Consider the following 71045-nt stretch of genomic DNA (forward strand, 5'->3'; position numbering starts at 1 on the left):
TCTCTATCTTCCGCCCTCAATTACTTCCTCTCATTCAATTTCACACTTCCCACTAGTTACTACCCTATCTCATTCATGAGCCCTGGAGAAACTTTGCAGTCTAATAAAATATTCTCATAACGTGTTTAAAACAGAAATCAAGCATTTCTCTTTGATTCCACGCGTTAATATGTTTTGCTTCTTTGTTCTGTATCTTAGATGACATCATAGTTTTACAATAGTTACTTGCTCAATTAGACGGCACTTTTCACATCGCAAAATTGCCCCAAATTCATATAATTGGGCTGATAGATTTCCTTTCACATTTAATTTATCTCTTCTTTAAAAGAAACCTTATCTTTATCCATAATAACCATCTAGACTGTGTGTTTATATCTTTTTTTGTTTTCCTAGAATCCCTTTGAATTTCAGGTAATTTTTCCTCAAAATGTTTGGAACACCAGCTCATATGAATTAAAAGTAATTCATCAATTCCAGTTTCTTGTCCCCAGGCTTGGTGGTTTTTAAAAGTCATTGGTGTTTGCAACAGATTTCCCATACTCAAGCACTTTGTTTCTGGGAATTACAGATGGACTGAATGGGTTAAAGACAACTTTCTCTTAGATTTTTTTCCATAAAACAAAGCCTTTAGTCCATGACTATGCTGTGACATTGAAAGTCTGCAGATAAATTCTCAAATCCTTGAAGCTATTGCAAATCCTGTTCTACTTGCACTTACCTGTAAACAAAACACAAAAGATCCATTCTGCTCGTGGCAAAATGGGTTCATTCATCCAAACATATCAGACAATTCAGAAAATTAAGATTTTGCAACGCCCAATACATATAAATATAAATACATTTTGATTGAACAAGGTAGAACCTGTTAAAAACAAAAATTACTGCAGATGCTGGAAATCTAAAACAAAAACAGAATTACCTGGAAAAACTCAGCAGGTCTGGCAGCATCGGCGGAGAAGAAAAGAGTCGACGTTTCGAGTCCTCACGACCCTTCAACAGAACTGAGTATAGTTAGGAGAGGGGTGTAATATAAGCTGGTTTAAGGTGGTGGGTGGGGGGGGGAGGTGGAGAGAGAAGTTGAGGGTGCGGTGGTTGTAGGGACAAGCAAGCAGTGATAGGAGCAGATAATCAAAAGATGTCACAGACAAAAGGATCAAAGAGGTGTTGAAGGTGGTGATATTATCTAAGAGAATGTGCTAATTAAGAATGGATGGCAGGACACTCAAGGTACAGCTCTAGTGGGGTTGGGGTGGAAAGACTGACAAGGTATTAGTTGTAGATTTTAAAATAATGGAAATAGGTGGGAAAAGAAAAATCTATATAAATTATTGAAAAAAACAAAAGGGAGGGGGAAGAAACGGGGTGGGGATGAGGTTGCGGGGGGAGTTTAAGATCTTAAGTTGTTGAATTCAATATTCAGCCCGGAAGGCTGTCAAGTGCCTAGTCGGAAGATGAGGTGCTGTTCCTCTAGTTTGCGTTGGGCTTCACTGGAATAATGCAGCAAGCCAAGGACAGACATGTGGGCAAGAGAGCAGGGTGGAGTGTTAAAATGGCAAGCGACAGGGAGGTTTGGATCTTTCTTGCGGACAGACCGCAGGTGTTCTGCAAAGCGGTCGCCCAGTTTGCGTTTGGTCTCCCCAATGTAGAGGAGACCGCATTGGGAGCAACGAATGCAGTAGACTAAGTTAGGGGAAATGCAAGTGAAATGCTGCTTCACTTGAAAGGAGTGTTTGGGCCCTTGGATGGTGAGGAGAGAGGAAGTGAAGGGGCAGGTGTTGCATCTTTTGCATATGCATGGGGAGGTGCCGTAGGTGGGGGTTGAGGAGTAGGGGGTGATGGAGGAGTGGACCAGGGTGTCCCGGAGGGAACGATCCCTACGGAATGCCGCCAGGGGGGGTGAAGGGAAGATGTGTTTGGTGGTGGCATCATGCTGGAGTTGGCGGAAATGGCGGAGGATGATCCTTTGAATGCAGAGGCTGGTGGGGTGATAAGTGAGGACAAGGGGGACCCTATCATTTTTCTGGGAGGGAGGAGAAGGCGTAGAACCTGTGATGAGTTTAAGCAGTTTGCAGGAATGAGTGAATTCTCGGCTTGGAAAGGGGTGGAGCAAAAGTTCTCAAATGGACATAATGATGTCTCCGCCCCTTTTTAAATTTGTGCTCGAAATGAAAAACCTGAGTCTTCTCAAAACTGTTTCTTTTCAGAGTCCAATCTCAAAATGTTCCTTTCCCTTTGTGTCAATTGTGTCAGGGACAAACCTTGAAGCTTTGCAAAGAGTTTCTAACCCTAGATCAATCCAGCTCAGTATTGGTCATCGTCACTTTAAATATCCCAAAGTCAAATCCACCCGATTGAACTAATTCGTTCTCAAATGTGTAAATTTGTAGCCGGATTAAAATCCCCACAAATTTTATAAGAATACTCTGGAATCATGATTCTGGTTAGTAACCATGACTCCAGGTTCATAACTTGAAAATTGTACTTTCGTAATTACTCTTCCCTTTTGTTAGCTTTTAAACTTAAAGTAATGAAACTACTACCACAAAAATCACAATATCGGGAAGAGAAACATTAAAACAATAACAATCAGTTTATTCCCCACACAGAGACAAAAAACACATGCTTTAAAAAAAGAGAACAAATGAATGAAGTCAGCGGTCTTGTGGTTCTTTCTTCAATTGCGTTTCCAATTAATTAATAATAACTAAAGAAACAGTGAATTCTCACAAGAAAACTTTCAGCATCATTAGTCTAAAATGCCTGGAACCTGTAAGCTCCAACACAAAAGAAAAGCAATCACAGAGTTTCTCGCAGCTCACAAAATCCAAGCAGTCGAGACTCAGCATTCTCTCACAGCTACACACAGGCTTTCAAAGACAGAACACTACAACCTCACAATGCCTTCATCAAAATACAAAATGAGAATTCTCCGTTCTGCAGAAGGGTCATGAGGACTCGAAACGTTAACTGATATCTTCTCCACCGATGCTGCCAGACCTGCTGAGTTTTTCCTGGTAATTCTGTTTTTGTTTTGGATTTCCAGAATCCGCAGTAGCTTTTAGCTTTTTGTTTTTAATTCTCCATTCTTTTTCGCTTAACTTACCTTTTCCTGTTTAAATCAACTTCTAATTGCTGAGATGATTTCCATTACCCATTCTGCACTGAACCAGAATCTCAATCTTATTCTCACCCAAATACATCATTACCTCCTACAGAATTTCTCCTCGTTTATCTGGCGGAGATGTGACAGCGCAACAAAGTTCCAATACTAACTGCACATCTCTCTAGACCAAGCTTATAATTCTCATATTTAACTGGTCACTGAGTTCCCACAAATCCACAAATAAACTTTATATTAAATTAACATAGGTTCACTCAATAATCACGTCCACACTTTCATGTTTCCATGCACCCCTAGAAATATAATGTGATAAACTCAAAATTATCCCCAGATTGTGAACTCCAGGGGGGAGCAGAATAAAAACAAATTAGAGTTGAAGCCAGTTTAAAGTCTCAAACATTATATAAATGTATAAACACATTAAACAACCACGAATAAAAAACGTTAAGCAAAGCAGAACACAGAGGGTTACTAATCCTTTAGTTCGGCGACACCAACCCAGCACTTACAGACACAAGTAAATCACATTCAGGCAGTAAAATGCTTTATACCTCAACAAAATACTCAAGCAAATACTTCCTCACACACCAGTTATCTCTTTCAATTTTTTTGCCTTTTCACACAGCATCTTAACTATACTGTAGGTCTATCAGCTTAATTTTTACTTTCCCCGAACCATTTTCTTTAACCCCAAACATTCTTTTACATCTCCACCTTACTTGCCATGTGGTGGGATTTACAGAAACGGATTGTTTTAATTTATTATCTGACTCCTGAAAAAACTTGTCACATTTCTCAGGACAGTGAGGTGTCTGAACCGAAAAGTCTTCACTCTTTTCAGCTCTCGCTCTTTTCTCATACATCTGTCCTTGGATAACTGCTACTTCTTTAAAAGGAACCCTCTCCTCCTTCTCTAGACATTCGGGGAGCAGTGTCTGAACCTGTTTAATAAGCATCTTGTCTGCCTCATCCCCCTCCAGATTCTGAAGAAGATTCATACAGACTCAAAACATTAACTCTGTTTCTCTCTCCACAGATGCTGCCAGACCCGTTATGTTTATCCAGCATTATCTGTTTTTATTTCAGATTTCCAGCACCTGCGGTATTTTGCTTTTAACCAGAAGCTGCCACTTTTCAAGGGGTGATTTCCCTGCCACGTAATTTGTGACTAATCCATCCATAGTATGTTCTGCCATTTCTTCATCTTCATGATTCCTGGGCAAACTCGCCAAATCCTGTAAGACCCTGTTCCTGGTCTAAAGGTTCTTGTGTTGGATATCAACAGCACACAACAACTTGGATGAAATTACACCAAAATGTCCCCTTTATTAAACCACTAAGCAAGTCCACACACTCACAATAATACCGGTTGTTTAGCTTCCCTGTGAACCGGAGTCCGTCTCAGTGGCCAATCCAATGATGAATCCTCCGTGTGTGTCTTCTGACCAACTGGCCAAGTTGCTCTAACCATTGCAGTAGAGATGGTTCTGTGGGCGCTTTCTTTATAACTTATTTGCTATGTTCCTGTGCCATATAAAGTAAAGCCTGCTTTTCATCCATTTAATTGGTTATTAATGACATCACGGTTCATCTCCATGCTTTCTCCAGATATCCATTGGCTAGGCCTCCTTTAAAGGTCACACTTGAGGCACCATAACCAGCTGGGATTTTTTTTGTTATCTCCAACACTGTTATCAATCCCCAGAGCTGGGAGAGGGTGGCGTATTTATTGTCCCTTCATGAAGCTCAGTCTGTTTATCTTCACTGGTACGAGCACTCCTACAGGTTAAGTCATTTTGCAGAACTTGCTGATTCTAGCAAGGCTTTCTCTTGATTCAATTAACCATCTTGCTTTGTGTTCTGAGCCCATAGCGCAGGTCAGTACAGTCCTTTACATATCTTCAGTCTGGGTGCTTCTTATGCCTTGATGTTCCTTGTTACCACCATGAGACAGACTCCACACATCAATTAATATAAACAAAATAAATTAACAGTTACATCATTGAAAAGTGATTGCACATTAAAAAGGTAAATCGTACATTGGCTGACAGAACAGAAGGCACTAACCTGGCCCTGGTTCATTCTGTTTGCTTTCTCTCAGCCACTGCAACCCTCAAAGGTTCTGCCGCCCCCTGCAGGCCATCTAATTCTTTCTCAGCAGAAACTCTGCAGAATCGGTTGGTGCTTTTCAGTTTCCCTGGACTGTTGTGGACATGTGGTGGGTACTAATAGGCAGCCAGCCAGGTTATTCCCCAGTAGACAAGCTTGGGATCACACTCACCATTAGCAGTCCCATAACAAGCTCACTCATTCAGTGATTTTCTTTTACTGAAGATATCTCAATTCCTTCTCCAGTGAGTCCTTTGACGAGCACAATGGAATTTGTTCTGTTTCTGCATGGGAAACCTCCAATTATCCTCATGAGCAGCGTCTGTAAACACCCAGCATCTCGGAGAATTTTTACCGCCTTTCCTTGATCCTCGGAAACACGAAGACATCCAGTGAACATCTTCCCCTGTTTGCCGCATGTTACGTTTGCACAGAGACTCTTAGCTTTCAGGACCAACAACAGGACTGGCCGCTGTGTCTCCTGTGCTTCATTCGGCAGCCAGCAATTCACCTTCATATGTTTGTTCATTCATGCATGGGATGTGGGCATTGCTGTCTAGGCCAGCATTTATTGCCATTCCTTAATTGCCCTTGAGAACGTGGCGGTGAGCTGCCCTCTTGAACCGCTGCAGTCCATGTGGTGTAGGTACACCCACCATGCTGTTAGGGAGGGAGTTCCAGGATTTTGACCCAGCAACAGTGAAGGAACGACGATATATTTCCAAGTCAGGGTGGTGAGTAGCTTAGCTTGGAAATTCATGTGGTGACGTTCCCATGTGTCTGCTGCCCTTGTCCTTCCAGATGTTAGTTGTCGTGGGTTTGGAAGGTGCTGTCTAAGGAGTCTTGGTGAATTCCTGCAGTGCATCTTGTAGTTGGTACACACTGCTGCTACTGTGCGTCGGTGGTTTCAGGAGTGAGCATTTGTGGATGTGGTGCCAATTAATCGGGCTGCTTTGTCCTGGATGGTGTCAAGCTCCTTGAGTGTTGTTGGAGCTGCACGCATCCAGGCAAGTGGAGAGTATTCCACCACACTCCTGACTTGTGCCTTGTAAATGGTGGACAGGCTTTGCGGTATCAGATGGTGAGATACTTGGTGCAGGATTCAAAGCCTCTGATCAGCTTTTGCAGCCAAAGAATTTATTTGGCTCATCCAGTTCAGTTTCTGGACAATGGTCACCCCCAGGAAGTTTACAGTGGGGGATTTAGCAATGACAATGCCATTGAATGTCAAGGGGAGCTGGTTAGATTCTCTCTTGTTGGAGATGGTCATTGCCTGGCACTCTTGAGGTGCGAATGTTACTTGCCACTTGCCAGCCCAAGCCTGGATGTTGACCAGGTCTTGCTGCATTTGAGCAGGGACTGCTTCAGTATCTGAAGAGTAACGAATGGTGCTGAGGGGTTTAAATTAAGTAGTGCGGACAAGGTTGTAAATTTGGGAAGATGTGGTAAATCAAAGAGGAGAGGAATGACAAAAGAGGAAGTTAATATTATGGGAAATATAAAACAGAAGTGACAGGAAGGGTTTGAGAGTAGAAATCTAACAGTAAATCAACAGATCAAATGAGAGATTATAAAAAGAATAAAATGATAAAACTAAAGGTTCTGTATCTGATGCAAGAAGCTTTCAAAACTAAACAGATGAAGTGAGATCGCTCATAGAAATAAATGTATATGATTTGATAGCCATTACAGAGGCATAGCAGCAGGAGGACATGGATTGGGATCTGAACATTAAAGAGTATAAAACCTTTAGGAAGAACTGGAAGTGATGAAAAGGAGGAGGGGTGCCTCTGTTAGTTAATTATGGTATTAACACAATAGAGAGAGATGACCTTTAATATTAATATCTGTAGCTTCTAGCACACACAAATGCTCCATACTGTGAGCCTGTCTGACAACCTTAAATTGGTTGTCAGCCTAATTCTTAGCAGACAGAGGATTAATTAACAAATATTGTACAATCGCGGAATCGAATCTAAGGTTGGACACTGTGTTTTGAATTTTACAAGCACGGGCTGGTCGGGTACGGTCTGGACTTTGCCCGTTCTAAGCAGCGTCTGGGACAGACTGTTTGATACGATCTGACAGCCTTTGGCATGTACGGCCCACATACCTCGCATCACACTGGCACTGAAATTCATATACCACATTACTGATTTGTGTGATAGGCAGAATGACTTTTGGCTTGATACCAGCATCCTGCTACTAGTGAATACCACTCTTGTTGCTGCTGCACAAATGATTGGGGTACTTTGCCCTTCCAGGGTAATCAGAGGTAGACTGGGCACTTTTCAGGGCTGTAAGTGACAGCCTTAGCCCCATTCATGAGTTTGCGTGATACACAACATGAAATGATCTGATCAGGGTAGCCATTCTCCTGCAGGATATCTTTGATACGCCCTATTTCAGCATCAAGCTTGCATGGGGAGCAAATGGCTCGGGCCCTATTTAGAAGGTTGCCGATAAGATCAATCTTATAGCGTGTGGAACTGTAAGAATCCCAACGCCGTATTTAACCAGTGCAGGTAGGCTTGTAGTAGACCTTGGTAGAGAAACTCATGGCAGATTTCTAATCTAGCACATCAAGGAAGGGGAGTGAATTTGACTGCTCCATTTCTCAAGTGAATTTGAGGAAAGGATGGAGCCCATTAAGAAATGTTAGGAAATTATTACATGCAGCTGAGGACTTAAATGTAGCAAACGGACCATCCACATATCAGGAAATTGCAATGGTGTTATGGCACAGCGGACGGTAAATGCTGAACTGTTCAAATCCCAGAGGGAAACTTGAAACAACTGCCACAACTATTTTACAATTTCTATTTATTTCAAGCTGTGTGATTTAAGTTCAGTACTAATATGCCCACCAAGTTTTATAGGTTCCTTGTAAATCCAGATTAAACCTTTATTAATAAAAATGATTTTAAGCACATATATGGGTTTACAAATTGCTACTGTGAAAGCTCCTGGATCCGCTGGTTAATCTAACTCCCAGTTACACTTCCATTAATTCAACAGTAAAACACAGAGATTTTAAGTGACCCAGGCAAAGTAACATGATGCCCTGAACAGTCGAATTCAAAGTGAGTTTTCTTCACTTCAGTTCATATCGAAGCAACTTGAGGCTAAGAGGCTGGAGGCTTTTCACACTTGTTAGATCTTAGAATGCCTTCCTCTTACACAGAACCGCATCTCCTCTGTACAGGTTTCTCCCTTTTTAATGTAAATCCCATTGTCCCAATACGCCTTTCAACTCTATTTTTCTAATAAAAATATTTTGTAAAGATCTTTCACAGTTCCTATTTTATCAGTAAGCTTTGGGGAAAATAAACACACTGTTTGGCTTCTTCTGGTTAAGTATAACATTTTAACGCCAATTTTGAAATTCAAACTACTCTGGTTTATTTAAAAATGCAAATTTCCCTTTACACATCACATTCTAAAACTTCAGCCATGTTTAACTATTTATAATTTCAAACCCGGCTTCACTTCTGTTACATCAAATCCTTCAGACCAGCTATCTTTAATTCAATTAAGTCCTACCTTACAATAAATTGCGATACCATTCGAAAAATTATTATAACAAAAACAAAATACTGTGGATGCTGGAAATCTGAAACAAAAACAATAATAGCTGGAAAAACTCAGCAGGTCTGACAGCATGTGCGGAGAGGAATACAGTTAACGTTTCGAGTCTATATGACTCTTCATCAGATAAAAATTATTATATTTTCCTAACTAGGGGTAGGAGGCTCAGTGTCACTCCATCAAAGACACGTTTCTCATGGAAACCAAAAAAGATGTTTGAGAGAGATGGGCCTCGAGTTGACCCCATGGCAACGCCATCTATTTGGGCTTACATGATGTCATCAAAGCTGAACTCAACTGCGTGAGTTGTCATGTTCATAAGTTCAATGAAAACTGATTCACGTCATGGCAACGCCTCTACCAGTCAGAGTCCACTTGCCAATCAATCAGGACTCTCTTCTCATACAGTATAAATTATTGTTTTCCCCTTATATTGCTATTCTTGAGAAGAGTCCTGATGAGTATAAAATGAAAAACTTTGACATGTCTCTGTTTTCAGCAATAATCATGTTCCCTACTACCAATATTGTAATATTAATAAGACTGCATTCTCTGTTAGAGACAAGATTATACTAAGTTTTCCTCGAACTGTCAATGTTGTGATTGATTTACCATAAAAATGAATTGCATGCTCAGTTCCTGAATAAACATTTATATAATTTAGAAAGTATATTGTCTCATATCAACTTCTATATCCAAACCCAGAAACACATCTCTGTACAGCCTTCAGTGGAGAGTAATATTGTTGGGGAGAGATGCCCGAACCTCAATAATATCTGGGCTGTTATAATCGAGCTTAAACTTGTTAAAAAGGCTATCTGGAGGACAGCAAAATTCTCTGGTAGTTCCTTTCACTCAGGGAGAGTTAGATCAGCTCTAAATATCTGTGAGGCCTGTTTCTCTCAACCTGGAGTGAGAGTGATGATCCGAGGAGTGCGTCTGATCCGGAATAGCCTAAAGAGGGGCTAGGATTATAATCCACTTCATCCTGACACAGTTTTGACCCTGTCGGAGGCTACACTCAAAACACAATTGTCAGAACCCTACCTCCCAACCTCTGGGAGTTATCCTTGAATTGAATGGTTGCTTCCTGGGAAGGATCATCATGGAGCAGAATATCCGGCTGCCCCATGGATATGCTGCTGCCCCTGCCTGGAATTCCAGGATCAGGACGATTGGAATATATTGGGGCTGTGGCTGTGATTTCCTCACTAACTGGTGTGTCTGTCTGAGTGGGGTTTGGAGGGATATCACTGTGTGATCTTGCTGCTATGTAAGTGGGGCCTCTTCCCTGGAACAAAGATCCTTAAAAAAATAACAAGACCTGATTTTAAATGTTCTGTTTTTGCAGCAGGGAAAGTGACCTTTAGATGGAAAGCAGGTCTCACTCCAGCCAGGATCAGACACTGGAATGCTAGTCTCCCAGTTTCCTACAGGGAGAAGCAGCTTTCACACAATGGAGGTGGAACTGACAGAAATCCCAATTGATGAGATTCTCCCGTCAGCTCAACCTCTTCCTGTGACCCCTGCAATGGGAAGTGTGGAGGGAAGGAGTTCCGGACCCTTCTTGGTTGGAAATTTTTATCAGGTGAGGAAAGGGGAATGAGACCCGGATTAACCAGGTCCCTCCCCAGAATCCTCCCTTACCTGCCCAGATTGGGAGAGTTTCAAAGAGAGAAGGATTTCACAACTCCCGGCCGATGATTGATCCATGAATTGTTGTGTGTCGGACTCTGTCTGTCCTGGGAGTTTATCAGTGAAATCCCATTGAGAGAGTTTTAAACCCTGTTCAGAGTGGAGTTTGACAGGTTGAAGTGTCAGGCTGCACGGGGTGTGAGCTGTCACCTGGAGAATATGGAGCTCACTCACCAAGTGTCACATCTCTTCATCCCTTCTCATTCTTTCCTTTTACACCTTAATAGTTTGACAGAATCATTTCACTGAAATGTGGAGAGTTTATCTAACATTTTTATTTAATATTTTTTGGGATTTGGGTGTTCACAGAACCACAGAGTCACTGAATCACACAGTGCAGAAGAGGCCCTTCGGCCCATCAAGTCCGCACCGACATGTGAGAAACACTTCATAAAGCTACCCAATCCCATTTATCAGCATTTGGCCCATAGCCTTGAATGTTATGATGTGCCAAGTGCTCATCCAGGTACTTTTTAAAGGATGTGAGGCAACCCGCCTCCACCACCATCCCAGGCAGCGCATTCCAAACCGTCACCACCCTCTGGGTAAAAAAGTTTTTCCTCACATCCCCCCTAAACATCCTGCCCCTCACCTTTAACTTATGCCTCCTTGTGAGTGACCTTTCATCTAAGGGGAACAGCTGCTCCATATCCACCCTCTCCATGCTTCTCACAATCTTATCCACCTTGATCAGGTCGCCCCTCAGCCTTCTCTGCTCCAACAAAAACATAACTTAAATGTTTCATCCCAGGCAACATCCTGGTGAATCTCCATCTGCACCCCCTCCAGTGCAATCACATCCTTCCTATAATGTGGCGACCAGAACTGCTCACAGTGCTCCAGCTGTGGCCTCACCAAGGTTCTATACAACTCCAACATGACCTCCCTACTTTTGTAATCTATGCTTCGATTGATAAAGGCAAGTGTCCCATATGCCTTTTTCATGACCCCACTAACATGGCCCTCTGCCTTCAGAGATCTATGGACACACACATCAAGGTCCCTTTGTTCCTCAGAACTTCCTAGTGTCATGCCATTCATTGAATACTTCCTTGTCAAATTACTCCTTCCAAAGTGTATCACCTCACACTTTTCTGGTTAAATTCCATCTGCCGCTTATCTGTCCATTTGACCATCCCGTCTATATCATCCTGCTGCCCAAGACACTCAACCTCACTATTAACCACACGGCCAATCTTTGTGTCATCTGCAAACTTACTAATCCCACCCCCCACATAGTCATCTATGTCGTTTACATAAATGACAAATAATAGGGGACCCAGCATAGATCCCTGTGGTACGCCACTGGACACTGGCTTCCAGTCACGAAAGCATCCTTATGTCATCACCCTCTGTCTCCTAGAACTAAGCCAATCTTAGTTTGAATCCACCTTATCAAATTACCCTTTATCCCATGTGCATTCTAAATCTCCCATGTGGGACCTTGTCAAAAGCTTTGATGAAATCCATATAAACTGCATCAACTACACTGCCCTCATCTACACACCTGGTCACCTCCTCAAAAAATGCAATCAACTTTGTTAGGCATGACCTCCCTCTGATAAAGCCATGCTGACTATCCTTGATCAAACCTTGCCTCTCCAAGTGGAGATAGATTATCTCCTTCAGAATTTTCTCCAATCGATTCCGTACAACTGATGTGAGACTCACTGGCCTGTAGATCCCTGTCTTATCTCTACTGTTGCTGGCAAGGCTCACATATTGTTGCCCATCCCTAATTGCCCTTGATCTAAGAGGCTTGCTCAGCCATTTGAAAGGGCAGTAAAGAGCCAACCACATTGCTGTAGATGTAGACCAAACCAGGTAATGGCATTTGTGAAGCAGATGGGTTTTTGCAACAATCAATGTTAGTTTCAGAGTCACTATTACTGAGAGAAGAGCAGTACTTCTTCAATGCAGGCATTCCTGGAAGAGAAGTGGCACTGAATTAAACACTAAGATAAAAGCAAAACACTGCGGATGCTGGAAATCTGAAATAAAAACAGAAAATGCTGGAAAAATTCACCAGGTCTACCAGAGAGAGAAACAGAGTTAATGCTTCCAGTCCATATGATCTTTAAAGAAGGGGTGACAGGTGCTGTCAGACCTGCAGATTTTTTCCAGCATTTTCTGTTTATATTACAAGCATTTGCAGAATTTTGCTTTTATCACTATTAAAAGCTTTCAATTCCAGATTTTATTAACTGAATTTAAAGTTCAGAAGCTGTTATGGTGAGATTTAAACATGTGCTCCCATAGCATTAACCTGGGTCTCTGTATTATTAGTTCAGTGATATTACCACGACACCACTATCTCCCCAAAAATAGTAAATGAGTGACCTAGATTTATTTCTGAGTAAGAATCTAACATGAGACCAAATGTTGAAATGCATCACCCTCTTTATTTCACAGTGAGAATACATTCCCAGCAGTTTGAAAAATAAAAGACAAACAAAGGCAAGAAGACAATGGCTAATTTACTCCATGAGAGATGCCTGTGAATGGGTCACCTGTTAACAGGGGTAATATCTGAATAGGTCATGTTCTCAATCACTGGTTCAGACTGTCGATGTTCCGAATGTGACCTCCCAGTACGGGTGTGAGGAGATGGGAATCTGACCTTTTTTCCATGTTCAGACTCTGGATTCTAATTTTAGATTGGGATTCTTTCTCAGTTTTAAGCTGCTTCAAACCAGAGTCGTCAAATCTTCATCTTCAGTTTCCTCATGATTCTAATGAAAATGGTGTGCATAAGAGACGTGTGTGATCATGCTGCGGGGAAGCTTTTCAGTGGTGAATACTGTTGTCAGCTGACAAGGCAGCAGGTACAGGCGGGTTATAAAAGAGTCTCCTGGACAAATAGGGAGGATCTTCATCATGACCACAACATTCCCGCCCAACTCTATTGTTACTAACAAGAGATTTATTGAGAGCAGAAAGGTGGGCTGCTTGTTTTTCAAATTTAAACTTCACTTGTAAGTATTTCACATTACATTGGTTTCTCTTTATTCATGTCGGCACCATCGTTATTTGTTGAGACTAATTTAATCAGAAAGCTCAATGTCCTGGCACAGCTCATAGTTGGCACACCCTGATGGTTACAGAAGAATTAGGGAGACACAATATTATCTCTTCCACAATAAAGGTGTTTTTTGGTCCACTCTTTATTGAATGTTTATGTTAGTGTCCAGTGTTGCACTCACCGCTCTGTGGAACATGGCTGAAGTTGCCGGCTCAGCTGGCTCTCCCTTCTATGCATTGTAAAGGAGATTGTCTGAGATCACTCACAGCAGGGGTAATTGGAATGTTGTAGGTGAACTCAAGGGGCTGAATATTTTGCCTGTCATGCGGGCGGGACTGACCCAATCTCCAGCAGGCAGGGAGCCAATCCCCACCGGAGAAGAGGGTCCCAAATACTTTGGAATTGAAGGAGGAACCTAATTATAAACAATATGAAAAGCAACATCAGCAGTCAGGACTCCTCTGTCAGGGACAGTCAGATCTGCCAGGGCTGGATCCTCATGTCTGGTTAACGTGCGGGTAGAAGACCATGTGGTTTCTCCATATTTGGTTGCTTAAGTGAATGGGTAAGAATGTGGCAGATGGAATCTTATTTGGGGATGTGTGAAGTCAGCCAAATATAGGAAAAATATAAAAGTGGAATCTTTTGCATGGGTTAGTGACTGGAAAATGTTGGTATTCAGAGGGACTTGGGTGTCTTTACTCATGAAGCCTAGGTAGGTAATATGCAGTTACAACAAGCAATTAGGAAAACAAATGGTATCTTAGCCTTTATTACTAAGAGAGTAAAGAGAAAATAAATTTTGCTTCAATTATATAGGTGACACCACACCTGTAGTTTTGGCCTCCTTACCTCAGGCCGGATGAACTTTCCTTCAAGGGACTGCAATGCCTGTTTATTAGACAGATTACACACTCGAGGGATAGTGTGGGAAGGTGGAATTGAGGTAGAAGATCAGCCATGATCTTACTGAATGGTGGAGCAGGATTGAAGAGCCTCTGTTTTATTTGACTTTGGGAAAGACAAGGAGGGACAGCCCCTGGTGAGAACCATGATCTGTCTGTCACAGGATAGTGTGGGAGACATTGAGCTGGACACCCGGAAAAAGCCGTTGTTAAGAATCACTGAACAAAACAACTAAAGGGATCAGTTTATGTAAATGGGGAAGAAATGCTCACTGCTGATGCTAACGTGTTTGTATAATTTTGAATGAAGATTAAATGCAGCAGTGTGTGTGGGAGTCAGAGTTATCTGTCAGTAGAGGGCAATATTCTAAACAGGGTCTCAGTGCTGAATGTGTCCCAATACCAATCCCAATCCCAGCACATATATGTAATCTGTCTAATGAACAGTCATTGCGTTCCCTCTACGGTAAATATATCCTTCCTTAGGAAAGGAGACCAGAACTTTGCACAGTACTCCAGCTTAAACCCAATGTGTAATTAGTGGAAGGTTCAATCAGTTTAAGAATAGAGTTAAGCACATCTCACTGTTGATGTCTACAGAGATAACAAAACCTACCCGAGAGGATTTACTATCTTGCCAAAAGCTATTTGCATGAGCCCATGTGTGTTATAAAAAGAAATGGAAAATTCCGGATCAACGTGTTGATTGTCTTGTTCCAAGTCCTTGGAATGCAGTCACAAGTTTTTCATATTGTTGCCCATCAAGTTTCTGGTCAAAAGCTCTGCAACAGAATTAAGAATATATAATTTTCATTTTTGTTCCTCCTGACAAAGCCCTTATGGAAGCCAAATGGATTGTCAGGACAATCAGCCCACTGAGGACCCTCCACCATTCAGTTCATCCACAGCTGTAGTGACATAATAGATAAGCTAGCCCAATGGGCAGACAAGTGGCAGATTGGATTTAATACAGGGAAATGACATTCAATGGCATTACCATCACTGAATCCCCTACTATCAACTTCCTGTGGGTTACCGTTGACCAGAAACTGAACTGGACTAGTCATATAAATACTGTGTCTACAAGAGAAGGTCAGAGGTTGGAAATCCTGTGGTGAATAACTTACCTCCTGACTCCCCAAAGACTGTCCACCAACTACAAGAATTTGATGGAATACTCTCCGCTTGCCTGGATGAGTGCTGCTCCATCAACACTTGAGCAGTTTGACATTATCCAGGAGAAAGCAGCGCACTTGATTGGCGTCCCATCCACAAACATTCACTCCCTCCACCACTGGTGCACAGTGGCAGCAGTGTCTATCATCTAAAAGATGCAGTGCAGGAACTCACCAAGTCTCCTTAGACAGCATCTTCCAAACCCACAATCGCTACCATCTAGGTACAGTGATAATCATGGGTAATTTTAATCTACATATAAATTGGATGAATCAGGTTGGCAAGATGTGTTCATCAAGTGTTTTTGGGACAGTATCTTAGAGCAGCACATTCTACAGCCAACCAGAGAGCAGACAATGCTACATCTGGTCATGGACAGCAAGACAGGATTATTTAATGGTACATAACAGTAAAGGCACATCTAGGCAGCAGTGTCCATAATATGATTGAATTTTGCTTTCAGTTTGAGGCAGAGAACTTGGGCCAGAACTTCCAAGAATTGACAACGACTATTTGATTGCCACTCTGATCCTTTTTCCGAACTTACTCAGCAGCTCCACCTTCCTCTCCCGACCTTTCACCTCGGGCCAGGTGAGAAATGTGCAGTGCAGCGTGTTCCCGAGGCCTTCAGTCGAGGGCAGCAGAATCATTCGAGAGGAGGCCAGACCCCTTTTTATGGCAGCAGCTGCTATAAAGCAGGTAAGTTTAAAGTTTAATGAGCTGAAGAGGCTGAGCTGCAAAATACATTCAAGGTTGAGATAGACAGAGTTTTAATCAGGAAGGGAATCAAGGATTATGTGGAAAAAGCACAAAAGTGGAGTTGAGGAGTATCAGGTCAGCCATGATCTCGTTGAATAGCTGTGCAAGCTTGATGGGCCAAATGGCCGACTTCTGCTACTACGTCTTATGAAGTTAAGGACCCAGCCATTTTGAGAAGCCAGAGAGAAGGTAAGTGTGCAAGGTAAGTGGGTAGGATCGGGGGAGGTCTGGTGGTCAGTGGGGATGGTGGGATTGTAGGGTGAGCCAGGGGCAGGCAAGGGAATGGGAGTTTATCCGGGGAGGATGGGAGTTGGTCATGGGAAGGGGAGGGTTCTACCAGTTGCTGGGTGAGTAGTTGGGGGTGGGTAGGGAGTAGTTGAGAGATTAGGAGAGTAGTGGGAAGGTGGTAGGGGGTTGTCAGGGGGGTCGGAAGGGTGTCTGGGGGAGGGGGAGGGGGTGGTTAGAGGATTAGTTGGTGGGTTGGGATTGTAGTCAGTGTGCTGCCGTTTTGTCGGGGGTTTGAGATTGTAGTCAGTGTGCTGCCGTTTTGTCGGGGGTTAGTGAGTGTAGTCAGTGTGCTGCCGTTTTGTCGGGGGTTAGAGAGTGTAGTCAGTGTGCTGCCGTTTTGTCGGGGGTTAGTGAGTGTAGTCAGTGTGCTGCCGTTTTGTCGGGGGTTAGTGAGTGTAGTCAGTGTGCTGCCGTTTTGTCGGGGGTTAGTGAGTGTAGTCAGTGTGCTGCCGTTTTGTCGGGGGTTAGTGAGTGTAGTCAGTGAGCTGGCGTTTTGTCGGGGGTTTGAGAGTGTAGTCAGTGTGATGCCGTTTTGTCGGGGGTTAGAGAGTGTAGTCAGTGTGCTGCCGTTTAGTCGGGGGTTAGTGAGTGTAGTCAGTGTGCTGCCGATTTGTCGGGGGTTGGAGAGTGTAGTCAGTGTGCTGCCGTTTTGTCGGGGGTTAGTGAGTGTATTCAGTGTGCTGCCGTTTTGTCAGGGGTTAGTGAGTGTAGTCAGTGTGCTGCCGTTTTGTCGGGGGTTAGAGAGTGTAGTCAGTGTGCTGCCGTTATGTCGGGGGTTAGAGAGTGTAGTCCGTGTGCTGCCGTTTTGTCGGGGGTTAGTGAGTGTTGTCAATGTGCTTCCGTTTTGTCGGGGTTAGTGAGTGTGGTCAGTGTGCTGCCGTTTTGTCTGGGGTTAGTGAGTGTAGTCAGTGTGCTGCCGTTTTGTCGGGGGTTAGTGAGCGTAGTCAGTGTGCTGCCGTTTTGTCGGGTGTTAGTGAGTGTAGTCAGTGTGCTGCCGTTTTGTCGGGGTTAGTGAGTGTAGTCAGTGTGCTGCCGTTTTGTTGGGGGTTAGTGAGTGTAGTCAGTGTGCTGCCGTTTTGTCGGGGGTTAGAGAGTGTAGTCAGTGTGCTGCCGTTTTGTCGGGGTTAGAGTGTAGTCAGTGTGCTGCCGTTTTGTCGGTGGTTAGTGAGTGTAGTCAGTGTGCTGCCGTTTTGTCGGGGGTTAGTGAGTGTAGTCAGTGTGCTGCCGTTTTGTCGGGGGTTAGTGAGTGTAGTCCGTGTGCTGCCGTTTTGTCGGGGGTTAGTGAGTGTAGTCAGTGTGCTGCCGTTTTGTCGGGGGTTAGTGAGTGTAGTCAGTGTGCTGCCGTTTTGTCGGGGGTTAGTGAGTGTAGTCAGTGTGCTGCCGTTTTGTAGGGGGTTAGAGAGTGTAGTCAGTGTGCTGCCGTTTTGTCGGGGGTTAGTGAGTGTAGTCAGTGTGCTGCCGTTTTGTCGGGGGTTAGTGAGTGTAGTCAGTGTGCTGCCGTTTTGTCGGGGGTTAGTGAGTGTAGTCAGTGAGCTGGCGTTTTGTCGGGGGTTTGAGAGTGTAGTCAGTGTGATGCCGTTTTGTCGGGGGTTAGAGAGTGTAGTCAGAGTGATGCCGTTTTGTCGGGGGTTAGTGAGTGTAGTCAGTGTGCTGCCGTTTAGTCGGGGGTTAGTGAGTGTAGTCAGTGTGCTGCCGATTTGTCGGGGGTTGGAGAGTGTAGTCAGTGTGCTGCCGTTTTGTCGGGGGTTAGTGAGTGTATTCAGTGTGCTGCCGTTTTGTCGGGGGTTAGTGAGTGTAGTCAGTGTGCTGCCGTTTTGTCGGGGGTTAGAGAGTGTAGTCAGTGTGCTGCCGTTATGTCGGGGGTTAGAGAGTGTAGTCAGTGTGCTGCCGTTTTGTCGGGGGTTAGTGAGTGTTGTCAATGTGCTTCCGTTTTGTCGGGGTTAGTGAGTGTGGTCAGTGTGCTGCCGTTTTGTCTGGGGTTAGTGAGTGTAGTCAGTGTGCTGCCGTTTTGTCGGGGGTTAGTGAGCGTAGTCAGTGTGCTGCCGTTTTGTCGGGTGTTAGTGAGTGTAGTCAGTGTGCTGCCGTTTTGTCGGGGTTAGTGAGTGTAGTCAGTGTGCTGCCGTTTTGTCGGGGGTTAGTGAGTGTAGTCAGTGTGCTGCCGTTTTGTCGGGGGTTAGAGAGTGTAGTCAGTGTGCTGCCGTTTTGTCGGGGTTAGAGTGTAGTCAGTGTGCTGCCGTTTTGTCGGTGGTTAGTGAGTGTAGTCAGTGTGCTGCCATTTTGTCGGGGGTTAGTGAGTGTAGTCAGTGTGCTGCCGTTTTGTCGGGGGTTAGTGAGTGTAGTCCATGTGCTGCCGTTTTGTCGGGGGTTAGTGAGTGTAGTCAGTGTGCTGCCGTTTTGTCGGGGGTTAGTGAGTGTAGTCAGTGTGCTGCCGTTTTGTCGGGGGTTAGTGAGTGTAGTCAGTGTGCTGCCGTTTAGTCGGGGGTTAGTGAGTGTAGTCAGTGTGCTGCCGTTTTGTCGGGGGTTAGTGAGTGTAGTCAGTGTGCTGCCGTTATGTCGGGGGTTAGTGAGTGTAGTCAGTGTGCTGCCGTTCTGTCGGGGGTTGGAGAGTGTAGTCAGTGTGCTGCCGTTTTGTAGGGGGTTAGAGAGTGTAGTCAGTGTGCTGCCGTTTTGTCGGGGGTTAGAGAGTGTAGTCAGTGTGCTGCCGTTTTGTCGGGGTTAGTGAGTGTAGTCAGTGTGCTGCCGTTTTGTCGGGGGTTAGTGAGTGTAGTCAGTGTGCTGCCGTTTTGTCGGGGGTTAGTGAGTGTAGTCAGTGTGCTGCCGTTTTGTCGGGGGTTAGTGAGTGTAGTCAGTGTGCTGCCGTTTTGTCGGGGGTTAGAGAGTGTAGTCAGTGTGCTGCCGTTTTGTCGGGGGTTAGTGAGTGTAGTCAGTGTGCTGCCGTTTTGTCGGGGGTTAGTGAGTGTAGTCAGTGTGCTGCCGTATTGTCGGGGGTTAGTGAGTGTAGTCAGTGTGCTGCCGTTTTGTCGGGGGTTAGTGAGTGTAGTCAGTGTGCTGCCGTTTTGTCGGGGGTTAGTGAGTGTAGTCAGTGTGCTGCCGTTTTGTCGGGGGTTAGTGAGTGTAGTCAGTGTGCTGCCGTTTTGTCGGGGGTTAGTGAGTGTAGTCAGTGTGCTGCCGTTTTGTCTGGGTTAGTGAGTGTAGTCAGTGTGCTGCCGTTTTGTCGGGGGTTAGTGAGTGTAGTCAGTGTGCTGCCGTTTTGTCGGGGGTTAGTGAGTGTAGTCAGTGTGCTGCCGTTTTTTCGGGGGTTAGTGAGTGTAGTCAGTGTGCTGCCATTTTGTCGGGGGTTAGAGAGTGTAGTCAGTGTGCTGCCGTTTTGTTGTGGGTTAGAGAGTGTAGTCAGTGTGCTGCCGTTTTGTCGGGGGTTAGAGAGTGTGGTCAGTGTGCTGCCGTTTTGTCGTGGGTTAGAGAGTGTAGTCAGTGTGCTGCCGTTTTGTCGGGGGTTAGAGAGTGTAGTGAGTGTGCTGCCGTTTTGTCGGGGGTTAGTGAGTGTAGTCAGTGTGCTGCCGTTTTGTCGGGGGTTAGTGAGTGTAGTCAGTGTGCTGCCGTTTTGTCGGGGGTTAGTGAGTGTAGTCAGTGTGCTGCCGTTTTGTCGGGGGTAAGTGAGTGTAGTCAGTGTGCTGCCGTTTTGTCGGGGGTTAGTGAGTGTGTTCAGTGTGCTGCCGTTTTGTCGGGGTTAGTGAGTGTAGTCAGTGTGCTGCCGTTTTGTCGGGGGTTAGTGAGTGTAGTCAGTGTGCTGCCGTTTTGTCGGGGGTTAGTGAGTGTAGTCAGTGTGCTGCCGTTTTGTCGGGGGTTAGTGAGTGTATTCAGTGTGCTGCCGTTTTGTCGGGGGTTAGTGAGTGTAGTCAGTGTGCTGCCGTTTTGTGGGGGTTAGAGAGTGTAGTCAGTGTGCTGCCGTTTTGTCGGGGGTTAGTGAGTGTAGTCAGTGTGCTGCCATTTTGTCGGGGGTTAGTGAGTGTAGTCAGTGTGCTGCCGTTTTGTCGGGGGTTAGAGAGTGTAGTCAGTTTGCTGCCGTTTTGTCGGTGTTAGTGAGTGTAAACAGTGTGCTGCCGTTTTGTCGGGGGTTAGTGAGTGTAGTCAGTGTGCTGCCGTTTTGTCGGGGGTTAGTGAGTGTAGTCAGTGTGCTGCAGTTTTGTCGGGGTTAGAGAGTGTAGTCAGTGTGCTGCCGTTTTGTCGGGGGTTAGTGAGTGTAGTCAGTGTGCTTCCGTTTTGTCGGGGTTAGAGAGTGTAGTCAGTTTGCTGCCGTTTTGTCGGTGTTAGTGAGTGTAGTCAGTGTGCTGCCGTTTTGTCGGGGGTTAGTTAGTGTAGTCAATGTGCTGCCGTTTTGACGGGGTTAGAGAGTGTAGTCAGTGTGCTGCCGTTTTGTGGGGGTTAGTGAGTGTAGTCAGTGTGCTACCGTTTTGTCGGGAGTTAGTGAGTGTAGTCAGTGTGCTGCCGTTTTGTCGGGGGTTAGTGAGTGTAGTCAGTGTGCTACCGTTTTGTCGGGGGTTAGTGAGTGTAGTCAGTGTTCTGCCGTTTTGTCGGGGTTAGTGAGTGTAGTCAGTGTGCTGCCGTTTTGTCGGGGGTTAGAGAGTGTAGTCAGTGTGCTGCCGTTTTGACGGGGTTAGAGAGTGTAGTCAGTTTGCTGCCGTTTTGTCGGTGTTAGTGAGTGTAGTCAGTGTGCTTCCGTTTTGTCGGGGGTTAGTTAGTGTAGTCAATGTGCTGCCGTTTTGACGGGGTTAGAGAGTGTAGTCAGTGTGCTGCCGTTTTGTGGGGGTTAGTGAGTGTAGTCAGTGTGCTACCGTTTTGTCGGGGGTTATTGAGTGTAGTCAGTGTGCTGCCGTTTTGTCGGGGGTTAGTGAGTGTAGTCAGTGTGCTACCGTTTTGTCGGGGGTTAGTGAGTGTAGTCAGTGTGCTGCCGTTTTGTCGGGGTTAGTGAGTGTAGTCAGTGTGCTGCCGTTTTGTCGGGGGTTAGAGAGTGTAGTCAGTTTACTGCCGTTTTGACGGGGTTAGAGAGTGTCGTCAGTGTGCTGCCGTTTTGTCGGCGTTAGTGAGTGTAGTCAGTGTGCTACCGTTTTGTCGGGGGTTAGAGAGTGTAGTCAGTGTGCTGTCGATTTGTCGGGGGTTAGTGAGTGTAGTCAGTGTGCTGCCGTTTTGTCGGGGGTTAGTGAGTGTAGTCAGTGTGCTGCCGTTTTGTCGGGGGTTAGTGTGTGTAGTCAGTGTGCTGCCATTTTGTCGGGGGTTAGTGAGTGTAGTCAGTGTGCTGCCGTTTTGTTGGTGGTTAGTGAGATTAGTCAGAGTGCTGCCGTCTTGTCGGGGTTAGTGAGTGTAGTCAGTGTGCTGCCGTTTTGTCGGGGTTAGAGAGTGTAGTCAGTGTGCTGCCGTTTTGTCGGGGGTAAGTCAGTGTAGTCAGTGTGCTGCCGTTTTGTCGGGGGTTAGTGAGTGTAGTCAGTGCGCTGCCGTTTTGTCGGGGGTTAGTGAGTGTAGTCAGTGTGCTGCCGTTTTGTCGGGGGTTAGTGAGTGTAGTCAGTGCGCTGACGTTTTGTCTGGGGTTAGTGAGTGTAGTCAGTGTGCTGCCGTTTTGTCGGGGGTTAGTGAGTATAGTCAGAGTGCTGCCGTTTTGTCGGGGGTTAGTGAGTGTAGTCAGTGTGCTACCGTTTGGTCGGGTGTTAGTGAGTGTAGTCAGTGTGCTGCCGTTTTGATTGTCGGGGGTTAGTGAGTGTAGTCAGTGTGCTGCCGTTTTGTCGGGGTTAGTGAGTGTAGTCAGTGTGCTACCGTTTTGTCGGGGGTTAGTGAGTGTAGTCAGTGTGCTGCCGTTTTGTCGGGGTTTAGAGAGTGTAGTCAGTGTGCTGCCGTTTTTTCGGGGGTTAGTGAGTGTAGTCGGTGTGCTGCACTTTTGTCGTGGGTTAGTGAGTGTAGTTAGTGTGCTGCCGTTTTGTCGGGGTTAGAGAGTGTAGTCAGTGTTCTGCCGTTTTGTCGGGGTTAGTGAGTGTCGTCAGTGTGCTGCCGTTTTGTCGTGTGTCAGTGAGTGTAGTCAGTGTTCTGCCGTTTTGTCGGGGGTTAGAGAGTGAAGTCAGTTTGCTGCCGTTTTCTCGGTGTTAGTGAGTGTAGACAGTGTGCTGCCGTTTTGTCGGGGGTTAGTGAGTGTAGTCAGTGTGCTGCCGTTTTGTCGGGGTTTAGTGAGTGTAGTCAGTGTGCTGCCGTTTTGTCGGGGTTAGAGAGTGTTGTCAGTGTGCTGCCGTTTTGTCGGGGGTTAGTGAGTGTACTCAGTGTGCTGCCGTTTTGTCGGGGGTTAGAGAGTGTAGTCAGTGTGCTGCCGTATTGTCGGGGGTTAGTGAGTGTAGTCAGTGTGCTGCCCTTTTGTCGGGGGTTAGTGAGTGTAGTCAGTGTGCTGCCGTTTTGTCGGCGTTAGAGAGTGTCGTCAGTTTGCTGCCGTTTTGTCGATGTTAGTGAGTGTAGTCAGTGTGCTGCCGTTTTGTCGGCGTTAGAGAGTCTAGTCAGTTTGCTGCCGTTTTGTCGGGGTTAGTGATTGTAGTCAGCGTGCTGCCGTTTTGTCGGGGGTTAGTGAGTGTAGTCAGTGTGCTGCCGTTTTGTCGGGGGTTAGTGAGTGCAGTCAGTGTGCTGCCGTTTGGTCGGGGGTTAGTGAGTGTAGTCAGTGTGCTGCCGTTTTGTCGAGGGTTAGTGAGTGTAGTCAGCGCGCTGACGTTTTGTCGGGTGTTAGTGAGTGTAGTCAGTGCGCTGCCGTTTTGTCGGGGGTTAGTGAGTATAGTCAGTGTGCTGCCGTTTTGTCGGGCGTTAGTGAGTGTAGTCAGTGTGCTGCCGTTTTGTCGGGGGTTAGAGAGTGTAGACAGTGTGCTTCCGTTTTGTCGGAGGATAGTGAGTGTAGTCAGTGTGCTGCCGTTTTGTCGGGGTTTGAGAGTGTAGTCAGTGTGCTGCCGTTTTGTCGGGGTTAGAGAGTGTAGTCAGTGTGCTGCTGTTTTGTCGGGGTTAGAGAGTGTAGTCAGTTTGCTGCCGTTTTGTCGGTGTTAGTGAGTGTAGTCAGTGTGCTGCCGTTTTGTCGGGGGATAGTGAGTGTAGTCAGTGTGCTCCCGTTTTGTCGGGGGTTAATGAGTGTAGTCAGTGTGCTGCCGTTTTGACGGGGTTGGAGAGTGTAGTCAGTGTGCTGCCATTTTGTCGGGGTTAGTGAGTGTAGTCAGTGTACTACCGTTTTGTCGGGGGTTAGTGAGTGTAGTCAGTGTGCTGCCGTATTGTCGGTGGTTAGTGAGTGTAGTCAGTGTGCTGCCGTTTTGTCGGGGGTTAGTGAGTGCAGTCAGTGTGCTGCAGTTTTGTCGGGGGTTAGTGTGTGTAGTCGGTGTGCTGCCCTTTTGTCGTGGGTTAGTGAGTGTAGTTAGTGTGCTGCCGTTTTGTCGGGGTTAGAGAGTGTAGTCAGTGTTCTGCCGTTTTGTCGGGGTTAGTGAGTGTAGTCAGTGTGCTGCCGTTTTATCGGTTGTCAGTGAGTGTAGTCAGTGGGCTGCCGTTTTGTCGGGGGTTATTGAGTGTAGTCAGTGTGCTGCCGTTTTGTCGGGGGTTAGTGAGTGTAGTCAGTGTGCTACCGTTTTGTCGGGGGTTAGTGAGTGTAGTCAGTGTGCTGTCGATTTGTCGGGGGTTAGTGAGTGTAGTCAGTGTGCTGCCGTTTTGTCGGGGGTTAGTGAGTGTAGTCAGTGTGCTGCCGTTTTGTCGGGGGTTAGTGTGTGTAGTCAGTGTGCTGCCATTTTGTCGGGGGTTAGTGAGTGTAGTCAGTGTGCTGCCGTTTTGTTGGTGGTTAGTGAGTGTAGTCAGTGCGCTGCCGTTTTGTCGGGGGTTAGTGAGTGTAGTCAGTGTGCTGCCGTTTTGTCGGGGGTTAGTGAGTGTAGTCAGTGCGCTGACGTTTTGTCTGGGGTTAGTGAGTGTAGTCAGTGTGCTGCCGTTTTGTCGGGGGTTAGTGAGTATAGTCAGAGTGCTGCCGTTTTGTCGGGGGTTAGTGAGTGTAGTCAGTGTGCTACCGTTTTGTCGGGTGTTAGTGAGTGTAGTCAGTGTGCTGCCGTTTTGATTGTCGGGGGTTAGTGAGTGTAGTCAGTGTGCTGCCGTTTTGTCGGGGTTAGTGAGTGTAGTCAGTGTGCTACCGTTTTGTCGGGGGTTAGTGAGTGTAGTCAGTGTGCTGCCGTTTTGTCGGGGTTTAGAGAGTGTAGTCAGTGTGCTGCCGTTTTTTCGGGGGTTAGTGAGTGTAGTCGGTGTGCTGCACTTTTGTCGTGGGTTAGTGAGTGTAGTTAGGTTGCTGCCGTTTTGTCGGGGTTAGAGAGTGTAGTCAGTGTTCTGCCGTTTTGTCGGGGTTAGTGAGTGTAGTCAGTGTGCTGCCGTTTTGTCGTGTGTCAGTGAGTGTAGTCAGTGTTCTGCCGTTTTGTCGGGGGTTAGAGAGTGAAGTCAGTTTGCTGCCGTTTTCTCGGTTTTAGTGAGTGTAGACAGTGTGCTGCCGTTTTGTCGGGGGTTAGTGAGTGTAGTCAGTGTGCTGCCGTTTTGTCGGGGTTTAGTGAGTGTAGTCAGTGTGCTGCCGTTTTGTCGGGGTTACAGAGTGTTGTCAGTGTGCTGCCGTTTTGTCGGGGGTTAGTGAGTGTACTCAGTGTGCTGCCGTTTTGTCGGGGGTTAGAGAGTGTAGTCAGTGTGCTGCCCTTTTGTCGGGGGTTAGTGAGTGTAGTCAGTGTGCTGCCGTTTTGTCGGCGTTAGAGAGTGTCGTCAGTTTGCTGCCGTTTTGTCGATGTTAGTGAGTGTAGTCAGTGTGCTGCCGTTTTGTCGGCGTTAGAGAGTCTAGTCAGTTTGCTGCCGTTTTGTCGGGGTTAGTGAGTGTAGTCAGCGTGCTGCCATTTTGTCGGGGGTTAGTGAGTGTAGTCAGTGTGCTGCCGTTTTGTCGGGGGTTAGTGAGTGTAGTCAGTGTGCTGCCGTTTGGTCGGGGGTTAGTGAGTGTAGTCAGTGTGCTGCCGTTTTGTCGGGGGTTAGTGAGTGTAGTCAGCGCGCTGACGTTTTGTCGGGGGTTAGTGAGTGTAGTCAGTGCGCTGCCGTTTTGTCGGGGGTTAGTGAGTATAGTCAGTGTGCTGCCGTTTTGTCGGGGTTAGTGAGTGTAGTCAGTGTGCTGCCGTTTTGTCGGGGGTTAGAGAGTGTAGACAGTGTGCTGCCGTTTTGTCGGGGGATAGTGAGTGTAGTCAGTGTGCTGCCGTTTTGTCGGGGTTTGAGAGTGTAGTCAGTGTGCTGCCGTTTTGTCGGGGTTAGAGAGTGTAGTCAGTGTGCTGCGGTTTTGTCGGGGTTAGAGAGTGTAGTCAGTTTGCTGCCGTTTTGTCGATGTTAGTGAGTGTAGTCAGTGTGCTCCCGTTTTGTCGGGGGATAGTGAGTGTAGTCAGTGTGCTCCCGTTTTGTCGGGGGTTAATGAGTGTAGTCAGTGTGCTGCCGTTTTGACGGGGTTAGAGAGTGTAGTCAGTGTGCTGCCGTTTTGTCGGGGTTAGTGAGTGTAGTCAGTGTACTACCGTTTTGTCGGGGGTTAGTGAGAGTAGTCAGTGTGCTGCCGTTTTGTCGGTTGTTAGTGACTGTAGTCAGTGTGCTGCCGTTTTGTCGGGGGTTAGTGAGTGCAGTCAGTGTGATGCAGTTTTGTCGGGGGTTAGTGTGTATAGTCGGTGTGCTGCCCTTTTGTCGTGGGTTAGTGAGTGTAGTTAGTGTGCTGCCGTTTTGTCGGGGTTAGAGAGTGTAGTCAGTGTTCTGCCGTTTTGTCGGGGGTAGTGAGTGTAGTCAGTGTGCTGCCGTTTTATCGGTTGTCAGTGAGTGTAGTCAGTGGGCTGCCGTTTTGTCGGGTGTTAGTGAGTGTAGTCAGTGTGCTGCCGTTGTGTCGGGGGTTAGTGAGTGTCGTCAGTGTGCTGCCGTTTTGTCAGTGGTTAGAGAGTGTAGTCAGTGTGCTGCCGTTTTGTCAGGGGTTAGAGAGTGTAGTCAGTGTGCTGCCGTTTTGACGGGGTTAGTGAGTGTAGTCAGTGTGCTGCCGTTTTGTCGGGGGTTAGTGAGTGTAGTCAGTGCGCTGACGTTTTGTCTGGGGTTAGTGAGTGTAGTCAGTGTGCTGCCGTTTTGTCGGGGGTTAGTGAGTATAGTCAGAGTGCTGCCGTTTTGTCGGGGGTTAGTGAGTGTAGTCAGTGTGCTACCGTTTTGTCGGGTGTTAGTGAGTGTAGTCAGTGTGCTGCCGTTTTGATTGTCGGGGGTTAGTGAGTGTAGTCAGTGTGCTGCCGTTTTGTCGGGGTTAGTGAGTGTAGTCAGTGTGCTACCGTTTTGTCGGGGGTTAGTGAGTGTAGTCAGTGTGCTGCCGTTTTGTCGGGGTTTAGAGAGTGTAGTCAGTGTGCTGCCGTTTTTTCGGGGGTTAGTGAGTGTAGTCGGTGTGCTGCACTTTTGTCGTGGGTTAGTGAGTGTAGTTAGTGTGCTGCCGTTTTGTCGGGGTTAGAGAGTGTAGTCAGTGTTCTGCCGTTTTGTCGGGGTTAGTGAGTGTAGTCAGTGTGCTGCCGTTTTGTCGTGTGTCAGTGAGTGTAGTCAGTGTTCTGCCGTTTTGTCGGGGGTTAGAGAGTGAAGTCAGTTTGCTGCCGTTTTCTCGGTTTTAGTGAGTGTAGACAGTGTTCTGCCGTTTTGTCGGGGGTTAGTGGGTGTAGTCAGTGTGCTGCCGTTTTGTCGGGGTTTAGTGAGTGTAGTCAGTGTGCTGCCGTTTTGTCGGGGTTAGAGAGTGTTGTCAGTGTGCTGCCGTTTTGTCGGGGGTTAGTGAGTGTACTCAGTGTGCTGCCGTTTTGTCGGGGGTTAGAGAGTGTTGTCAGTGTGCTGCCCTTTTGTCGGGGGTTAGTGAGTGTAGTCAGTGTGCTGCCGTTTTGTCGGCGTTAGAGAGTGTCGTCAGTTTGCTGCCGTTTTGTCGATGTTAGTGAGTGTAGTCAGTGTGCTGCCGTTTTGTCGGCGTTAGAGAGTCTAGTCAGTTTGCTGCCGTTTTGTCGGGGTTAGTGAGTGTAGTCAGCGTGCTGCCGTTTTGTCGGGGGTTAGTGAGTGTAGTCAGTGTGCTGCCGTTTTGTCGGGGGTTAGTGAGTGTAGTCAGTGTGCTGCCGTTTTGTCGGGGGTTAGTGAGTGTTGTCAGCGCGCTGACGTTTTGTCGGGGGTTAGTGAGTGTAGTCAGTGCGCTGACGTTTTGTCGGGGGTTAGTGAGTATAGTCAGTGTGCTGCCGTTTTGTCGGGCGTTAGTGACTGTAGTCAGTGTGCTGCCGTTTTGTCGGGGGTTAGAGAGTGTAGACAGTGTGCTGCCGTTTTGTCGGGGGATAGTGAGTGTAGTCAGTGTGCTGCCGTTTTGTCGGGGTTTGAGAGTGTAGTCAGTGTGCTGCCGTTTTGTCGGGGTTAGAGAGTGTAGTCAGTGTGCTGCGGTTTTGTCGGGGTTAGAGAGTGTAGTCAGTTTGCTGCCGTTTTGTCGGTGTTAGTGAGTGTAGTCAGTGTGCTCCCGTTTTGTCGGGGGATAGTGAGTGTAGTCAGTGTGCTCCCGTTTTGTCGGGGGTTAATGAGTGTAGTCAGTGTGCTGCCGTTTTGACGGGGTTAGAGAGTGTAGTCAGTGTGCTGCCGTTTTGTCGGGGTTAGTGAGTGTAGTCAGTGTACTACCGTTTTGTCGGGGGTTAGTGAGTGTAGTCAGTGTGCTGCCGTTTTGTCGCTGGTTAGTGACTGTAGTCAGTGTGCTGCCGTTTTGTCGGGGGTTAGTGAGTGTAGTCGGTGTGCTGCCCTTTTGTCGTGGGTTAGTGAGTGTAGTTAGTGTGCTGCCGTTTTGTCGGGGTTAGAGAGTGTAGTCAGTGTTCTGCCGTTTTGTCGGGGTTAGTGAGTGTAGTCAGTGTGCTGCCGTTTTATCGGTTGTCAGTGAGTGTAGTCAGTGGGCTGCCGTTTTGTCGGGTGTTAGTGAGTGTAGTCAGTGTGCTGCCGTTGTGTCGGGGGTTAGTGAGTGTCGTCAGTGTGCTGCCGTTTTGTCAGTGGTTAGAGAGTGTAGTCAGTGTGCTGCCGTTTTGTCAGGGGTTAGAGAGTGTAGTCAGTGTGCTGCCGTTTTGACGGGGTTAGTGAGTGTAGTCAGTGTGCTGCCGTTTTGTCGGGGGTTAGTGAGTGTAGTCAGTGCGCTGACGTTTTGTCTGGGGTTAGTGAGTGTAGTCAGTGTGCTGCCGTTTTGTCGGGGGTTAGTGAGTATAGTCAGAGTGCTGCCGTTTTGTCGGGGGTTAGTGAGTGTAGTCAGTGTGCTACCGTTTTGTCGGGTGTTAGTGAGTGTAGTCAGTGTGCTGCCGTTTTGATTGTCGGGGGTTAGTGAGTGTAGTCAGTGTGCTGCCGTTTTGTCGGGGTTAGTGAGTGTAGTCAGTGTGCTACCGTTTTGTGGGGGTTAGTGAGTGTAGTCAGTGTGCTGCCGTTTTGTCGGGGTTTAGAGAGTGTAGTCAGTGTGCTGCCGTTTTTTCGGGGGTTAGTGAGTGTAGTCGGTGTGCTGCACTTTTGTCGTGGGTTAGTGAGTGTAGTTAGTGTGCTGCCGTTTTGTCGGGGTTAGAGAGTGTAGTCAGTGTTCTGCCGTTTTGTCGTGTGTCAGTGAGTGTAGTCAGTGTTCTGCCGTTTTGTCGGGGGTTAGAGAGTGAAGTCAGTTTGCTGCCGTTTTCTCGGTTTTAGTGAGTGTAGACAGTGTGCTGCCGTTTTGTCGGGGGTAAGTGAGTGTAGTCAGTGTGCTGCCGTTTTGTCGGGGGTTAGTTAGTGTAGTCAGTGTGCTGCCGTTTTGTCGGGGTTAGAGAGTGTAGTCAGTGTGCTGCCGTTTTGTCGGGGTTAGTGAGTGTAGTCAGTGTGCTGCCGTTTTGTCGGGGTTAGAGAGTGTAGTCAGTGTGCTGCCGTTTTGTCGGGGTTAGTCAGTGTAGTCGGTGTGCTGCTGTTTTGTCGAGGGTCATTGAGTGTTGTCAGTGTGCTGCCGTTTTGTCAGGGTGTTAGTGAGTGTAATCAGTGTGCTCCCGTTTTGTCGGTGGTTAGTGAGTGTAGTCAGTGTGCTGCCGTTTTATCGGTGGTTAGTGAGTGTAGTCAGTTTGCTGCCGTTTTTGTCGGTGGTTAGAGAGAGTAGTCAGTGTGCTGCCGTTTTGTCGGGGGTTAGTGAGTGTAGTCAGTGTGCTGCCGTTTTGTCGGTGGTTAGTGAGTGTATTCAGTGTGCTGCCGATTTGTTGGTTTAGAGAGTGTAGTCAGTGTGCTGCCGTTTTGTCGGGGGTTAGAGAGTGTAGTCAGTGTGCTGCCGTTTTGTCGGGGTTAGTGAGTGTCGTCAGCGTGCTGCCGTTTTGTCGGGGTTAGCGAGTGTAGTCAGCGTGCTGCCGTTTTGTCGGGGGTTAGTGAGTGTAGTCAGTGCGCTGCCGTTTTGTCGGGGGTTAGTGAGTGTAGTCAGTGCGCTGACGTTTTGTCGGGGGTTAGTGAGTGTAGTCAGTGTGCTGCCGTTTTGTCGGGGGTTAGTGAGTGTAGTCAGTGCGCTGCCGTTTTGTCGGTGGTTAGTGAGTGTAGTCAGTGTGCTGCCGTTTTGTCGGGGGTTAGTGAGTGTAGTCAGTGTGCTGCAGTTTTGTCGGGGGTTAGTGAGTGTAGTCAGTGTGCTGCTGTTTTGTCGGGGGTTAGTGAGTGTAGTCAGTGTGCTGCCGTTTTGTCGGGGGTTAGTGAGTGTAGTCAGTGTGCTGCCGTTTTGTCGGGTTTAGTGAGTGTAGTCAGTGTGCTGCCGTTTTGTCGGGGGTTAGAGAGTGTATTCAGTGTGCTGCCGTTTTGTCGGGGTTTAGTGAGTATAGTCAGCGTGCTGCCGTTTTGTTGGGTGTTCGTGAGTGTAGTCAGCGTGCTGCCGTTTTGTCGGGTGTTAGTGAGTGTAGTCAGTGTGCTGCCGTTTTGTCCGGGGTTAGTGAGTGTAGTCAGCGTGCTGCCGTTTTTTCGGGGGTTAGTGAGTGTAGTCAGCGTGCTGCCATTTTTGTCGGGGGTTAGTGAGTGTAGTCAGTGTGCTGCCGTTTTGTCGGGGGTTAGTGAGTGTAGTCAGTTTGCTGCCGTTTTGTCGGGGGTTAGTGAGTGTATTCAGATTGCTGCCGTTTTATCGGGGTTAGTGAGTGTAGTCAGCGTGCTGCCGTTTTGTCGGGGGTTAGAGAGTGTAGTCAGTGTGCTGCCGTTTTGTCGGGGGTTAGTGAGTGTAGTCAGTGTGCTGCCGTTTTGTCGGGGGTTAGTGAGTGTAGTCAGTGTGTTGCCGTTTTGTCGGGGGTTAGAGATTGTAGTCAGTGTGCTGCCGTTTTGTCGGGGGTTAGAGAGTGTAGTCAGTCTGCTGCCGTTTTGTCAGGGGTTAGTGAGTGTAGTCAGTGTGCTGCCATTTTGTCGGGCGTTAGTGAGTGTTGTCAGTGTGCTGCTGTTTTGTCGGGAATTATTGAGTGTAGTCAGTGAGCTGCCGTTTTGTCGGAGTAAGTGAGTGTAGTCAGTGTGCTGCCGTTTTGTCAGGGTTAGAGAGTGTAGTCAGTGTTCTGCCGTTTTGTCGGGGGTTAGAGAGTCTAGTCAGTTTGCTGCCATTTTGTCGTGGGTTAGAGAGTGTAGTCAGTTTGCTGCCGTTTTGTCGGGGATAGTGAGTGTAGTCAGTGTGCTGCCGTTTTGTCGGGGTTAGAGAGTGTAGTCAGTGTGCTGCCATTTTGTCGGGGTTAGAGAGTGTAGTCAGTGTGCTGCCGTTTTGTCGGGGGTTAGAGAGTGTAGTCAGTGTGCTGCCGTTTTGTCGGGGGTTAGTGAGTGTAGTCAGTTTGCTGCCGTTTTGTCGGGGGTTAGAGAGTGTAGTCAGTGTGCTGCCGTTTTGTCGGGGGTTAGTGAGTGTAGTCAGTGTGCTGCCGTTTTGTCGGGGTTAGTGAGTGTAGTCCGTGTGCTGCCGTTTTGTCGGGGTTAGTGAGTGTAGTCAGTGTGCTGCCGTTTTGTCGGGGTTAGTGAGTGTAGTCCGTGTGCTGCCGTTTTGTCGGGGTTAGTGAGTGTAGTCAGTGTGCTGCCGTTTTGTCGGGGGTTAGTGAGTGAAGTCAGTGTGCTGCCGTTTTGTCGGGGTAAGTGAGTGTAGTCAGTGTGCTGCCGTTTTGTCGGGGGTTAGTTAGTGTAGTCAGTGTGCTGCCGTTTTGTCGGGCGTTAGTAAGTGTAGTCAGAGTGCTGCCGTTTTGTCGAGGGTTACTGAGTGTAGTCAGCGTGCTGCCGTTTTGTCGGGGGTTAGTGAATGTAGTCAGTGTGCTGCCGTTTTGTCGGGGGTTAGTGAGTGTAGCCAGTGTGCTGCCGTTTTGTCGGGGGTTATTGTTTGTAGTCAGTGTGCTGCCGTTTTGTCGGGGGTTAGAGAGTGTAGTCAGTGTGCTGCCGTTTTGTCGGGGTTAGTGAGTGTAGCCAGTGTGCTGCCGTTTTGTCCGGGGTTAGTGAGTGTAGTCAGTGTGCTGCAGTTTTGTCGGGGGTTAGTGAGTGTAGTCAGTGTGCTGCCGTTTTGTCGGGGTTAGTGAGTGTAGTCAGTGTGCTGCCGTTTTGTCGGGGTTAGTGAGTGTAGTCAGGGAATTGGTGTGTGGTCGGCGGGTCTGGAGTGCAGTCGGGGCGATGGGTGGGACCTCGGCAAGTGGTCGGGGAGTAGTCGGGAGGCTGGGGATAATCAGGTGATTCACGGTCTAGTTGTGGTATCTGGGGTGTGAAGGGCAGTCCCTCGGTGGTTCTGGGTGGGGAGGGGGAGGTCAATCCGATAGTTAGCCAGAATTTAGATTTGGTTTTAATTATTCTAACTTTCCCTGAGTAACTATTCTGCTAAGAGAGTTGGAACCATCCAAAGTCTCTGAATTAAATTGAATTATCGGATGGTTCCCGGGTGAATTTAACAGACATTTTCCATCCACCTTCATTGTAGAGGAAAAAATAATATCCCAGGGATAATTGTGAACCAAGACATGAAAGTGGGGGAGCAACTTAAAACAATTACAATCACCAGGGAAAGAGTACTGAGGAAATTATTGTAAGTAAAGGCTGACAAGCCCCCAGGCCCTGATGGACTTCATCCTACAGTCTTAGAAGAAGCAACTGCTGAGATAATAGATGCATTAGTTTTGAGTTTCCAAAATTCCCTGGATTCTAGAAGGGTCCCATCAGATTGGAAAATAGTCAATGTAATTCCTCTTGCCCATTTTGGTACTTGTCCACTTTGGCAGGAAGAATGGAAAAGCAGCAGATTGTTTAAATGGAGAGAGATTGCAGACTCTGAGGTGCAGAGGGATCTGGGTGTCTGAGTTGATGTATCACAAGAAGCTAATATACAGATATAGCAAATGATTAGAAGAGGGAAATGGTATCGTTATTGGAATATAAAAGGAGGGATCCTTTGCTATATTTCTACAGTGCATTGGTGATCTTACATCTAGAGTTCTGTGGACAGTTATGGTCTCCTAAATTAGGAAAGGACATAATTGACTTAGAAGCAGTTCAGAGAAGATTCACTCCAATGGTTCCTGTGATGAGTTATCTTATGAGGAAAGGTTGAGCATGTTGGGCAAATCGAAGAATGAGGTGATCTTATTGAAACATAAAAGATGCTGAGGGGGCTTGACAGAGTGGATGCTGAGAGGATGTTTCCCCTTGTTGGAGAGACCTGAACCTGAGAGCAAAGTTTAAAAATAAGAGCTCTCCTATTGAAAATGGAGATGAAGTGAACTTTTTTCTCTCAGAGGGTCTTGAGTCAGTGGAACTCTCTTCCCCAGAGAACAGAAGAGGGTCATTCAATAGTTTTAAGGTAGAGGGAGATAGATTCTTGACTATTAAGGGAGTGAAAGGTATAGGGGGTAGGCAGGAAAGTGACGTTGAGGCCGCAATCTGATCAGACATGATCTTTGTGAATGGCAGAGAAGGTTCCAGGGCTGATGGCCTACTCCTGCTCATAATTTGTATGTTAGTATGATCTTGCTGTGCACAAATTGCCTGCAGCATTTCCTGCTCTTTACAACTCTACCACGTATTGCCAACCCATATAAAGGATGACCCACACCCAGCTGATATCTCAGGAACTCCTCCCACCCCAACTTCTGCTCTTTGAAGGGAACACTTCCACTTTCTTTGATTGTTTAAAATATGAGGACAGAATCTGTGATCGGGAATTCCTGGAGTGAATTGTTGATCACAGGGGTCACTGGTTGGGAATTCACAGGCCCTAAGTCTGACTTTCTATCAATAATTTAAACAGAGTGAAAACTAAGCCGTAATTTTACCAAACAGCAATCTCTGCGATCACAACTGCTCACTGTAAAAGCTCAATGTGCAAACTCTACAGATGACAAAATAGCATCACCGTTCATTACAGCAGGAGGACAATGTCTACATTGGAGATCGTCCTGTGTAGTGACCCTCACTGATTGACTAATTCACACTATGTTGAGTGAGGAAAGGACTGAGCCCAGCTTGATCCTCTCTAGGGTCAGCAAATCACACCGACATTCATCATCCAGACACATATGAGGAAAATGTCCCCTCCAAAGGGTATGGGAGGGAAGCCAGTAACATTGCAACTGTGCCATTTATGACTAAGCACAGAAAGAGCAGATAAAGAGACATTTAAATTAATTAGAGTAGAACATCAGATATCTCAATGAGATGATGAAATGAAATGGTTTTGTGTCAGGCACTGATTAACCACAGAACCATAGAAAAGGTACGGTGAAGAAACAGGCCATTCAGCCCATCATGTCTGCGCCAACCAAAAAAGAGGAAAACAAAACTAACTGCTCATTTTAATCCCACTTTCCAGCAATAGGTCCGTAGCCTTGCAGGTTACAGTGCTTCAGATGCAGGTCCAGGTACCATTTAAAAGAGTTGAGCTTTTCAGCCTCATCCACCAACTTAAGCAATGAATTCCAAAGTTTTTCCACATGTCCCATCTAATACTCCTACCAATCACCTTAAATCTATGTCCTCTGCTAACTGACCCCTCAGCCAGGGGAATCAAGTCTTTCCTGTTTACACATTCTCGGCCCCACATAACTTTGTAAACCTCAATTAGGTCACTCCTTAGCTTCCTCTGTTCTGAGGAAAACTACCTGAGCCGATCCAATCTCTCCTCATAGCTGCAATTTTGAAGCCCAGGCAACATTCTTGTAAATCTCTTCTGCACTCTCTCCTGAGCAATTATGTCCTTCCTGTAATGTGGTGACTAGAACTGTGCACAGAATTCCAGCTGTGGCCTAATCGGCACTTTATAAAGTTCCATCATTACATCCCTGCTTTTATATTAAATAGCTCACCCAATAAAGTTAACCACCTTGTCTACCTGTCCTACCACCGTCAAGGACCTGTGCACATGCGCTCCAAAGTCTCTCACTTCCTCAACCCCTCTCAATAACTTCCCGTTTATTGAATATTCCCTTGCTTCTTTTGCCCTCCCCAAATGCATTACCTCACACTTTTCCGGATTGAATTCCATTTGCCATTTCTCCACCCACTCAATGAAACCATTGATATAATTCTGGAGTCAACAGCTGTCCGCTTCACTATCATCTGCACAGCCAATTTTTGTGTAATTTACAAATTTCCCAATGATACCTCCCACATTTACATCTAAATCATTAATAAATACAACAAACAGCAAGGTCCCAACACTGAGCCCTGTGGAAAACCACTGGAAACTCTTTGTTTCCTGTCACTGAGCCAATTTGGGATCCAACCAGCCACCTTCCCCTGTATCCAATGGGATCTCACTTTTCTGAACAGTCTGCCATGCGGGATCTTTTCAAATGCCTCACTAAAATCCATGTAGACAACATCCACTGCACTACTCTCATCAATCCTCCTTGTTGCTTCCTCAAAAATTTAATTAAGCTAGCAAGAAACAATATTCCCTAACAAAACCATGCTGAGTCTCCATGATCGATCTGCCCCTTTCTAAGTGACAGTTCATCCTGTCTCTCAGAGTTGTCTCCAATAATTTTCCCACCACCAAAGTCAGACTGACTGGCCTGTAATTTTCTGGCATATCCCTCACACCCTTTTTAAAAAATGGTACGACATTCGCAAGTCAAGAATCTTCTGTGAGCTCGCCTGTGTCTAGTGAGGATTGGAAAGTGATCCTCAGAGCATCTACGATTTCTTCCCTGTCTTCGTTCAACAGCCTGGATACAATCCATCCGGCCCTGGTGATTTATCCACCTTCAAGAATGCCAGTCCCTACAATACTTCCTCTCCCACTATGCTTATTGTATCTATATATAACAAGGATGTGAATTTGTTCTTCCAAAAATAAACAATGTGGTGGATGTGAGAATGTCGGAAAAACAGGAGCCAACTCCATATGAACCTGACTAATGTGAATGGGGAGGTCTCGCTGTGTTCTCAGAAGAAGGAACTGCAGATTGTGAGATATGAATCACTCCATTATACAATTAATATTGACCAATGTTCCTATGTACCCGGATAAGCCCATTTATCACAATCCGACTCTAGGTTGAGTGATGTTGACACGAAAGCTGAGTTAAAGCAATATCAAACACAATACAAATCAGTAACTGAATTCACCTGACATAGTACCAATCAGAAGATCCACTCCCTAGTTGAACTGTTTGATCTGTTGGTTCTGGTGGATTGATGACTTCAGCAACTATCATAACAGATATTATAAATGTCTGTTCCATTGTGCCTTTTTCCATGGATCCAGAAACTGTCCAAGGTGCAGAGATGGGAACAATTGTACCTGTAGACAAAGAAACACAATGTTACAGCATTGCTAATACGAACATAAGAACAAGGAGCAGAAGTAGGCAATTCAGCCCCTCGAGCCTGCCCTGCCATTCATTATGATCATGGCTGATCTGATTTTGGCCACAACTTCAATTTCCCACCATCTCCCCATAACCCATTACTAATTAAAAATCTGTCTATCTCCTCCTTAAATTTATTCAGCATCCCGGCATCCCCTGCACTCTGAGGTAGTGAATTCCATAGATTCACGGCCCTTTGAGAAAAGTAATTCCTCCTCATCTCTGATTTAAATCTTCCACCCCTTAGCATAAAACTATGGCCTCTCCTTCTAAAATGCCCCAGAAGGGGAAACATCTGCTGCACGTCTACTTTGTCTGTCCCCTTTAGCATCTTATATACCTCAATTAGATCTCCTCTCATCCTTCTAAACTCTAGCAAGTATAGGCCTAAACTGCTCAATCTCTCCTCATAAGACAAGCCCTGCATCTCTGGAATAAGTCTAGTGAACCTCCTCTGAACCGCCTCTAGTACAACTACTTCCTTCCTCAAGTAAGGGGACCAAAACTGTGCACAGTACTTCAGGTGTGGTCTCAGCAATGCTTTGTACAGTTGCAACAATACTTCCCTATTTTTATACGCTATTCCTTCAGCAATAAATGCCAAAATTCCATTTGCCTTCCTTATTACCTGCTGTACCTGCATACTAGCTTTCAGCGATTCATGCATGAGGACAACCAGATCCCTCTGCACTGAAGCATTCTGAAGTTTCTCTCCATTTAAATAATAAGTCGCCTTTTTATTCTTCTGACCAAAATGGATAACCTCACACTTATCCACGTTAAACTCCATCTGCCAAATTTTGGCCCATTCACTGAACCTGTCCATATCCATTTGTAAATTTCTTATTTCTTCATTGCAACATACTTTCCCACCTATTTTGTTATAATCTGCAGATTTAGCTATAGTACCTTCTAGTCCTGAATCCAAGTCATTAATATAGGTTGTAAATAGTTGGGTCCCAAGGACCGAACCCTGTGGCATCCCACTAGTTACAGCTTGCCATCCAGAAAAAGACCCATTTATCCCGACTCTCTGCTTTCTGTTGGTTAGCCAATCCTCTATCCAAGATAATATATTACCCCTAGCTCAGTGTGATCTTATCTTGTGTATTAATCTTTTGTGCAGCACCTTATCAAAGGCCTTCTGGAAGTCCAGATATCCTACATCTACAGGATCCCCATTATCCACTTGGCCTGTCATATCGTCAAAGAACTCTAGCAAATTAGTCAAACACAATTTATTCTTCATAAAACCACGCTGACTCTGATGGATTGTATTTTGGTTTTCCAAATGCCCCATTACTACTTCCTTAATAATAGATTCCAACAATTTCCCAACGACAGGTGTTAAACTAACTGGTCTATAGTTTCCTACTTTCTGCTTCCCACCCTTTTTGAATAAGGGTGTTATATTAGCATTTTTCCAATCCACTGGAACCTGTCCAGAATCCAGGGAATTTTGCAATATTATAGCCAATGTATCTACTATCTCCACTGCCACTTCCTTTAAGACCCTGGGATGAAGGCCATCAGGTCCTGGGGACTTGTCACCCTTTAATCCCAATAGTTTGCTCAGTACTTTTTCTCTAGTGATGGTGATTGTTCTAAGTTCCTCCTTCTCTATATTCTCTGCACTACCTGTTCCTATTGGGGTGGTACTAGTGTCCTCCACTGTGAAAACTGAGGCAAAATATTGCTGATGGTGAGTCAGGGAAACTTTGCTGAGATGTGTAAAACACTGATGTGGTTACATTGAATCATAGACACACAGAATGATACAGCTTCCAGGCAGGCTGCTCCTGTGTTGTTTGGTGGACATATCCCACTAATCACCCTGACCTCCTCTTTTCCTACAGACACACAAAAATGTTTCCCATTATCGCAAGAATTGTCTTTTCAATTTTACGATTGAACTTGCTTCACCACCATTCAGGCAGTGCTCTCCATATCACAGTGACTCATTGTTTAAATAAATGTTCCACCTGATCCTTTTGCCAATCATCTTAATTCTATGTCCTCCGGTTATCGACCGCTCTGCCACTGGAAACAGTTTCTCCTTATTTACTCTGTCAAATCCATTCTTGGTTCTGCAAACCTCTCTCAACTCTCCTGGCAACTTTCTCTGCTCTAATGAAATGACCTCCAACCTCTCCAGTCTCTCCATGTAACTGAGGCCCATCTACACTCCTATCATTCTCGTAAATCTCTTCTGCACTCTCTCCAAGGCCTTGATCTCCTTCCTATTGTAAAGAAACAAAAGATGTGTCTGGAGGAGGTATGATTGACAGAATCTGAACAACTACCACCTGAAAACAAAACGAGCAAAACAAGAGAGAAAAAAGGAAACCAGCAAAGAGAAAGGAAAGGAAATGGAGGCAGAGGTTCTGATGAGAGTCATTGGAACATGGCAGGAGACTGTGGACAGCAAGATCAGCATGGAAGCAAGATGGAGAATTAAAATGACAGGTGACGAGAGGCTTGAAGACTGAAGGGACGTGTTTTGCAAATCAATCGCCTGATCTCACTTTCATATAAACATACAAATTAATAGCAGGAGTAAGTCATTTGGCTCCTTGAGCCTGCTCCACCATTCAGTAAGATCATGGCTGATCTGACTGTGGTCTCAACTCAACATTCTTGCCTACCCCCTGTACCTTTGACTCCATTGTTGGTCACAAATTTACCTATTTCTGCCTTAAAAATATTCAATGACCTGCCTCTACCCATCTCAGGGGAAGTGGGTTAGACAGACGCACGACCTTCTGAGAAAAAACAAAATTCTTCTCATCTCTCTTAAATGGGAAACCCATTAATTTTAAACTGTGTCCCCCAGTTCTGGTCTCTCCAACAAGGGGAAATATCCTCTCAACATCCACCCTGTCCAGCCTCCTCTGGGTCTTATATGTTTCAATAAAATCACCTCCATCTTCTAAACTTCAATGGATACAGGCCCAACCTGTCCAACCTTTCCTCATAAGATAATCTGCTCAGCCCAGGAATCAGTCGTGTGAAGCTTCTCTGAACTGCTTCTCGTGCAACTATGTCCTTTATTAAAAAAGGAGACCAAAACTGTACACAGTTTCCTAGATGTGGTCTCACCAATGCCCTGTAAAGCTACATGAAAAACATCCCTACTTTTATATTCCATTCCATTCCTCAAGGAGAGTCTGCGGAGGAGGAGTGGGCCTGGGCATGCTGGAGTTTGAAATAAAATAGGAGAGAAAAAAATAAATCAAATGTCACATCACTGGAAATTATGAATTGATTGGCTTGTGAGTACTGTAGCTTGTTTCCCTGTCTCCAAAGCTAAGGAGATAGTTTAAGCAGCTGGGAAATGAAAAACTGCAAAAAAAAAAAATTAAGAAAGGCAATGAGGTTTAAATAAAACATTTGGCTACCTTCCTTATGTTTCAATGGCATCAGTAGAAAGGAAGTGAGAAGCTGGTGAGTCTTTATTTTTTTAAGTAGTAAGCTGTATTAGTGGTAGTAAGTTTATTTACCTAATAGATTGAGGAATGGCAGGGCAGCTCTGACCTCTTGAATGCACATTCTGCCCTACGCAGGAACTCCAGGATGCTATCTTCCTACCTAGCTCCCTAAATCCTGACTGCAGGATCACATTCCTCATTGTGTCTGTGCCGTTGGTACTGCTATGGACCAGACCGCTGGCTGTTCACTCTTCCCCAGCAGGATGCTCAGCAGCTGAACCGTGACATCTTTGACCCTGGCACCATGGAGGCAATATACCATCCAAATTCACCTCTGCAGTCACAGAAAAATACAACCTGTCCCCTAGCTATTGAATGTCCTATTACTATTGCTCTTCCAGTCTTCTTCATGTGTCCCTCTACAGCTGGGCCAATGGTGGTGCTAATAACTTCCCAGAAGGTAAAAACAGTTTTGACCGGCATTCTTATTTCCTAGTTTTACTGGTGTTCCATTTTAAAGTATACAAGGTGGGCTCAGGGTAAGCGGGAGAGTAACAATGTCTAAATTAATGTTACTGTCCATGTATGTGAACACATGGGGCAGGATTTTACGCATCGGCAAGTGGGGGCGGGGCCTGCTCACTGACGTGTAAAATGACGTGCGGTGATGTCGGGGGGAACTCCCGATGTCCCTGCTCACCATTTAAATTTTCAGGAAGGTTGGGATGCTGTAAAATCAGCTGTGCACCCGCTGACCTGTCAATGGCCAATTGAGGCCATTGACAGGGTCAATTAAGTAATTAATGGACCTGCCCGTCCAACCTTAAGGTTGGCGATCAGGCCAGGAGCCTCAGCGAGAACTAGAAATAACATGAAACCTCAACCACGGACGGGATGAAGTTTCATGTAGATTTTTTAAAAAATTAATAAAGTTTTTGTAAAAATTATGGACATGTTCCAACTCATGTAACATTGTCACATGAGGGGACATGTTAGGGAAATTTTATTTTTCTATTTTTATCTTTTTTCCATTTACAACTGATCTCCCTGAGGCTGCACTTAGCCTCAGGGAGATGAGTGCGCTCTTTCGTGCGCATGCGCCAAAGAGCGCACTCTCGAATTTGGGATTCCCCCCACCGCACAGGGAGCAGATAGACACGTAAAATGGCGGTGCGTCTCCGATCAGGGACGCTGATCGGAAGGGCGCCTCTACACACCTGCCCTTCAACTTCACCACCCCCTGAAAGGGGGGAAGTTTCAGCCCATGGAGTGTGCTTAATAAGATTGGTGAGTTGCAGGTGGAGATAGCCTCATGGTAATGTGACATTGTGGCTATAACAGAGACCTGGCTCAAGGGAGGGCAGAAGTGGGTATTAAATATTCCTGGATACATGGTGTTCAGGAAAGATAGGAAAGGGGGAGGGGTGGCAGCATTGTTTAATCAGAACATTGCGAAGCTGGATGGGAGTGTGTCCCAGAGGGGTCAAGGACAGAATCTATCTGGCTAAAGCTAAGGAAGAAAAAGTCTTGTGATTACATTGTTTGATGTTGTCTAAAGGCCACCAACTAGTGGGGAACATGTACATTTTGCAAGGAGATTATAAAGAGGTGTCAGAATTACAGAGTATTTATAATAGGGATCTTTATCAGAATATAGACTGGGATAGTAGGAGTGGAAAGGACAGTGAAGGGCAAGAATTCCTAGATTGTGTTCAGGAGAATTTTCATCAGTCGTAAGTTTCTAGTCCAACGAGAAAGGAGGAAATGCTAGATCTGGTTCTTGGGAATGCGGTGGGTCCAGTGGGTCAGAAGGGGAACATTTATGGGACAGTAATCATTGGGTTTAGGTTGATTATGGAAAAGGACAAAGAACAATCCATAGTCAGAATAATTACAGGGGGAAGCCAACTTTAGTGGGGGAAGAATGGATCTGGCCCAGAAAAACTGGAGTCACAAATTAGCAGGTGATTGAACAATAGGCTGCCTTTAGAGAAGAAAGCGTTCAGTCACCATCAAGGTATATTCCCACAGAAGGGAAAGTTAGAACAAACAAATCCAGAGCTCCTTGGATGACAATATGGATAGAGATTAAGATGAAAAAGAAAAAGTGTGCACATGACAGGTGTCAGGTTGGTAATGCAGCTGTGAACCAGGCTGAATATAGAAGGTTCAGAGGAAATTGCAGACGCAATGGCCATAATTATCCAGCCTACCTTAGACTCAGGGGTGGTGCCAGATGACTGGAGAATTGCAAATGTTACACCATCGTTCAAAAAAGAATATCAAGATAAATACAACTACAGGCTAAACTCGGAGGTGAGGAAACTTCCAGAAACAATAATCTGAGACAAAATGAATGGCCAATTCGGCAAACGTGGGTTAATGAAGGAAAACCAGCCCAGACCTCTTAAGCACTAAACGTGTTTAACTAACTTGCTTGAGTTAATTGACGAGGTAACAGAAAGTGTTGATGAGGTTAATGCTTTTGATGTGGGTGTACATGGACTTCCAACAGACTTGTGAGCAAAGATTTATCTCATGGAATATAAGGGGCAGTAGCAACATGGATACAAAATTGGCTGAGTGACAGGAAACAGAAACAGCCTGTTCTTCAGACTGGAGGAAGGTGCATAGTGGAGTTCCCCAGCAGAGGTGTTTGCTACCTGTGTGGATGAGGAGATTGACCATGGCACCATGGTGAGGGATGTCATGTAAGTGGGTGAGCAGAGAAGAATGTGGTAGTGATAGGAGACAGTATAGTCAGGGGAATAGATACAGTTCTCTGCAGTTGAGAACATGAATCCAGGCAGCTGTGTTGCCTGCCTGGTGCCAGGGGTCAGGCTATCTGCTCTGGGCTGGAGAGGCAACCAGGGAACAGGTAAAATCTGGTAATGTGCAGTGACACAAGATTTACCTCATGGTAAAGGAGCCTCTAGGGACAGCGATCATTTGATAGAATTTCATGTTCAGTTTAAAATGGAGAAGTGTTGGTCCATGCCTAGTGTTTTACACCCAAATAAAGGTGAGTGTGAAGGCAGAGTTGGCTTCGGTGAACTTGGAAACTAAAACTTAATGCAGTAAAGTTGCAGTGACAAAATTTAAGGGAATATTAAAATGATAGTTTCAAATTGAAAGAAACACTGTAGAAATCTGCAAGATTAGTGGTAGGCCAGAGGAATCGACATATTTTAACAACCAGCAAAGAATGACTTAAAAGAAAATAAATTGGCAGAAAGCAGAGTATGAGAGAAAGCTCGCTAGTAATCTAAAAACAGGTAGCAAAAATAACTAAATCTAGAGAGTGATTGTGAGGAATCAGTAACAGAAAGCAAAGAAATGGTGGAGGCATTGAACAGGTATTTTGTGTCTGTTTTCAGAGTAGAGGACTTAGAAAACTTTCCAAGGAGTCTTGAAAATCAAGAAATGATAGGGAGGGATGAACATAATACAATCACCATCACCTGGGAAAGGGTGCTAGGAGAACTATTTGGCCTGAAATAACAAGAGAAAATGCTAGAATAACTCAGCAGGTCTGGTAGTGTCTGTGGTGAGGGAAACAGAGTTAACCTTTTGAATCTGTACAATTCTTTCTCAGAGCTGAATCATGTGGACTCGAAATGTCAACTGTGTTTCTCTCTCCACAGATGCTGCTAGACCTGATGAATTTTTAAAGCATTCTCTGTTTATATTTCAGATTTCCAGCATACATAATATTTTGCTTTTAAACTATTAGACTATGATGATAGGAGTACATTTTTATATTCCTGTGTTTATGTGTATATTCTGTGTGGGTAAGGGTAACTTGTGTCTGTCTGTGTCCAGGGTTAATCAATGTGAGATTGTTGGAGTCAGATTCTCTGCAGAGTCTAAGGCACAAAAGACTAAGGGTGTTACCTTCTTAACATTCGTTAAGAGGCCTTATAGTGGGTGTTAACTTATAAGGAAACAGAGTAGGTCTGAAATGAGCATTTGGGGATAAGTTTTGAAATTGATTTGTAGCTGCTGCATTTCAAACGAATCTCAAAGATACAAGAACATTTGCATTTTACAGGAGATTTGTGAGTAAACAGGGGCAGGCGTTTTAAATTTTATGGACCCGAAATAGAGGTAAAATAGGAACATGAAAGGTTTTGATATTTGGGAGCCTGTGTTTTCAAAGAGATAATTAAAGACAATGGAGAACTATGAAGAAAGGGATGAAAAGGTATTTATACAAATGGGTTTTCAGCTGTAGCAGTTGCTGTGGGGGACGTCCCACCGAAGGCCAATCCCAGTGTTTTGGAGTGTGCAGAAAAGCTCTGAAAACCTTTTAATTGAGGAAAGTAGCTCAGTTTTGGGCCAGGAGAATATGTGTCCTTAGAAACAATTTGTTCGAACTCTCCCTTTGGAAGAGCCACAGGAGTGTGGATATGTTGTGGGAAGTCATGGATTGTACTTCTGTTTAAAGCGAAAACAATTTCTCAGTTTGGGGAATATTTCCTTGACTTAATGGTTAAGAATCTGTAAGAGCTGTTGCGGAAAAATAGTTTTTGTATGCAACTTTGATCAAGCATTTTGGGTGTCATTTTGTACAATTTATTTTCTTACTGTAACTTTTATCTTGTGTGTTTAAGTTTCATCTTTTCTTTTTTTTTCAATAAACATGTTAATTTTTAAAATTTTAAAAGTAATAACTGAAGTCCTGTACTTTTGTGTTCTGTAGCTTTCCCTCCTCATTTCTACAATACAGAAAAAGAAAATTACAATCCGCCGAGATGGATTTCAATCTGAGATCTGGCTTGCTGAGCATTAACATCAGCTGCAGCTGAAACAAGACCTAAAGATTGAGAAGCCCCCAGTACCAGATGGCCTGCATCCGAGAGTCTTAAAAGAAGCCGTGGCATAGATTAGAGATGCATTGATTATAATCTTGTAAAATTCTTTAGATTCTGAAAAGGATCCAGCGGACTGGAAAATAACTAAAGTTACACATTTATTCAAGAATAGAGGATGACAGAAAGCAGGGAACTATGGGCCAGTTAGCCAAATATCAGTCAAAGGGAAAGTGCGAGAATCCATTATTAAGGAGGCTACAGCAGGATACTTGATCAGGCAGAACCAACATGGCTTTGTGAAAGGGAAATCGTTTTTAACAAATCTGTTCGAATTTTATGACAAAGCAACGCTCAAGGCAGATGAAGGGGAACCTGTGGATGTGGTGCACTTGGATTTCCAAAAGGGATTTGATAAGGGACCACATCAAAGGTTACGACACCAGATAAGACCACATGGTTTAGTGGGTAACATATTAGCATGGATAAAAGATTGATTGGCTAACATGAAGCAGGGCGTATGGATAAATGGATCGTTTTCTATTTGGCAAGCTGAAACTAGTGGAGTGCCAGAGAGTTCAGTGCTGGGACCTCTACTGTTTACAATCTATATCAATGACTTGCATGAAGGGAGTGAATGCGAATCCATTTCTTTCACTGTGGCTGGGTCAAAATCCTGGTACTCCCTCCTTAACAGCACTTTGGGTGTATCTACACCACAGAGACTGCAGCAGTTCAAGAAGGCAGCTCACCACCACCTTCTCAAGGGCAATTAGGGATGGGCAATAAATGCTGGCCTAGCCAGCGATGCCCACATCCCTTGAATGCATTTTTGTAAATGTATGTCAGCTAAATTTGCCAAGGTCACCAAGGTATGTTGGAATGTAAGTTGTCAACAGGAGGTAGTAAGTCTGCAAAGGGATATAGACAGATTAAGTGAATGGGAAAAATTTGGCAGATTGAGTGTAACATGGGTAAATGTGAGCTTGTTCACTTTGACAGGAAGAATAGAAAAGCAGTATAGTATTTAAATGGAGGGATATTGCAGAACCTAGTCGTACAGAGGGATCTAGGTGTCCTCATACATGAATCACATAAGGTTAGTGTGCAGGTACAGCAAGTGATTAGGAAGGCAAATGGAATGTTGGTGTTTATTGCAAGAGGCATGGAATATAAAAGTCAGAAAGTTTAACTACAGCTGTATTGGGCCTTGGTACATCTGTAGAACTGGGCAGTTTTGATTTCCCTTTTTAAAATAAGGCATAATTGTTTTAGAAGCAGTTCAGAGAAGGTTCACTGGAACCCTCTGGAATGAAGGAGTTGTCTTATGAAGAAAGGTTGAACAGGTTAGTCCTATACCCAGTGAAGTCTTGAAGAATGAGAAGTGATCTTATTGAAACATACAAGATCCTGAGGGGACGTGATAGGTGGATATCCGGAGAATGTTTCCTGTTGTAGGGCAAATAAAAAGAGGGAAAATAGTTTAAAAATAAGAGGTCTCCCTTTGAAGACAGAGATGAGGAGAAACTTTTTCTCCCAAAGGATTGTTGGTGTGTGGAATTCTCTTCCACAACTGTAGTGGAGGCTGCGTCTTTGAACTGATTTAAGGCAGGGTTAGAAGATTCCTGTTAGGCAAGGGAGTCAAGGGTTATGGGGAGGCAGACAGGAAAGTGGAGCTGAGACCACAGCCAGATCAGCCATGATCTTATTGAATGGTGGAGCAGACTCAAAGTGCCAAATGGCCTGCTCCTGCTCCTATGCTCCTACGTTCATATTAGATGTTCTGTTAGAACCTCCTTATTTTTTACTGCATTTCCCAACATTAATATCATCTGCAAATGTTGGCATTATGCCTTGTATACCCGATTCCAGATCATTAATATTTATGAAATGTGTAATAGTTCCTGACCCCTGGAGAACAACACTGTAAACTTCCACCCAGTCTGAAAAACAACTGTCCACCACTACTCTCTGTGTTCTGTCACTTAGCCAATTCTGTATCCACACTGCCAATCCCCTTAATCCCATGGGCTTTAATTTTACGAACAGTCTATTATATATTAATTTTTCAAACATCTTTTGAAAGTGTATAGACATAATATCAACTACCCTCATCCAACATTAACCATTAAATATCTCAATGAAGCTAGTCAAACATGATTTATCTGTAACAAGACAGAATTTCCTGCCACTGAGCCTCAGTCTGGACCCAGCATTCCAGCAGCATCCAGTAACCTGAGAGAGATGCAATGTATCAGCTTCCACAAGGGTACATGTCGACTGCAGTAGTGGGATTCATGCCTGGCGTATGGAGCCTTTATTACACTAGGAAAATTCAGCAGCCACTGCTGGAGTAGGAACATGAGTTTGGAATCCCATCCCACCATGGGCAGGATTTTCTGTGCCCGCTGGAGTCGGCATGATCGGTGGCGTGAGCGGATAATATGGCGCGATTGGTTTCATGACAGCAGTAAACCAGTTTGCGATTGCCCGCTCAGCCCGCTATCGGACATCATTGTAACTCATTAGGAAACTCATTGTAATACATCTGCATATCATTATCAGGCCAGCCCGCCAGAATCGGACCCCCCTCCCCCGGGTCATCCGTCCATGTCAGCAGGATAGTCCGCCAACGTGTTTCACTACAGCACATAAAAGGAGTGAGCTTGGCGGCCTGCACTTTGAGGGGAATTCGGAGGTGAATACACAGTAACTTTGTGCAGCTCTCGCCAGGCTCACCCATTGGACTTCAAGCTTCAGGAGAATCGTGGGGTTAGGGGTTAAGGGCAGACGTGCCATTGAGGTGACTTGTGGCTGGAGGATGGGCAAGGGCAGGCCTGGCATTGAATATAGCACCCAAGTATTCGGTGTGGGTGGGTAGGGTGGGTGAGGGAAGTGGATACACATTAGGGAACCTGCATAAAGTGGTCATTCCTCTGCAACTGAGACAGCTCAGGTGCAGCCAAATTGATATGGTTGGGGTCGGGCTCACCTCGCTTACCTGCCCACTCAAGCAACACAGAGGCAGCAAATTACCACCAAGTACCCCAGAGCTCCACGTACACCACACCCACCCCACCCACCCTCAGCCCACCCCACAGGCAGACTGCAAATTCATGAGCATTTTAGTGGGCTGCAGAGCAGTTGGATGACTGCGCACGTTGTACAATCTCCTCGCTAAAGCTGGCCGTGGAGCAGTCACTGCAGGAGACGCTCACAGCTCCTTGCAATGTCAGCATCCCAGTTTGGACCCGTCTCACCAATAGCTCAAGCTATTAGGGCAGCCATGCAGCGCACTATTCTCTGACCATCCAAGTGGTGGCCAGCACTCTCCGGGAAGTGTTATGGGGCCGTTACACTTAACCAGGACAGGTTCTTAGTGCACCCATGCTAACCACATGTCTCTCACTTTCATCCTGCAGGCTGAGTACATCAGGATCATGGAGCCTGGTGAACTAGCTGTGTGCCTGATGGCCTACAGGATGCAAAGACGATGGAGGAGAGAGCGACTGAGGATCCTGGTTGCATAGAAATGTTTCACCGCCCGTCCGACCTTACGGTTGGTGGGTGGGTGAAAAGGCCAAGCGGCCATTGGATTTTTTTTGTGAAACCTCATCCACGGGTGGGATGAGGTTTCGATCAGTCATTCAAAAAAAAATTTAAATGTTTAAACTAATTTCTAATACATCCCTGCTCATCTCACAGAGTCACATGAGCAGGGACATGTTATTAAAATTTTTACAATCTTTCTTTTCATTCCATGAATCTCCATCTCCGTGAGGCAGCTCTGAGCCTCAGGGACTTTTCCTTTGCTTAACCGTGTGCATGTGTGAACTTCTGTGCTGGCCCTCCTCTCCCCCTCCCCCTACACAGGCAGTGCTGAGCGCTGTCCTGCACCTTTCACACCGGGCAGGCCTTAGTTGGCCCGCCAGCGTCAAATCACGGTTGTGGCTCATTCACGGGCGGCTGTTGGCTTCCCGACCACTTCCACTTGCCCCCAGCGAGCCCGCCCAATGAGGGAAAATTTCTGCCCCAGGGAGTGTGAGGCCGGACCATCACTTTAGTCTGAGGGCTGCACAGAGCAGAGGGAAGAGGCCCTGGACTGAGACACCTGCCTTTATCTTGTGCAGAAAGGTTTCATATCTGAGTGACAAAAGCACTGCTCATCAGAACAAGGGGCCATAGGCAGGGAAATATCCTTGGGAGTCGGGTGGGCTGGATGCTCCATGGGCCACTTGGATGGATGGGCCTGGAGAGTGCACCTGCTGGTCCTCCTCCCTGTCGGTGCCTAGAGGTTCCAGGCTGACCCCTTGAGGAGCAGGGGTAGCCAGGCTGAGACCGAGCTGCCTGGCACCCATCTTGGGTGCACATTGTTGGAGGTTCACTATGGCATCAGCGATGGAGTTGCGCCCACATAGCAGTGCAGGAGCAACATCCTGGACCAAGGTCTCCATGGTGGTTGCCGTCCTACCTGTGTTAACCTCAGTGCATTGGCATGTCGGCACTGTCACCTCAGGCTGAAGGCGGACGGACTCCTCCATCATGCCTTTCAAACTGAGGAGTGCAGCGGACATCCCTTCCTGTTGTTCCTGAGCCTGCCTTTGCAGCTCCAGCAACTGTGACATGACTGAATCCAGAGGCTCGTCATCTGACTCAGACTCAGCACAATTCTGGCCTCCAGCCGTCCTCCAAGTGCCAGAACCCTCTGGATGTGCAATGGGTTTGTGAGTGTGTGAGTTGAAAATGATGAGTGACCTTTCTCTTTTTATTCATTCATGGGATGTAGGTGTTGTTGGCTCCGGCCAGCATTTATTGCCCATCCCTAAAGCGTCGCTGAACCTGTGGGCTGCAGTCTTTTCCGTTTCAGGGCCATGTCTTAGGTGCAGCAGTCGTGGTCTGGAAGCACTGAGATGTGTGCCTGCAGCTGGACTTTAAATGTGGTGCCCGGCGTGATGCAGCGGCGGGGTAATGGTGGGAAGGTGAATGACAGCCCGCCCGCCATGGAAATAGCGCGTTTCCCGGGAGTACATAAATAATGTGGTGGGCTTGGGATGATACGGCGTGAAAACCCACCATCGTTTTACCTGCCTGCTTCCGCACTGAGTGCGAATCTGGGAAGATTCCGCACCATATGTGGGAAACCTTCCGATTCTGGGAGCATAAAGTCTGCAAATATCAAAGAAATAGCCCAAATGGCACTTCCACCCACTGGGAACAAGTGAACAAGGAAGCCTCTGGGATTGACAATGGGGGGATTTTTCGGTCAGTGTCTCAGTCTACACACTAAGTTTGAAACAAGACAGATCAAAGATCGAAAGGTTGTTTTCTATTCTTTTGTTATTTTGAGGGAACATTTGATGTACCTGCAGCATTAGAGAAATGTGAATAATTGAAAAGTCTCTCCAGGCCGGTCTCTATTGCACGATTCATATCCATTCCAGTAACCAATGTTTGAACATCTTGGAAGTGTAGGAATTTTTTCTCTTCATAATTCTAAGACAAAAAGAGCAGAATGTATTACCCTATGACACAACTGAAGTCCCTCTGTAAAGCGTCAGTGTTCAGAGGACATGCTAATTTCCCAGGTGCAGTAGCACCATTCATGTCCTGGATGGGCTGGGATTGAAAGAGAGTTAGGAGGTTTGATGGAATTCTTGGCATTAACACTTCCTGTTTCATTTTCTTTTCTCTTTCACTCTTTCAGCTTTAGCGTTTCCTGCACTATTGGCCTTGCTCCTCCCCTTGGGTTTTCATTAAAAAAAAATAGAGAGTGTTATTGGAAGCCTTTTACACTGAGTCACGTCCCTCTGAGTGTTCTCAGGGCCAGGGAGAGGAGGCATGAGCCCTAGTGCTCCACCTGACTCCGTGCCCCTTAATCCCAGCACCACCTGGACCAAGGAGGGGCAGAGAAGGTAACGTGGAGGAGATCACTACCTATTCCCATGTGGGAAGATGGCCAGGGTGGCTGGGATCTAACTCCACCCGATACTCCAGTCAGACCGGGTTCACCTACGGGGAGGCCTCCCTCCCCTGCCCCAGCAAACAGGTTGTGGCCACACGGGTTGGGGTCACTGAGGGGAAACGCGTGTGCCTGACCTGCAGAGGACAGATTCCCTTGGGAAGGTGGTGGTGGCTCAGGAAGCTGAGCAGAGACATGGGGGACGATACAGCTGACTGGGAGCGACTGGGGAACGACACCCATCGGACCATTACCGGGAACCATGGGGGAGTGAGTGTGTGCTGGGACAAGTGGTGGAAATCGGAACAGGGAATCTATGTCTGCATGTGGGGATCGCGGAAGAACTTCCCATGGGCTTATCCATTATCTTTTCCACAGCATGGCTGGACAAGGGGAAGGGGGTGGAATGGGATTCCCACCTACACACTTGCATAATCCCATCCTCTCCAGCCTCAGTTAAGGCCACTGAACTTGTGGCACGCACCCAAAAGACAATGTAGACAAAACAGAACTGTACACTCCCCACACTGAGTAATTTAGCAATGCCGGGAGACAAAGAAGGGGAACCTGGAATGATGTTTTCACAGCATATAATACTGGATCCTCTGTGATAAACAGTCTGGATGACATAGAATTGCAGACACAAATAAACGGTTTAAAAACACAATTATGAAAACACAGTAACAGGCTCAGAGCTACAGGAGGACCAGGCCCTGACGGTCCATTTAAAGGAGATTATTGCTGAGTTGGAAAGGCATGCCAAAGCAGTGAATGTACTCATTCGAGAGGATAGGAATGCATCAGACCAGGCTGCACAGAATGAGGCGTGTGTGCTGTACGGGGCATGGTTGCTGGGCGAGGGCTACAGCAACCTGGAGGATTTAAAGCAAGGTTTAGTCCCCTCCTGGATCAGCAACAAGCACCTCGCAGCCCTCCACCCATTTGAGAATTCACTAAGCCCGTGTCAGTTCCACCTAGACTCTGAAGCCTACCCTGTCCCAGTAGATTGTGGGCGCTCCAACCACACCATCATGGGTATAGTAGTGAGGATGCCGGTCATGGGTGGGACAGCCCGACCTGCACCAGTATATAGGATGGAGAACATTGGAGTCATTCAAGGGGGTGCACACGTCCGTTTCGCAGCAGTCCCACCTTATGTCATAAAGTGGGAGCACATGATGACAGGTACAGACCTCTCTGGGTGCCGGAGCCGGGGTGCACACGTAATACTGTGTCCCCAGCACTTGAACGTCTATTACAGACCATAGTGTGGGTTTAAAACTGCTGGTGCACAGTCTATAAACTGTACCATGGAGGTAATGGCACAAGGCCATGTTCCCCCACAGGTAGCATATATAGGGGGTGGGACATATTATGTCACCACAAGTGCGCGCCACTACCAGCTTGGATGGCGCATCCAGTGTCCGGTAAGTGACAGCAGTTTTTGTTTTAAACCCGAGGCAGAAGTTCAAGTGGCCCAGAAGCAGACTGTCCGCATTCCTGAACCCTCCACTGTTCACCTCACTGTTAGGGAAAACATTACCAACTTGCAGAGCTCTGTCACGCATTTCGGTTAAGAAATTCCCCCTCTACCAGAACATCTTACTAAACGACTAAGAGCTGTAGAGTTATCACAAAAGTATTTCTATACTTTGGAACAGAAAACACACGAGATAGAGGGAGAGATTCAAGCTATCACAGTCCCACCCTGGTGGGATATTTTCGAAAACACAGAGGTCCCTTCATGGGTCAGAATGGCTTCCCACATCCTGGTGGTTTGCCAGCTGGGAATAGTGTTGTACCTGTTGTGCTCTCAGTGCAAGGGAAATGACAAAATTCCAGAGTTCCAAAACGAAAGGACCCGGAAGAAGCATAATGCTAAGGTGGGGAGAGATACACCTGTTTGAACCTTTCATATATTTTTTGTGTGTTCCTGAATAAAGATTGTTGTTTTTTTTGTGTTTGGTTATTTTTGAGAATGAATTTTATGTTTTGTTTTATTTTCATAAAGATGTATGTCCACCAAGTTGGACCGACTAAATGTTTGGATGTATGTAAATAACTGTATTTTGCCTATGCATGCTTACGTACACCGCATTTTAAAGAATTGGGAATGTATGTGTCATGAAATCTTAGATAGGTAATTACAGGGGAAGATTGACTATGGAGCGTCAGGAATTTTGTTTTTTTTTCCAGTATGATACTTGAAGCAAGGTTAAAGTATCACAGGGGGGTGTTGAAAGGTTCGCAAAATTCCCACATTTTCCATATCATCAACAGGGATATGACTTTTGGACTTTTACCTGAAACCAGACAATGAGAGGAGACGGAATACACATTCTTCCCTTAAAACAATCAACACGAAACTAAAGCCCATCAAAATCTTGCATAAATAATTACTATTAACTACGGGGGCAGGAAGACCACAATCAATGCAATTATGCGAACCCATCAATACTCCACACATACAAAATAAAAACAGAATTACCTGGAAAAACTCAGCAAGTCTGGCAGCATCGGCGGAGAAGAAATCAGTCAACGTTTCGAGCCCTCATGGCCCTTCAGCAGAACACATACAATTGCTTTCAGTTCAAGACTAGTTAAGGGGGCAGGAAGACAATGATAAACATCATGTGAGCCCATTAAAACAATGAGACAACAATCACCTAGGGAAGCCCACCGAAATCAAACAAAGAACTAACCTTGATTTGGACTGAGATAAGAAATTCAAAAAAAAACAGTATAACTGGGCCAGCAGATCTGAATGATGTCCCCAGCACATCTTTAGGGGTACTTCCTGGGTAAAATTCCCCAGAGGTCAGAAGTACTGTGCTAATTTATATTAATCTAGCAAGGATGGAGTATAATTCTCACAGCCAAACCTGCTTTAAGGACACTGCTGTATTGATGTGACTTTCCAGGTATCTGTGGTGTGGGGTATCGCCTAAAGCAAGACTTGGCTTCTTACAGATGTAACATAGTGAACTTAAATCTGTTATAAATTTCCGGAGTTGGGTTAGATTCAGTGTATACAGGAGTAACAGGAATGTTCCCGACTCTACAGTCCTTCGCATCATCCCTCTAACCTCTCTGTTTCCACACCAACCCCACTTTAGACCCACTGCTGGAGACAGAAACCCTGATATTCTCACTACACAAGCTGGCAGTGGAGACCAATCAGCCGACAGCAGCTCATGTATAAAATGTTAATGAGACCCAAGGACCAATTTCAGTCCAGTCTCATGTTTCAGGGTTGGGGTGTGCGCTGTTGATTCACCGCAGGTTATTTACCCCAAAAACAGGCATTAAATAATTTCCCCTAGTACAAACGTGACAGAACGCAGTAAACTCTGAACAATACTTACCTTGTCCACAATGACTTCTGCGGACTCAATGCAGTCATTCTCAACACAGAAGTTGTTCACCTCATCCTGTGCAGCAAGTTGCTGCCAGAAGAGGACAGACACAGTTAGGAAGAGTCTCAGCATCCTGGTGTCTGCTCAGATCACTGGTGAACGCCCTGAATGACTCTCAGCACCTTCAGGTGGATCTGCAGTTTGAGCAGAGAGCTCAGATCTTTTTATACTGTTTTATGAAGATGATTTTGAATAAAGTTAAGCTGCAGGTAGCAACATCATGTGTTGAAGAAACGCACTAGCTGATGCATTATGGAAATGTTACTTGCCGTGAGGAACTATTAACTCTCTGAGTGCCAGTTCCCGGGAAGTCTGAACACTCGGGAAGCTATTTTACAATTGATTCCACTTCACACACTCAGGATTGTCAACCCTCCCTGTTTGGGAGTTGCCTGGAATTGAAGATTGATCTGCCGGTCGCTGGTGTTAGTGACCCGGGAGAAAACAGTTTAACTTTCGGGTTTCATGTCTGCACAGTTTCATTTCTTGGGTTAAAAGCAAAAAACTGCGGATGCTGGAAATCCAAAACAAAAAATAAAAATGCCTGGAAAAACTCAGCAGGTCTGGCAGCATCTGCGGAGAGAAACACAAATAATGTTTCGAGTCCGTATGACTCTTCAACACAACTAAGTTAAAATAGAAAAGAGGTGAAATATGAACTGGTTTAAGGGGGGGTGGGACAGGTAGAGCTGAATAGAGGGAGATAGACAAAAGATGTCACAGACAAAAGGACAAAGAGGTGTTGAAGGTGGTGATATTATCTAAGGAATGTGCTAATTAAGGGTAGAAAGCAGGACAAGCAAGGTACAGATAGCCCTAGTGGGGGTGTGGTGGGGTGAAGGAATCGAAATAGGCTAAAAGTTAGAGATAAAACAATGGATGGAAATACATTTAAAAATAATGGAAATAGGTGGGAAAAGAAAAATCTATATAAATTATTGGGAAAAAAAGGGCGGGATCGGAAAGGGGGTGGGGATGGAGGAGAGAGTTCATGATCTAAAATTGTTGAACTCAATATTCAGTCCGGAAGTCTGTAAAGTGCCTAGTCGGAAGATGAGGTGCTGTTCCTCCAGTTTGCGTTGAACTTTACTGGAGCAATGCAGCAGGCCAAGGACAGACATTTGGGCATGAGAGCAGGGTGGAGTGTTGAAATGGCAAGCGACAGGGAGGTCTGGGTCATGCTTGTGGACAGACCGAAGGTGTTCTGCAAAGCGGTCACCCAGTCTGCGTTTGGTCTCTCCAATGTAGAGGAAACCGCATTGGGAGCAACGAATGCAGTAGACTAAATTGAGGGAAGTGCAAGTGAAATGCTGCTTCACTTGAAAGGAGTGTTTGGGCCCTTGGACGGTGAGGAGGGGGGAAGTAAAGGGGCAGATTTGCACCTTCTGCAACCGCATGGGAAGGTGCCGTGGGAGTGGGTTGAGGTGTAGGGAGTGATGGAGGAGTGGACCAGGGTGCCCCGAAGGGAACGATCCCTGCGGAATGCCGCCAAGGGGGTGAAGGGAAGATGTGTTTGGTGGTGGCATCATGCTGGATTTGGCGGAAATGGCGGAGGATGATCCTTTGAATGCGGAGGCTGGTGGGGTGATAATTGAGGACAAGGGGGGCCCTATCATGTTTCTGGGAGGGAGAGGAAGGTGTGAGGGCGGATGCGCGGGAGATGGGCCGGACACGGTTGAGGGCCCTGTCAACCACCATGGGTGGAAAACCTCGTTTAAGAAAGAAGGAGGACATGTCAGAGGAACTGTTTTTGAAAGTGGCATCATCAGAACAGATGCGATGGAGGCGAAGGAACTGAAAGAATGGGATGGAGTCCTTACAGGATGCGGGGTGTGAGGAGTTGTAGTTGAGGTAGCTGTGGGAGTTGGTAGGCTTGTAATGGATATTGGTGGACAGTCTATCACCAGAAATTGAGACAGGGAGGTCAAGGAAGGGAAGTGTCAGAGATGGACCATGTGAAAACGATGGAGGTGTGGAAATTTGAAGCAAAATTAATAATATTTTCCAAGTCCAGACGAAAGCATGAGGCAGCCCTGAAGCAATCATCGATGTACCGGAGAAAGAGTTGTGGGAGGGGGCCGGAGTAGGACTGGAACAAGGAATGTTCCACATACCCCATAAAGAGACAGGCATATCTGGGGCCCATGCGGGTACCCATAGCCACACCTTTTATTTGGAGGAAGTGAGAGGAGTTTAAGGGGAAATTTTTCAGTGTGAGAACAAGTTCAGTCAGACGGAGGAGAGTAGTGATGGATCGGGATTGTTCAGGCCTCTATTCGAGGAAGAAGCGGAGAGCCATCAAACCATCCCAGTGGGGGATGGAGGTGTAGAGGGATTGGACGTCCATGGTGAAGGGGAGGTGACTGAGGCCAGGGAAATGGAAATTGTTGATCTAATGTAGGGTGTCAGAGGAATCACGGATGTAGGTGGGAAGGGACTGGATAATGGGAGAGAGAATGGAGTCAAGATAGCAAGAAATGAGTTCCATGGGGCGGGAACAGGCTGACACGATCGGTCTGCTGGGACAGTCCTGTTTGTGGATTTTGGGTAGGAGGTAGAAGCGGGCCGTCCGAGGTTGGGCGACTATCAGGTTGGAAGCTGTGGAAGGAAGATCTCCAGAGGAGCTGAGGTCCGTGACAGTCCTGAAAAAAATGGATTGATGTTCAGTGGTGGGGTCATGGTCCAGGGAGAGGTAGGAGGAAGTGTCTGTGAGTTGATGCTCAGCCTCTGCGAGGTAGAGGTCAGTGTGCCAGACAACAACAGCACCACCCTTGTCAGCGGGTTTGATGACAATGTCAGGGTTGGACCTGAGAGAACGCGAATCCCACATCCCATGAATGAATAATTAAAAAAAGCTTTCGTGGCAAAGCCTCTCACCAGGTTACTTTATCGCTGGCACTGCCTCTCACCGGGTTACTTTATCCCTGGCACTGCCTCTCACCGGGTTACTTTATCCCTGGCACTGCATCTCACCGGTTACTTTATCCCTGGCACTGCCTCTCACCGGGTTACTTTATCCCTGGCACTGCTTCTCACCGGGTTACTTTATCCCTGGCACTGCCTCTCACCGGGTTACTTTATCCCTGGCACTGCCTCTCACCGGGTTACTTTAACCCTTGCACTGCCTCTCACCGGGTTACATTATACCTGACACTGCCTCTCACCGGGTTACTTCATCCTTGGCACTGCCTCTCTCCGGATTACTTTATCGCTGGCACTGCCTCTCACCGGGTTACTTTATCCCTGGCACTGCCTCTCTCCGGATTACTTTATCCCTGGCACTGCCTCTCACCGGGTTACTTTATCCCTGGCACTGCCTCTCACCGGGTTACTTTATCCCTGGCACTGCCTCTCACCGGGTTACTTTATCCCTGGCACTGCCTCTCACCGGGTTACTTTATCCCTGGCACTGCCTCTCACTGTGTTACTTTTTCCCTGGCACTGCCTCTCACTGGGTAACTTTATCCCTGGCACTACCTCTCACTGGGGTGCAATCCCCCTGACACTGACTGACAGGGGTAAAAGGGAACCTGCAATGGGGGGCACAGTGTAAAAATAAGGAGAAGCCTCGGCATGTGCATCTTTTTAATGTTTTGAAGGCTGGGGAAAGAGGACAGGGATAGATAGCACAACCCCTCGAGACTGACCATCCATTCAGGCGCAACAGTCTATCTGAGTGTCACTCCAGGATCCACTCAAACCCCTTTTCCACCTCCGGTTCAGGCATCCCTTCACCTTCCCCAATTCCAATCATTTCCAGACCTTTTCCCTGACCACTTTACTAATGCCAGGGATCATTCTCTCCATTCTCTGGTCGTAGCCTTTTTAATGGTTCTGTTATTTTTAGCTCCCGGCAAGGTAAGCCAATTCCCTTCAACTTATTGCTAGCTTAAAGTCCCAACTAGAAGAGGTTCTAAGCGTTAAAGGAACATAATCTTAGACTGGGTCCTCAAATACAAACCCTCTGCTCCAGGAGTCTCAAAGCCCACAAAATTATCTCAGGACAGGACATACATTGAGGCCTGTCTTAGCAGACCAGCTTCTTTGAAAGTCAAACAATATCAGCTCTTAGAAATCATAATAAGACTTCTGGAGTAGTGTATTTATGTGGATTGCCGAGATAATAAATATTTTAGATTACACATTGCATAAGCTTCAAAAACAAACACGTTTTATTGAAGCCCATTATAATTGAGAGCTGATACATGAAGTTATAAATGATAATTAAAGCTAAACATAGCATGTAAATAATAGTCTTAAATACATGAAATTTATAAATCCAACTTACCTGCAAATATTGTTGGATAACTCAAACAAACAGCAACAATTAAGACAGATATTTACTCACGAATTCAATATGGTTATATTGAATTTTGATGTATCTCTGTCTCAGCCCAGGGTAATTTTCAAAAGGGAACACTGACCATTTATGTTCCAAAAGTGCCTGACTGACCTAATCCTCATGGTGTGAACTTTTAAATGCAGTGGGTGGAATCGTCTGTGCCCGCTGGCATCGGGCGTGTTCGGTGCTGTGAGCGGACAATATGGCAAGAAGAACAAAAATGAGTTCCACGGAGTTGAGAAACCAGTTTGTGATCGTCCTCTCAGTCCATCGATGGCGGGCCGCATATCCATCCATTGGACATGGGGAACCTCAATGTCGTACACCTACACATCATTGTAAAGCTCACCTGTCAGACTCATTCCTCCCCCAGCCGGATTGTCCACCCATGCTGATGTGTTTCACAACAGGATATAAAAGGCGTGCACTTGACAGGCTGCACTTTGAGGGAAACTTGGAGGCGAGTGCACAGTAACATTGCAGAGCACTCACCAAGGACGCCTGTTAGACTTCAAGGTTCAGGCATGTTTTTCAGGGGGTTTGGGGCAAAGGCTGCCCTGCAGTTGAAGGTAGTGCACAAGCCCGTGTGGGGTGGTGGGTGGGGGAGTGGGTGACGGACGCGGCCATGCATTAGGGACACCTTGTATAAAGTGACCCTTACTCTGCAGCTGAGACAGTTCAGGAGCAGCCACATTGATATGATTGGAGTTGGGCCTCGAGCTTATCTGCCCACTCAAGCAACACAGAGGCATTAAAGTGCCACCAAGTGCTCCAGAGTTTATTACCCCTTTGGCACAGACTGTAAACTAATGAGCGTTTTAGTGGACTGCAGAACAGTTGGATGACTGGGCACATTGTACAATCTCCTTGCTAAAGCTGGCCATGGAGCAGTCACTGGTGGAGGTGCTCACAGCCCTTTGCATTGTCATCATCCCGGTTTGGACCATCTCCCCCATGGTACAAGCTAACAGGGCAGTTTTGCAGCACGGGTTAGGAGAATGCCTGTGCCTGAGCTGAGAGCACAGCATGCAGTCCAATGGGCAAAGCTGCCGCCAATCGGCCGGGTGGAGTGGGGCGGAGGAAGGTGGGGTTTCGGGCAGCCATGCAGCGCAATAATCTCTGGCCATCCAAGTGGTGGCCAGCTCCCTCCGGGATGTGTTAAGGGGACTTCAAACTTAACCGAGAGGTTCTTTGTGCACCATACTGACCCACGCCTCTCTCTCTTTTATCCTGCAGAAGGAGTACATCAGGATCATGGAGCCTGGTGAACTAGCTGTATGTCCCATGGCTTACAGAGAGTGAAGACAATGGAGAAGAGAGTGACTGAGGCACTGGCTGTGTAGAGGGAGGAGTAGCACCCTCAGGAAGAAGGGGCGACTGGGACTCCCGCTCACACCGCTGAAGGGACACAGTGAGCCATCACTGCTCAGCAGCTAGCTAGACCTAGGGACTATACGAGAGCCAGGATGCAAGGGTGATTAGATTTGTCCAGGTCTCAGGTTTCCCACAGGTGCAGGGTGCCATCGACTGCACTCATGTGGTGCTCAGATCTCCGTCGCTACACACGGTCCACTATGTGAACCATAAGGGATTCCATTCGCTGAATGTGCAGCTGATGTGCAACCACCCCAAACACATCCTGCAGGTCCGTGCACCGTTTCCAGGGAGTGTTCACAACTCCTAGATTCTCAATCAGTCACAGATCCCTGATGTCTTCCAGGGTCCACAGAGGCTGCAGGGATGGCTCCTCAGGGACTAGGGCTACCCACAGAGGATGTGGCTGATGGCACCCGTGCGGCGGCCTCAGACTGTAGCAGAGCAACGCTATAGTGAGGCTCATGCTGCAACCTGGTGGAGCAAACCATCGGGATGCTGAAAATGAGGTTCCGATGCCTGGACCGGTCTGGAGGAGTCCTGCAACACAGTCCCCAGTGGGTGTCTCCCATCATATTCGCCTGCTGCACTCTTTACAACCTGGTGCTGCAAACAGGAGAGGAGCTGGCTGAGGAGGAGATAGAGGATCTGGAGGTCTCCTCCTCCTCCATCACCTCTGAGGACATCGACTGTGATGAGGGTGAGGAGGGCCTTGAAGGCAACCATGACTAGGATGAGGCCCTCGCACTGACCAGACGAGGCACATGTGCTCGGGAGGCCCTCATTGCCTCTAGACTTGTGGAGGATGATGACAACATGCAGTGGAGAGACACCATAAGATCCTCACATTACATCGATGAATATTTGAATCCAGTCTGGCTTATGGCAGAACACATACCCTCTGTGATAATGCTCCTGTCATGGAGATGCAGTGGAGGACCTAATAGTCATTTGATTGCAGAAGGATGATGATGACATGCAGTGAGGACTCACCTAATATCTTTACATAGCCTCTGAGAATGTCTGACTCCTGTCTGGCTAAGGGCAGCTCGCTTCCACTCTGTGATCAGGGTCATATCAAAGAGACAAAGCCCTGAAACTTAAAGAGCATCTGATCCTTTGTCCGCCTTCAGAAACTGAGCCCTTCAGGAGCACAGCGTCACTGGTCACAGATGCTGAGGAGATGGGGACCAGCCCCACCTTAAAGGTGCTGAGAACACACAGAGAGAGCGACGGATCTCTGGGATGCCTGCCCACGGCATTCCGGCAGAAATAACAAGCACAGCCGAGGTGCAGGCATCAAGAATGTGTCCAGGGAGCGTGAGGATACACCATTACTTTGGTCTGAATGCTGCACAGAGTACAGGGAAGAGGCCATGGACTGAGACTCCTGCCTTTATCTTTTGCAGAAACGTTTCATATCTGAGTGACATGAACAGTGCTCGTCAGAACAAGGAGACAGAGGATTGGCGTCCTCTGGAGGCTGAGACCTGGAGTGCCCCGGCCTGCTTTCGGGGTCCTGCTGTGTGGCAGTGGAACCCTCCTCGTCCTTTGCCGCTGGAGCTGCTGAGGCCACAGGAAGAGGGGGTTAAGATGTGCCGGACACTCCCGGAGTCACCTGGAATAATGGCCTCAGGGTGTGCACCTGCTGATCCTCCCACCTATGGGTGCCCAAGGGCCCCTGGCTGACCTCCTGCAGAGACAAAACAAGCTCCTATTGTCTATTTTATTCATAAATCTTATCACTGAAGAGTTAGTGAAGGCTAAATGTTTTCTTTCCAACCTGTGTAATGGGGTATTTTGAAGTGACTGGCTGGTTGGCTCCCTTCCAAAAGTAATTTAGCTTCAGGGTTTAGCTGTACTCTGTGTTTCTTTCAATTTTGGCTTATACAAATGAACATACGAATTAGGAGCAGGAGTAGGCCACTCAGCTCCTCGAGCCTGCTCTGCCAATCAATAAGATCATGGCGGATATGAATGTAAACTGTACCTCACATTCCAATCTACCCAATCAATAAACTTTCACCCCTTTTTTAATCAAGGATCTATCTTGCTCTGCCTTAAAAATATTCAAAGACTCTGCTTCCACCGCTTTTGGAGGAAGAGAGTTCCAAAGACTCACAACTACCTGAGAGAAAAAATCTCCCCTCCTCTCTGTATTAAATGAGCAGTCCTTATTTTTAAACAGTCACCTCTCGTTCTCGTTTCTCCCACAAGGGCGAACATCCTCTCCACATCCACCCTGTCAAGACTCCTCAGGAACTTACAGGTTTCAATAAAGTCAATTCTTACTCTTTTAAATCCCAGTGGATACAAGCCTAACCTGTCCAGCCTGTCCTCATAAGACAACCTGCCCATTCCTGGCATCAATCTCGTTAACCTTCTCTGAACTGCTTCTAACGCATTTACATCTTTCTTTAAGTATAGAGAGCGGTGTTGTTCACAATAGTCCAGATGATTCATGCATTAGGATCCCCAGATCCCTCTGAATCTCAGAGATCTGCAATCTCTCACCATTTAGATAACAAGCTTCTTTCTTATTCTCACTGACAAAATGAACCAGTTCACAGTTGCCCACATTATACTCCATTTACCAGATCTTTGCCCACTCACTTCACCTACCTCTGTCACTTTGTAGCCTCCTTACATTCTCTTCACAATTTACTTTCCTATCTATCTTTGTGTTGTCAGCACATTTAGCAACTATTCCTTAGGTCCCTTCATCAAAGTCATTTATATAAATTGTGATAAGTTGAGGCTCCAGCACTGATTCCTGTGGCACAAGAAACATAGTAACTAGGAGCAGGAGTAGATCATTCGGCCCTTCGAGCCTGCTCCACCATTCAATATAATCACTGCTGATCCTCTATCTCAACACTTTCTCTCCATACCCCTTGATACCACTAATATCCAAAAAATTATCAATTTATTTCTTGAATATACTCAGCGGCCTGGCCTCCACACCCTTCTGTGGTAGAGAATTCCACAGATTGAGCATCCTCCGAGGGAAGGTATTTTCCCTTCTTTCAGCTCTAAATGGCCTGCCCCGTATCCTGAGAGTGTGATCCCTGGACTCCCCAACCAGGAGAAACATCCTCTCTGCATTCAGTCTGTCTAGCCCTGTTAGAATTTTATATGTTTCAATCAGATCCCCTCTCATTCTACTAAACTCTAGTGAATACAGGCCCAGTCGAACCAATCTCTTCTGATGCGACTGTCCTGCCATACCCGGTATCAGTCTAGTGACCCTCTGCTGCACTCCCTCTATGACAAGTATATCCTTTCTTAGGTAGGGAGACCAAAACTGCACACAACACTCCAGGTGTGGTCTCACCAAGGCCTTGTATAACTGCAGTAAGACATCGCTACTTCTGAACTCAAATCCTCTTGCAAATCCTCATCCCTCCCAATTGCTTGCTGCACCTGCCTGTTTACTTTCATTGACTGGTGTACAAAAAAACCTAGATCCCTTTGTACATCTACATTTCCCAATATATCAATATATTAAATAATACTCTGCCTTTCTCTTTTTCACACCGAAGTGTATAACTTCACATTTATTCACATGATCCTGCATCTGCCATATGTCCCATATGCCAAACACACAACTTGTCTAAATCACCCTGAAGCCATCAGCAAACTTGGAAATATTGCATTTGGTTCCCTCATCCAAGTCATTTATATTTCTTCTGAATATCTGGGGCCCAAGCACTGATCCCTGCGGTAAACCACAAGTCACCGCCCGCCATCCGGAAAAAGATCAATTTATTCCCACTCTCTGTTTCCAGTCCGTCAACCAATTCTCAATCCATGCCGGTATATTACCAACAATCACATGTGCTTTAATTTTGCCCACTAGCCTCATATGTGGGACCATATCAAAAGCCCCCTTGAAATCCAAATGCATCACATCCACTGGTTCTCCCTTAACTATTCTACTAGTTACATCCTCAAAAAACTCTAGTAGATTAGTTAAGCATGATTTCCCTTTCATAAACCAATGCTGACTTTGTCTATTCCTGTGAATGCTTTCCAAGTGTTCTGTTACCATGTCTTTTATAATAGACTTTAGCATTTTCCCCACTAATGATGTTATGCTAACTGGTCTGTAAATCTCTGTTTTTTCTCTCCCTCCTTTTTTAAATTGTTACATTTGCCACCCTCCAATTGTAGGAACTGATCCAGAGTCTTTTTTCTAAGTGCCCTGCTATAGCATCTTTAATAATAGCTTCTAACATTTTCCCTATGACAGAGGCTAGGCTAACTGGCCTTTAGGTTCTTGTTTTCTGTCTTCCTCCCTTTTGGAATAAAGGAGTTATATTTGTTATTTTGCAATCGAATGCAACTTTCCCCAAATCTAGGGAATTTTGGAAAATTAAATCCAATGCATGAGCTATCTCACTAACCACTTCTGTCAAGACCTCACAGTGAATTCCATCTGTACCTGGGGATTTGTCAGCCCGCAGCCCCAACAATTTGCTCAATACCACTTTTCTGGGGATTGTAATTTTCCCGAGTTCTTCCTCCCTTCCATTTCCTGATTCACAGCTAAGCCCAGGATGTTACTTGTGTCCTCTATAGTGAAGATCGAAGCAAAATATCTGTTTAATTCATCCGCCACCTCCCGACTTTCAATTACCAATTCCCCCGACGCACTCTCTAAAGGACCAAGACTCACTTTGTTAACTCTTCTTATTTAAATATCCATAGAAACACTTACTACCCATCTGTATATTACGAGCTAGCTTTCTCTCATTCTCTCATTTTTCCTTCCTTATTAATCTTTTTCACATCCTTTGCTGTTCCTTATATTCTTTCCAATCTTCTGACCTTCCAGCTATCTGCGTGTAATTATCTGTTTTTTCATTAAGTTTGATGCTGTCTTTAACTTTTTTAGTTAACCATAGATGGTGGGCCCTCCCCTTGGAATTTTTCTTTCTCATTGGAATATATATATTCTGTGTATTCTGAAATATCCCTTTAAATATCTGCCACTGAGCCTCTATTGGCCTATCCCTTAGGGGGTGGTGAGGTGCCAGAGAGAATCACGAAGGTACAGAAGGCCAATCGGATGACCTGTTTTGAGGTTTTGTCTTATGTGCCAAAGGGGAATGGGCCGAATTCAGCAAAAGTGTATAAACGTCAGAGGCCAAGAAGACATCAGCACTGCAGGCGGAGGATAGGAGCCTGGTCACTCACTGGGAGACGTGGGGAGACATCGTCCAGCGGGCTGACCACCTGAAGGGTGACCCCGTGCACGGGGAGTCACCAAGCACCCGGTACAGTGATTACGAGCTGTCACTAGTGAATGAATAAAGGTTTCCCAACTGAAGTAGAATTTGCATCCAAGACTGGCTTTGTGTTGTTGATACCCAGAGAACAGGTCCCGAACCTTGTAGACTCCCTGCTTCTAGAGTCTTACACCTCCAGGACAGCCGTTGCAGTTCAGAGCTGCATACAACAGACCTGGACAACACCCTGGCTTGTCTGATGAGGGGTAAAGAAATTTCATGCCACCCAAGTGCCTGGCAGTGACCATAAACGATGGCATCACCATTGCTGAGACCCAAGCATCAACCTCCTGGGTGTCACCATTGAGCAGAAATTGAAGTGACCAACCTCACAAACACTGTTTCTATCCGCCAAGATTAGAGACTTCATACTGGATCACCTCCTGCACACCCAATCCTCACTGCAAGGCAGACGTCTGGGTGTAATGTAATCCTCACCACTTTCCAGGACGTGCGAAGGTCCAGCAACACTCCAGGAGCTGACACAACCGTCCACAACAAATCAATCCCTTTAACCAGCACCACATCTATTAGCTTAAATATCCACACCTTCCACCATCCATATGTTGTAGCTACAGGCTGTAATCTCTACAAGATTCACTGCAGAGAGTTACTAAAATTTTTAGTTCGGTGGGTGGACGCGAGCCCCACCCGCTCGAGAGTGAAACGACACTCATTGATTTCAGCCAAACGTGCCGACGTCAACGCACAGTTACGCGATGGTTTGGTTAGCGGGTGCACAGCGGAGTCGGCAGCACGCTCGCCGACAATGAAAAAGCTGTTAAAGAATCAATTAACTTACATTTTTCACTGACCATTGAACCTTATGGTTGGCGGGCAGGCAGAAAGGCCAAGCGGCCTTTGCACTTTTTTGGAAACTTCATCCATGTGCAGGATGAGGTTTCCAAAAGCAAATAAAAAATAAAAGTTTTAAAATTTAATCAATAACATGTCCCTGCTCATGTGACAGAGTCACAAGAGGGGCCATTTTAATAACATTTATCAAATCTTTATTTATTTTTTAAAAAACTGTTCGGGGGGAATATAGGGGTGGAGTAAGAATTTATTGAAAGGGAATGAATTACTTAAAATCTCCAAGCAGCAAGTGCTACCAAGCACATTAACAGTTAAAGGTTACCAGATGAACAATGCACAGCCTTAGGGCCTGCAAACAACACAAAGGCTTTGGGAACCAGACTGGAGTCAGAGGATGGCAATAACATAGATTAAGTGTGCTCTTCAACAGATAGGGGAAGAACATATAGTCCTAGTTTAGATAGGAGGGAACGTCTCTGCCTGGTTGAAAACAAATAGAGACATTCGGTGCATGTACCTGTTACCAGAGATGTCTGTTTAATGTTAACCTATATGTTGACGAGATCGGAATCTGGAATCTGTTCTTGTACGTGACCAATAATGTATAAATATACTGAACACTTGTAATTTAGCAGAGTGCTATCTCAAGGTGCATTGAGATGGTTCTCCCCTTGCAATTACTCGAATAAACGATCGTGACCTGTACCTGAGACTCCTGTGGTCTGTTTGTCAAAGTGACCACAACAAAACGCTTCATGTTCCTGAGGCAGCTCTGTGCCTCAGGGAGATTTTGAATCACTCACTCGTGCACATGTGTGAAGTTAGCGCTCGCCCCGCTCACCCTCCTCCCCCGCCCGCAGAGGCAGCGCTGCTGCTGCCGCTCCTGTTTCACGCTGGGCCGGCCTTCATTTGGCGGCCATCGTGAAGTTGCTGTCTGGCTCCGATCGCGGGCGGCAGCCGGCTCCCCGACTGCCTGTGCCCACCCCCATCGAGCCTGCCCGTCAAGGGCAAAATTCTGCCCTAAGACTTCCTCTGCAGCACCTCCCAATCCCACAACCTTCACCAGCTAGAAGGACAAGAGCAGCAGGTCAATGGAACACCTTCACCTCCAAGTTCCCCTCCAAGATCTCAATCTCCATTTTCTCATTGTCGCTGGATTAATCCCTGGAACTCCCAGTTTAACAATGTTGGTTTACCAGCACCACATGGAATGCAGCCGTTCAAAAAGAGGCCTCACCACCATCTTAGGGCACCAAGGGAAGGGTAATAAATACCAACCTTGTCGGCAACTCCTGCATCCCAAGAAGCAATAATAAATACCATGTGACCACAATGTGCAATGACTCGAACAAATATGTCCCTGGTTAACGTTTTTTACAGTTTCATTTTACTATGGGGAGAATTTTCTCCCCTTTGGCGAGCCGGGTGGGAGCGGGCACGGGCGGGCGCACAGCCGATCACCACCCGCAATCGGCCGAGTGCCACCATTTTGCGTGGGTGGGCCCAGCGAGACGCACACCCGGAAGTGCTCAGGGCTACCTGTGCGGGCGGGGGGAGGAGGGAGAGTCGGGGCCTGCACTCTTTCACACACATGGAGCTGCCTCAGGGGCATTAAGGAAAGTCATAAAAATTGATCAACAAAAAAATAAAATTATTCAGACACGTCCCCTCATGTGACATTGTTACATGAGGTGGGATATGTTTATCAATTCATATGAAACAATTTCTTAAATTAATAAAGCCTTCATGAAATCTCATCCCGCCCGTGGATGAGCTTCCATGTAAAATGCAAAGGCCGCCTGGGCTCTTCGTCTGCCCGTTAACTTTAAGGTTGGCCGGGCAGCCCTGTTAATGACTTCAATTCGTTTTTAAATGGCCTTAATAGGTCTTTGACAGCTGGACGGGCGCGCAGCCGATTCCGCTGGGCACCTGCCAAGTCTCAGGATCAGAATGACGCGCGGTGACGTCAGGACGCACGCCCAACATCACCGCGTGTCATTTTACCTGGGGGTGAGTGGGGCCCACCCCCACACACCGACCAGAAGTTTCAGGCCTTTGTGATTGAAGAGCACTTGAACAATTTAAAAGACAAAAATCAGCTTCAGTTATTGCTCTGAAATGTAGGCCCTGTAAATGTCCGGAAGGACAATTGGGATTTGATTTCAGATATGACTTTGGAGGCAGTTTTACTTCAGTGATCATTGGGTGGTCCAGATTTTACCTACATTTACAATGACCCTGTTTTTGAGTGAGGTACTCACTGATTTGATTACTTTGCATTGAGAGAGCAACAAGTCATGTCTTGGCCTCTCTTCTCAGTAACATTTACAATGTGCTTTGCTTCTTTTTATATAGAACTAATGAGAGATGAAGAAAACCAGTATCACAAGAGATAAAGTGACTTCATCTGCACATGGACAAACCAAATACCTGAATTTTAATAACTGGAGATTTTACAACCTGAGACACAAAATGTACCTGTAATTCTCTCTGACTCTTTATTCCCTGGATTAGTTACAAAGCTTGTAGTCAAACCCGAATCTAGCAGACATGAGGAGGTGGGCGGTGGGTAGCAGTGCGATTGCACACGGCATGAGGCTGTAAATTAAGTTACAGATCAGGTGGCAAATCTATGATTTTAAATTGTTAATCCCAGGATTAGCAGCACCAGATTAGCAGCATCAGGTTAGCAACATAAAAAGGCAGAATTGACTTTAACTACTTAAGATCGTTGATAACTTGAATTCTTGGCGATGTAACAGAAGAATGTAAGAACAAAAGAAATAGGAACAGGAGTAGACCATTCGGCCCCTCAAGCCTGCTCCGAGATTCAATAAATTCATGGCTGAATTTCTTGTGTTTCGAATTCCACATTCCCATCTACCCCCGAAAATCTTTGTTTCCCTTGACTAACAAGAATCTACCTACATCTGCCTTAAAAATATTCAATGATCCCGACTCCACCACTTTCTGAGGCAACCACCAAAGTTGCACTACCCTCTGTGAAAAAAAAATCTCCTCGTCTCTGTCCTAAACCAGCACCCCCTAATTTTAAAACATTGCCCCCCAGTTATGGACTCACCCACAAGAGGAAAGATCCTTTCCACACCCACCTTGTCAAGGCCATTCAGGATCTTGTATACTTCAATCATATTAGCCCTCAATCTACAAAACTCCAGTGGAAACAAGCCCAGTCTGTCCAACCTTTCCTCATCAGACAAAGGAAGCTTCAGATGGTGAGAAATTAGAATGTAGCCAAAGTAGACATCTACGCTCAGAGTCAGTCTGAACATGAAATCACTTCAGATAAGCAAACATTTTTTAAAAGTACATCTAAACCTTGAAGTGAAATTACTTTTGGAAGGTAGCCAACCAACCAGCCATTTCAAAACACCCCATTATACAGTTTGGAAAGAAAACATTTAGCCTCCACTAACTCTTAAATTGATAAGATTTATTAATAAAATAGACAATAGGAGCTTGTTTCGTCTCTGCAGACTGTCTATAAAAAGTACACACCATTAGCTTTCGGTCAGTCAGCCATCTTTGGAACATAAAGGGTCAGAGGGCAGTCGTTTGAGAATTCCCCTGGGTTGAGACAGAGATATATCAAAAGTGGATATGACCATAGTGAATTTCTGAGTATATATCTTTCTTAATTAGAAAGCCCTCTACACCTCCATCCCCCACCAGGATGGTCTGAGGGCCCTTAACTTCTTCCTCGAACAGAGGCCCGAACCATCTCCATCCACCACAACTCTCCTCCGTCTCGCTGAACTTGTTCTCACACTGAACAATTTCTCCTTTAACTCCTCTCACTTCCTCCAAATAAAAGGTGTGGCTATGGGTACCCGCATGGGCCCCAGCTATGCCTGTCTCTTTATGAGGCATGTGGAACATTCCTTGTTCCAGTCCTACTCCGGCCCCATCCCACAACTCTTTCTCTGGTACATCGATGATTACTTCGGTGGTGCTCCAGGCTCTCGTCGGGACCTGGAAAAATGTATTAATTTTGCTTCCAATCTCCACCCCTCCATCATTTTCACGTGGTCCATCTCTGACACTTCCCTTCTCTTCCTTGACCTCTCTGTCTCAATTTCTGGTGATAGACTGTCCACCAATATACATTACAAACCTACCGACTCCCACAGCTACCTCGACTACAGCTCCTCACACCCAGCTTCCTGTAAGGACTCCATCCCATTCTCTCAGTTCCTTCGCCTCCGTCGCATCTGTTTTGTTGATGCTACCTTCAAAAACAGTTCCTCTGACATGTCCTCCTTCTTCCTTAACCGAGGTTTTCAACCCACGGTCGTTGACAGGGCCCTCAACCTTGTCCGGCCCATCCCCCACACATCCGCCCTCACGCCTTCTCCTCCCTCCCAGAAACATGATAGGGTCCCCCTTGTCCTCACACATCACCCCACCAGCCTCCGCATTCAAAGGATCATCCTCCGACATTTCCGCCAACTCCAGCATGATGCCACCACCAAACACATTTTCACTTCACCCCCCCTGGCGGCATTCCGTAGGGACCGTTTCCTCCGTGACACCCTGGTCCACTCCTCCATCACCCCCTACTCCTCAACCCCCACCTAAGTCACCTCCCCATGCCCACACAAAAGATGCAACACCTGCCCTTTCACTTCTTCTCTCCTCACCTTCCAAGGGCCCAAACACTCCTTTCAAGTGATGCAGCATTTCAGTTGCATTTCCCCTAATTTAGTCTTCTGCATTCGTTGCTCCCAATGCGGTCTCCTCTCAATTGGAGAGACCAAACGTAAACTGCGCGACCACTTTGTAGAACACCTGCGGTCTGTCTGCAAGAAAGACCCAAACCTCCCTGTCGCTTGCCATTTTAACACTCCACCCTGCTCTCTTGCCCACATGTCTGTCCTTGGCTTACTGCATTGTTCCAGTGAAGCCCAACGCAAACTGGAGGAACAACACCTCATCTTCGGACAAGGCACTTTACAGCCTTCCGGACTGAATATTGAATTCAACAACTTTAGATCTTGAACTCCCTCCTCCATCCCCACCCCCTTTCCGTTTCTTCCCCCTCCCTTTTGTTTTTTCCAATAGTTTATATAGATTTTTCTTTTCCCATCGATTTCCA

The 71045-nt window shown here is 46.2% G+C and overlaps 1 protein-coding gene across 1 annotated transcript; it reads right to left on the reverse strand.

Annotated features, from left to right (window-relative positions):
- Positions 1-15114: 15114 nt before the first annotated feature.
- On the reverse strand, positions 15115-54178 carry LOC144680392 (heme-binding protein 2-like). The gene is made up of 4 exons (XM_078541361.1): positions 54056-54178; positions 50095-50224; positions 36251-36425; positions 15115-15222 (listed from the first exon to the last, which is right to left on the reverse strand). The coding sequence occupies exons 1-4, from the start codon at positions 54176-54178 to the stop codon at positions 15135-15137; spliced, it is 516 nt and encodes a 171-aa protein (XP_078397487.1). The 3' UTR covers positions 15115-15134.
- Positions 54179-71045: the final 16867 nt, after the last annotated feature.

This window comes from Cetorhinus maximus, chromosome 5, assembly GCF_964194155.1.
Source record: "Cetorhinus maximus chromosome 5, sCetMax3.hap1.1, whole genome shotgun sequence".
Classification (NCBI taxonomy): Eukaryota; Metazoa; Chordata; class Chondrichthyes; order Lamniformes; family Cetorhinidae; genus Cetorhinus; species Cetorhinus maximus.

Bases quoted from the DNA above. Each gene is read 5' to 3' on its own strand.
- LOC144680392 (XM_078541361.1), bottom strand. From the start codon at position 54,178: ATGCTGAGACTCTTCCTAACTGTGTCTGTCCTCTTCTGGCAGCAACTT. The intron at 50,225-54,055 runs GTAAGTATTGTT...TTTTTGTCTTAG, and splicing joins CAGAAGTCATTGTGGACAAG to AATTATGAAGAGAAAAAATT. The intron at 36,426-50,094 runs GTACATCAAATG...CTTTGTCTACAG, and splicing joins ACATTTCTCTAATGCTGCAG to GTACAATTGTTCCCATCTCT.